The sequence below is a fragment of the Peromyscus leucopus genome, chromosome 22, assembly GCF_004664715.2.
Source record: "Peromyscus leucopus breed LL Stock chromosome 22, UCI_PerLeu_2.1, whole genome shotgun sequence".
NCBI classification, from domain to species: Eukaryota; Metazoa; Chordata; class Mammalia; order Rodentia; family Cricetidae; genus Peromyscus; species Peromyscus leucopus.
The window spans coordinates 11,008,918-11,079,273 of record NC_051081.1 but is presented as its reverse complement, the minus strand read 5'-3'; the positions used below and the strand labels follow the sequence as shown (position 1 = coordinate 11,079,273).

Below are 70,356 nucleotides of genomic sequence, written 5' to 3'. Positions count from 1 at the left end.
AGACAAGTGAGGCGGGGAGAGAAGGGCGGGAGAGGAGGAGGGGCAGGAAGAAGCTAAAGCTAGGCAATCTAAAGCCGAGGTATGGAGACAAGGGAATCCCGGTAACCCGATCAGATAACACTTAGGACCTTGAGTCCCGGACTAATGGAGTCACAAATTGAGGAATCCTGGACTCTCCACTGAACTAATGAGATGTGAAGCGGTAGAAGATTCGGAGGAGCACAGAACCTAAATCCTTCCCGACCACAATCGGGCCGGAACACTCACTCCAGACGCCCAGTTCCGCAGCTGCTGGATAAGGCGAGTAGCGGAAGCCATGTTTCTTCCGCTCCGAAGGACGCTGGTGATGACTCTGCCCCCGCAGACTGCTGGGTAGCGCGAGCGCTCTCGCGAGAACGGGAGTCGAGCGTGGTCACGAGCGTGTTATAAAAGCGCTTCCCTGCTCACGTGACCCCTCTCCGCCAGATCGCCGCCATCATGGACACGAGTCGCGTGCAACCCATCAAGCTGGCTAGGGTGAGGTGACTGCAGGTGTTTAGAAGCCTGGATAAGGAGAAAGAAGAGAGCTGGGTCTGTCGGATCTAACTGTCCCTTCTTTCCTGCAGGTAACCAAAGTGCTGGGCAGGACCGGCTCGCAGGGACAGTGCACGCAGGTGAGCGGGTGGGGACACCCGGACTACTTCCTGGGGTCTGAGCCCTCCTAAATATTCAGTTACTGCTGGACTTGGTGGCCTTTAATCCTAACTGTTAGGCTTACTGAGGATAGGACTTAGTAGCCAACCTGAATACCTTGAGACAGTTTGAACGTCTTATTTTTAAAAAGGTGGAGTGGGCTGGAGCTGTGTGTCGGTAGTAGACTGGCTTGGCATACGCAGAACCCAAAGACTGGATACTGCACTCATACTAAAATTTCAGATGCTAGCCCACGCCAGTAATTCAGGGAACCTAAGACAGGCAGATACCTGGGAGGTTCCGGCAGGCTTAGGCTACAGAATGAGTGAGATCTAGTCCCGAAGAAAGCTGACACTTGGCTAGCATGCAGGACTTTGGGTCCCCTGCACCACATAAAGCAAGAATGGTGGGGTATGCCTTATATCTTCTTAGGAGACCAGCCTGGGCTAGAGATGCCTTGACTACTCCTGGGGGGGAAAAATAATCTGGTTTATACTCAAGTCTCCTATCGTAGGTTACTGAAAAGACTGAGGTAGGAGAATTCCGTATTTCTGGGCCATCCTGGCCTAGTCTTAAGCGGGAGGCCCAAAAATAGAAGCCTAAACACTGGAGGTGGGGAAGAGGTATTTTGGGGTGGTGGAGTAATTCCAGAAGGATCAGGAATTCAAGGTAAGCCTGGGCTACAGGGTAAGACCCTGCCTTGGTTTGGGTCTCTTTGATCTCAGCACAGAGGAAGGCTGAGTTAAAGGCTAGCCAGGGCTACAGAGTGAGACCCTGACTTTAAAAAAAAAAAATTATGCCAGGCCTTTAGTCCCAGCACTCAGGAGGCAGAGCCAGGCAGATCTCTGTGAGTTCAAGGCCAGCATGGTCTACAGAGTGAAATCCAGGACAGGCACCAAAACTATAGAGAAACCCTGTCTTGGGGGGGGGGGCATAAATTAGGTGTGCTGTTGCATGCCTGTCATCCTAGCAATTGAGGTAGAGGCAGGCATTGGAGCCATTCTGAGATATGAGAGACCTTATTTTTGGAGAAGGAAAAAGACACATCCCTTTTGTGCTCCGGTTACCCAGGATCTCACAGACCTTCCAGCAATTTGGCTGTGCAGCTTTTTCTTAGGTTCTGATATAAACCCTTTAATTGTCCCAGGTTCTTGGTGGTGGGGGATTTATTTGTTTCCACTTTATATGTCTACCACTTGATAATGTCCAGAGATTAGAAGAGGGGGATCAGATTTCCCCTGGAGCTGGACTTAACAGGCCAGTAGCAAGCTGTGGGTGCTGGGAAATGAAGCCAGATTCTCTGAAAGATCAAAAAAGCTCATAACTGCTGAGCCATCTCACCAGCCCCTACCCCAAGCTCTATTGTTCTCTGGATCCATATCACCTTTCCACCCCACTAGTAAGTAGCAGCACTTAATTCTTCTAATGGGTCCATAGGTGCGCGTGGAATTTATGGATGACACCAGCCGCTCTATCATCCGAAACGTCAAAGGCCCCGTTCGAGAGGGTGATGTGCTCACCCTATTGGAATCAGAAAGAGAGGCTCGGAGGTTGCGCTGACCTTGCTGCTGGTGGGTATATGGCAACCCCTGGGAAGAACTGCTGCTTGCTGGGAGTGGGAAAAGGTTCTCTATTTAATACTTGGGTCTGTTCACAGGGTCCTGGATATCCAACACTTGGCCCATGATGACCTGCAACTATTAAATAAAGCATTTGTATTGTTTTAACTCGTCTTTTTCCTCTTGAAGCCTAGGCTGGTCTAGAACTTGGAATCTTTCTAGTAAGGTTTCTCAGGGTAGTGTCTTTGCTTTATAGCCCCAGTGATCATTTTACTCTGAAAACCCTTTCATAGGTATATCTTGCACATGGGATAAAGTGTATGTGTTACTGCCACCCACACAGAATACAAGTTCAGTAGAAATGCTTTATTAGGAAAGGTGTTTTATGAAGTGAAAGGGTTGGGAGTCCCAGTACAAGGCACCCTGCTGTGATTGGGAAGTTCAGGCATAAGAGGAAGGTGTCTCCAATAGTCCAGGTGTAGGTAGCAGCTCACAAACCTTCATTTGTCACTGCATCGCTTCACTGGGTGTGCCTGTGGGAGACCTTGGGGGTGGCTGGCCCTAGAACAAAGAAAGGGGTTCTGTAGAAAGTGTTTCCGGCCACCATGAAGGAGGGGTTGTTAAGGATGTGGGAGTAGTTAACATTCCATTCCTGTAGAGCCAGGCTGCCTGAATTGATTCCATTTAGACCTCCATTCCTACTGTATATCAGGGTAAGTGTGGGCCTAGTTGGGTGAATTAGTCAAAAAAAGGCCAAGAATAAACCCAGTACTTGGTGTCCAATGCTCAACCCATAGGGTGTGTTCTCCCAGGCACACTTCCCTGCTGGAGCAAACTTTTACCAAGCCTCTAGGCTTCTAGCTCTTCCTACAGCAAAGGGCTCCTTTAACAGGAAAATCTTCCTACAACAGCTAGCTAGGGTATGCCTTTCATGTGTGTGATTCTAACCTAAAGTTGTGTTTACCACTGGTTTTGCTAGTTAAGCATCAAATGCTTTACAGTAGAATTCAGGCAGAGGTTCTCCAATCTTGGTTCTTCAGGAAAGGAGGCTTCTGAAGGTTGTTAGCATCTGTCTGTTTCTTGGGGACTACACTTACCTGGAAGCTATGGTGGTTTGATGTCAGGTGAGCATGGAGTAGTGCAGCCACTTCATCCTGTTCAGCCTCCAGCGCAATGGCCAGGGCACTTGTTCCCTCCTGAGAAATAATAGGCCATTAGGTCCCTGGGCTACAGTGCAACACAACACCACTACTCTAGGCCCTTACTAGTGAGTAGCTCACATTGTCTAAGATGGTTAGGTCACAGCCTGGTTGGGCCAACAGCAACTGAACTGTATCAAGGCGTCCATACTCGCTGGCACACATCAGTGCTGTAGCCCCATCGGCATCCTGTACATTAACATCAGCCCCACATTCCAGTAGGGCAGCCACCATGTCCTGATGGCCGTGGCTGATGGCCAGCATGAGGGCTGTCTGTCCAGTCTGGAAAAAGAGGTCTGAGGGTTTGAAAGTAGAAAATGACACCACCTTACCCACCCACTGTGAGTGGTAGTGTACTATGCACCTGGCTAGCCTTGGCATTGACATCACCCGTGCCAAAAAGTCTCTTGACCACAGCCATGTCTTCCTCCTCCTGCCCTACAGAAGTGAGTGCAGCCAACATGAGTGCAGAATAGCCGGCTCTATTCTGATGATTGACATCACAGACCCCTGGGAAGAAGAAAGAGATCACTTCATACAAGCCTCAAATGCTGATTGGTTGGGGGGAGGGGGACAGGGTTGAGTCTCCTGCATCACAGATGGAATGAGCATCTGTTGCCAGCCATCTTTTGAAACAGCATCTTGGCCAGGTGGTGGTGGTGCATGCCTTTAATCACAGCACTCGGGAGGCAGAGCCAGGTGAGTTCAAAGCCAGCCTGGGCTACCAAGTGAGTTCCAGGAAAGGCACAAAGCTACACAGAGAAGCCCTGTCTCGAAAAACCAAAGAAAGTAAAGAAACAGCATCTCATATAGCCTAGGCTGGCCACAGACAAGGATGGGTCATGAACTTATAGTGCTGCCTCCATTTCGCCAGCACTGAAACTCCTGGGCAAAAACTCCACTAGCTAAGCTACACCCCTATTTCCTCAGCCTTGTGTGATTGGCAGACAGTAAGGCCTTGCAGTCTGTCAACCACCAACAGCCCCAGAGATACAGACATAGCAGGGGCTTACATGGGCGCTGGATATCCGAACTCCTGTACTCTTGAAATGCAGGTATTCTTTCCTGTGTTCCTCTTGTTTTTATTTGCTAATAGTCTCTGCTCCCGTGTACTCAATAGCTGTTCACTCACAAATGCTTTACAAGAGTAAGGACACAGACTTTTAAACTGGAGAATTTGCTGGGTGTATAATCACAGCACTTGAAGATAGGAGCCAGGCGGTGGTGGCACACGCCTTTAATCCCAGCACTCGGGAGGCAGAGGCAGACAAATCTCTGTGAGTTCAAGGCCAGCCTGGGCTACAGAGTGAGTTACAGGAAAAGGCGCAAAGCTACACAGAGAAACCCTGTCTGGGGGGGGGGGGGGCAGTGGTGGCACACACCTTTAATCCCAGCACTCAGGAGGCAGAGCGAGGCAATCTCTGTGAGTTTGAGGCCAGCCTAATCTACAGAGCGAGTTCCAGGATAGGCTCCAAAAGCTACAAACAGAAACCCTCTCTCAAAAAAAAAAAAACAGCCGGGCGGTGGTGGCGCACGCCTTTAATCCCAGCACTCGGGAAGCAGAGCCAGGTGGATCTCTGTGAGTTCGAGGCCAGCCTGGGCTACCAAGTGAGTTCCAGGAAAAGGCGCAAAGCTACACAGAGAAACCCTGTCTCGAAAAACCAAAAAAAAAAAAAAAAAAGAGAGACAGGAGGATGGCCACAAGTTCAAAGCCAGCCTGAGCAGCATAGTTCCAGGCCTATACAGTGAGCCTTGTCTCAAAAAACAAGAATTTTTTAAAAATTTATTGGCCAGGTGGTGGTGGCGTGCACAACTTTAATCCCAGCACTCACAAAGCAGAGGCAGGCAGATCTGAGTTTTAGGCCAGCCTGGTCTACAGAGCAAGTTCCAGAATAGCCAGAGCTCTACAGTGAGACCCTGCCTCAAAACAAAAATAATTTTTTTTTTACTGTGTGTCATACTGGGACTAGCAACTGAGCAATCAGGATTGAAGGTCCCAACAAAGAAAATAATTAAGTTAGTAACAGGATAGTGGTTAGTCTATGGCTCACTGTCCTCTCTATGTTGTTTCATAGACAATGAAATTGTTGCCTTGAGCCCGTACCCACTAGACTTGATGAAGTTACCATGAAGAAGTTACCTCATCTTATCCTTCACTGAGGGGATAAGATGAGGCAGGGTTGAACAAGCAGAAGGCAAGTGAACAGTAGTTCAACAGCTTGGAGGTAGTGAGAAACCTAAGCAGTGAGTAACCCCCCATCCCTTGAGGATAGACAGTGGAACCCAAGAACTCAGGAAGCAGTCAGGCATGGTGACACATGCCTTTAATCCCAGCAGAAACAAGTGGATCTTTTGTGAGTTCCAGGACATCCAGAGCTACCTGTTTCAGGGGGAAAAAAAAAAGTGCCAGGCCAGGAGATTGAGGAATACAATATACCTAGGGAGGGGGTTGCTAAAGTGAGGTCTCTGATCTCAAAGCTGGGTGTTACTGGGGGTGGGGGGTGGGAGTTGATTCAGGACAGCTGAAGATACAGTGAGGCCAAAAGGTCTTTGTACCCCTGGGAGATGGGCAAGAAGGTCACAAATTTGAGTCCAGGCAAGGGCTACATAGCAAGGCCTCAGGTCTAGATACTCAGAGGTTAGAGCACTAACTGCCAGCCTGAGGACCTGTCCCCTAGCACCCTCATAATGTTAAGCGCCATGGCACATGTCTGTAACCCCCAAGGCTGCTAGGGAGATGGAAACAGGTGGGACTTGCTGGCCAAACAGCTCCAGGTTCAATGGGAAGTTGTTTCAGAAAACAAAGTAGGGAGTCATAGTGGAAAACACCCAGTGTTGATTTCTGGCCAAGTAAACAGCAATCCACCCACCCTCTGCCACTCAGCATTTTTCTGTGCCCCTCAACAACCCCAGCCTTCACCCAACCTGGCCCTCTTCTCCACAACCCAATTCCCTGACCTGTATCCAGTAGCAGGCTGGAAATGGCCAGATTTCCATGAGACACGCTGTAATGCAGGGCCGTGTTTCCATTGCCATCTGCCAGGTTCACCACATGAGCCAGCAGCTCAGGCCCCAGGCTCTTCACCCCTCGAAGCACCTCTGCCACAGGCTCAGCCTGCGAGCGCTTTTGGCTGGACACTCGAAACCATTCCTGCGCCACAAGGCGTGCGGCACTCTGGCAGGACAGGGGCAAAAAAGGTATCAATGCAAATACAAAATGAGAGGGGCCAAAATTATGTGTGTGGAAGCCCCCTTTGGTGATCCTGGCAAGCAAGCAAGGCCAATTTCTAAGTAAAGAGAGCTTGAACCACACCCTCTTAAAAAAGGAAGTACAGTCAGGTTCCTAGGCTCAAAAAATAAGACTATGTTATGGGGAAATGGAGGACCAAGAGTGAGTGTGGCAGTGAGTACCCACTTGTTCTTTCAGTGTCATGGAATGGGCCTGGGGCTCTGATCTTTACTTGGGGCTGTGGGTGAGCAGGCCAAGAAAAGGTCAGAGCTCTATCCTAGGGGCTAGTATCTCTTTAGAGCTTAGGATCAAGGAAGGTCTCTAGTAAGGGAGAGTACCAAACTTAGTACTCCTGCTCTAGGAAACCCTGCTCTCTTAACTAAGAGGATGTAAGGGAGGAGACATAGGACCCACACTCACGCCGTCTCTGGTGACTCCACGAGGCCTGATCAGCTGCCGATTCAGAGCAATGCATGCCTCCCTCAAACGCGGGCTCAGTTCACACCTGCCAGGGAGGCCAATCTATACTCAGGATCCTGGGCAACGGTGACCAGGAAATAAAGTTTCTGCACTGCAGACCTTTGTAGAACACTCACCTCCCTTCTGTCTCTGCCTTCAGCTCTAGCTGTGCCTCACATTCAGAGTCCCCAGCGTCTTGGTCGTTGGGGGGGCCAGGAGTTCCAGCATCAGATCCCCCACTATCATCTCCTGACACGGAAGAGCTACTCCTGGGGAGTTCAGCAACACCATCTTCACTGTCACTATCGCTGGCATCCTCGCTGGAGGAGCTCTCATACCTGGGAACAGGATGGGAGGTGTCTGCTGAGCCTCCCCTGTGGGCTCATTCAAGAGGGTTGTGAGGGGAGAGTGGCCTTTTAAAGAGGAAACTGGACTGCAAAGCCAGACTATGAGCAGAGGGGCAGAGCTGGGATTAATAGCCTGTGTCCCTGTGGCTGTTATCGGGAAAGGGTTTGTGCTCACTCTCCGTTGAGGACCCCAACGAACTGCAGGCTCTTGGGTCCCTGACTGGATTGGGCACCTGGAGTACCGTCTTTTTTCTTCATGATGGATTTGAGGATGCCTGGCAGGGAATTACATAAGGGCACTGAGTTTTGACTTCAGCCACCTGGCAGGCCAGGGTTCAACCAGGAGTGGAAACTCACCAGCAGGGGCTACCTCCTTGTCTCCAGCCATGGGTCTGGGCTGGTTCTCCACTGGGAGCTCGGTCTGCGTGGTCTTCTCAGTGCAACCCAATTCGGTCTGGGTGGCCACCTCACGAGATTGAGGCCTGGCCACTGCAGCCTCGTGGGCCTCCTTCAGCTCCCTCAACTGGCCCCGCAGGAGTTCGCTCACTCCACGCTGATGCTCCAAGCTCGTGTGGAGCAGCTCCAGCTCACGCTCTGCAGCCTCGGGCAGCCCCAGCAGCGCCTCGGTCACCCACGTGTCCACCTCAACGGTGTGAGGGGCCACCTCCACTCCAGCCTCCCTAGTATCAGGTACTGCCTGGGCATCTGCCTCTCGGGTCTCGGGCACGACTTCGGTGCCCGCCTCCCGAGTCTGGGGTTCCCCATCGGGTGTCCCAGACGCCGGGTCGAGGACCTGCAGCGCGCCTTCGCTGCGCCTGGCAGCCAACCCGTCGGGATCGTCAGCCCCAGGACTGGCCCTGGAGCGGACTCCGCGATCGGAGGTGGCCAAACGTTCAGTGAGGCGGCGAAGCTGGGCGAGTTTGTCTGGGCGCGCTTCAAAGGCCTCCGCTTCTTGCTCCGGCTGCACGCGCCCGGCCAGTAGCCGCGCCTTCTCGGCGCGCAGCGCGCGCACCTGCTCTTGCAGCTTGGGCAGAGCGCGCGCCTGGTCCTCGAGTTCGCGCAGGCGCCGCAGCGCCACGGCCATCTGCTCCCTCACCAGCTGCAGCTGGGCAGGGCCGGGTGAAGCAAGGGCGGGGTTGGGGGCAGGGCTGCTGCGGCCCGACCCGCGCGGGCTACGCGTGACCGCACGGACCGGGCTGAGCGCGCGCTCCCCGGCCTGCGCCTGAGCCTGCTCTAGTCGTCGGCTGGTCTCCAGGAGCGTGTGCTCCACGCGCGGGTTGCGCGAGAAGGAACGCGGCGACAGCGGAGGTAGCAAGAGTCCCGGGAACGCCCCGGGAGAGAGTGCGCCCGACGCTCCGCCGTCGTCACTGGCCAGGGATTCACTGGAAGTCCAAGCCCCTGGGCTCCGCGCCCCGGCAAGGCCCGTCCGGGGCGCCCGCGGGCGTCGTGTGTGAGGTGGTCCTGGGGCTCGGCGGGAGGCAGGACCGCGCTCGAGTTCCTCCACATACTTGAGGAAGTCCAGGTCCAGGTGGAAGCCATAGGGCGTCTCCACCGAGTAGGGAGAGCTAGGGCTGCGAGCACTCCCAGTGGAGCCTGGGTAGAGGCGAGGGCCGCCCAGGTCTGTGGTGTAACAAGGATGTGGAGAGGAAAGAGGGTGTCAAACCAAGAAGCACCCAAAGAGAATGAACAAATGTGTTCCCCGCCCCTTTGCCCCTGTTATGCACCTGTACATTGGTTATGAGCAATATCTGCACATGGATGGGCATGCAATCATGTTTCTTGAGCACCCACTAAGTGCCAAACACACACTTGGGACATTATAGTAAGACAATATCCGAGCCCTCCTGTTAGCCATAAATAGACACAATCATTTCAAATGACTTTCAAGACAATAATACATGGTGAAATACACAGCCACTGCAGGAGCCAACTTTGGCTCTCATGTCAGGAAAGATTTCCTGTGGTGGGAACTTAAAAGGGATTGAGCCCTTCATAACAAGGAGGAAGCAGCTGCAAGGGCAGAAGGTTCCAAGAAGAAAAAAGGCCCATGGAAGACACTGGAAGGGAGGGGTGCTGTAAGAGTGACAGTCCAATGGAAGTCAGGTGTCTCCAGGATGGTGAAAGGAGGAAGGGAGAGACGAGCTAAAGGATAGGCAGAGGGCACACTGTGGGGGTCCTCTAGGCCATCACGGGGAGTGGCCATTATTTATGGGAGTGGAGGTGCCATGAATGGGTTTTAAATAAAGCCATGACATTGGCTAATAGGCTTTTAGGAAAGGCCATGTGGCCACCATGTTAATAAAAATAAAAAGGAACTGCTGAGTTATGTCCATATATACACACAATCACCCAATGTGGATCTGTGTAAACACATATACGTCATTTTGTACACTCACCAGGTAGGTTCTGATTCAGGACGAACTTGGCCATATTTCCTAGAGTAGCCACCAGACAGCCTGAAAAAGGCCCCCAGAGAAGTACGTGTGAAACCCCAGTCCTGTCCCTTGGTCTGAACCTGATGTTTGCTCCACCACCATTGAAACTTTGAGAAACAGGCCCAAGAGCATTTTTCCACCTCACCCATCCCCAGGCTCTCTCCTCCTCCCTTCAGGAACCTTGGAAATGCTAATGCTACAGATGGGACCCAAGACTTTTTTCATTCTACATAAGTACTCTTACCACTTTTGCTTTGAGACAAGGTCTTGCTATGTGGCTAAGGCTAGCCTCAAAATCATAATACTGCCTCAACCTCCCAAGTTCTGGGATGACAATTGTGTGTCACCATGTTTAGCTGAAATTTGAAGTGAATGAAGTAGGAACACCCAAGTTGCAAACCTGGGAAAAGGAAGCTAGACAGACATCAAGCAGAGAAAAATAAGAAAGTGGAAGTATTTCAGACAGAAATCTCAGTACCTTACTTAGGAAACTGAGACTAGAGGATCCCAAGTACAAGCCAAGCATAATGGTGCATGCCTTTAATCCCATCACTTGGCAGGTGGATCTCTTTGAGTTTGAGGCCAGCCTAGGGTCTACAAAGTGAGTTCCAGGACAGCCAGAGCTACATAGTGTGACCCTGTCTTTAAGGGGGCAGGAGGGAGTACAAGATTAGCCTAGACAACACCCTAGACAGATGTTATCTGTCTAGACAGATCCTGTCTCAAAAAGTGAAAACAGAACTGAGGATATAGTTCAATGGCCAAATGCTCGCTTAGCATTCTCCAGGTACTAGGTTCAATCCTCAGTAACACATACTCACACACACACACACACACACACACTCCTTGCATTTTTCTTAGAGAAATGGTAAGATTTAAGTGAGCATTGGAAATTTAAGCAAGGTTACTTGCAAAACCCTTCTATAAATGATAGATGGAAAGTATAAGTCTAGATAGCTCAATGATGCAACTGAGGAAAGCCTGTCTCTCTGGAATGTCTCTAGTACGATGCTACAAGGCTCTGTTCTTGACTTATGGGGCTTTAAAATGGAAATACAAGCATCTAAGGAAACAAAGCTATGATTATCCATGAGTTCAGGGAGTATGAATCTTCAAATGACACAATGGAGGCTAAGTAGGTAAGGGTCTGGAAGCAAAGATGTGACTCAGTGGCACTTGCCTAGCATACACAAGGACATGAATTTGATTGGAGCAGCACCAATAAAATGAATGAATGAATGAACGAACAAACAAACGAATGAATGAATCCTGGGCTGGAGATGTATTTCTCTAGGTAGAAAACTTATTTAGCATAAATGAAACCCTGGGTTACTGACTAGTGATGCAAACCTGTCACGACAACACTTAGGAGGTAGACACAGGAGAATCAGGAGTTCAGGTCATCCTCAGTTACATAGAGCCTGAGGCCAGCCTGGAATACATGAGACCCTACCTCAGAAAAGTGGGTTAGAGAGAGATAGCTCAGCAGTTCAGAGCACTTGCTATTCTTGCAACTGACCTAGATTCAGAACCCAGCACTGGAGAGCTTACAACCTCCTGTAATTCCAGTTTCAGGGGATCCAACAGTCTTCTGGCCACTGAGGACACTTGTATACTCTTGGTCCACATAGGAACACTCAGGTACTTACACATATAACAAAAACTGTTTAAGGGAAGAAAGAAAGGGGCTGAAGAGTTAAGAATGATTGTTACTCTTCCAGAGGACCTAAGTTTGGTTCCCAACACTCACATGGTGGCTCACAATTTCCTATAACTCCAGTTCTGGTGGATCCAATGCCCTCTTCTAGCCTCCTCAGGCATCAGGCACATATGTGGACTACACACATAAATATAGGCAAACACTCATATGCATAAAGTAAAATTTTGAGGAAGGGAGCAACGAAGAAGAAAAGAAAAGGAAAGAAAGCCAGGCATGGTGGTACACACTGGAATCCTTCCACTCAGGAGGCTAAAATAACAAGACCATGAAATCAGTCTAGGCTACAAGCAAGGCTGAGGCCAGCCTAAGCTGAAAAATACTGAAAAACTACATCAGAAAGAGGAAAAGTGGATAGAGTGAGAAGAAAGAATCAAATCACATGTAATGGGATAGTTAATAAGATCAAACATTAAATCCAGAACTTTAATCCCAGAACCCAGAAGCAGAAGCAGGAAGATATCTGTGAGTTCTAGAACAACCAGAGCTACTTAGAGAGACCCTGTCTCAGGGGGGTGGGGAGGAACAGCTTAGGATGGAGACAGGGTGTGGCTTCAAGGCACTGCACTGGCCTCAAACACAGAAGGACCTGGGCTCAATCCTCAGCGCTTAGCATACACACATACACACACACACACACACACACACACACACACACAAATGGACAAGGGAATGATGGGATGATGGGACTTCAGGGAACACACATGAAAAGCCTCCAGAGAGCCAGAAAGTGGCTCAAATTGACTGCCTACTGAATACTCTCCCTAATAAACCCCCATAGAATTCTGCAACATAAATTACTGTTCACATTTTACAGAGCAGATGATTGGGTCTCTTTGAGTAACAGGCCAGCCTGGTCTACAGAGCTAGTTCAGGACAGCCAAGGCCACACAAGACAAACCCCGTCTTTGCAAACAAACAAACAAAAAAAGGCAAGAAGACATTTTACAGAGCAATTAAGTCCATTGCCAATGGGAAAACCTTTCAGATAAGGCTCTGTCCACCTTCTGGGGACCCCGACCTTGTAGTGCCAAGTCAAGCTCTAGTCTGAGAAGCTTTTCACCAGGTAGACCCAACCCACCTTCTGGTTTACCATCCCTCTGCTCCAAACAACTAAGAACCCAGCCACTCTTTCCCGCTTCTACCATTCTGGAGGGTCACTGAGTGCCAAACATTACTGGCTATTCAGCACCCATCAGCATGCCTAACACATCCCCCTCTCCACTGCTTCAAGGATCCCTTTCTGCTCTCTGAGTCCCCTCTCCCCATCCTCCTCATCCAACCTGAGGCTCTGAAGTCTCCCTCCCTATCCCAAGCAGCTGTTTCCTGTCCCCTAACACCGGCTGCAAGGGGCAGGCCGGCAGGTCACCATGGAGGACAGCCAGTGCCTCTCACGGCTTGTTTTCAGGAAATTGCCAGGGAAGAACTTGGTTTTGGAAAAAGCCTGGACCAGGGCTCAAGGGTCTGGAACTGCCTTTCACACAGTTGGAGTGTGATTCTGTACGGTACGGTCTGTCCCCTCCACCAGTTACCTGAACATATCAAAATCCAAAGCTATGGGACAGAGAAAACAGCTGCAGGTCATTTCTAAGACCCAGACCAGCTGGAACAGCCAGGTCCAGAGGCTGTACTGAGATGTAGGGTTGTAACACGAATCTTAAAGGATCTTGTTAATAAAAACAAACCCAGGGGCTTGGGGATTTAGCTCAGTGGTAGAGCGCTTGCAGGCCCTGGGTCCTCAGCTCAAAAAAAAAAAAAAAAAAAAAAAACATAAAAAAAAAAAACCCGCGGTGCCAGGTATTGGGGTGAACGCTGAGAGATCAGAACAAGCCACATCCAACCTCACCTTGCCAGTTTCTCAGCTTGTTTCCTCAAACTGGAAACCTCTGAGTCCTCATCCGAATGGATCTCTGCTGAACTGCTGCTAAAAACCCAAAAGCTTAAAAACCTAAAAAGCCTCTAGTTCCTTTGTCCTCATGCCTTATATACCGTTCTGTGTCCAGCCATCACTTCCTGGGACTAAAGGCATGTGTCTTTCCCAAGCAAGACATGAGATCTCAAGTGCTGGGATTAAAGATGTGTGCCACCATGCCTGGCTTCTATGTCTGTCTAGTGGCTGTTCTGTTCTCTGGCCCAAAATAAGTTTATTAGGGTGCACAATATATCAACCACATAGGGTGGACATTAGTAGAGGGGTAAATAACAGTAAGATTATTGATGATTCTTTTCAATTTGGGTTTTTTTTTTCAGACTTTTTAAAATTTGTGTCTGTGTGTCTATGTTTGAGTATTTGCCCATGAAGGCCAAAAGCTATAGATACCCTGGAGCTGGAGTCACAGGTATGAGTAGTACTCACTCTTAACCACTGAGCCTTCTCCCCAACCCACTAGTTTTTGGTTTGGTTTGGTTTGGTTTGGTTTGGTTTTTGAGACAGGATCTCAGGAAGCTGAGGCTGGCTTCCAACTCCCTAGGTAGTTGAGAGTGACTGTGAACTCCGCCCTCCTACCTCCACCTCCTGAGTGCTGGGATGTGCTTTACCACACCTGGGTTGTGCAATCCTGGAGATGGAACACAAGACTCCATGCATGCTAAGCAAACACTCTCATAACTGAGCCACAGCCACAGCCTCATTTCTTTCCTTTTTTCCCTCAGCTTCTAAGTAAGTAGCTTGTGCACATCAGCTTGAGCTTTCTACAGTTGGTCTTCATATTATCACTAACCCCCTACCCACTGTACAGATGGAGAAACAGAGGCACAGAGAGCAATTAAGCTATATATGCATGGGCAGAAGCAGGGTTGAATGCATGCAGCTTGTTCAGATCCCTGTATTGGCCACTATGCTTGACTTTCTTGTTTTATTTATTTTTACACTGGTTTTTCAGAGGACAGGTCACATGCATGCCTCAACACACATATGAAGGCTGGAGAGCAACTATAAGAGGTAGCTCTCTTGACCATGTGGGTCCCGAGGACTAACTCAGACTTACTGGCAAGTGTCATCTCACCAACCCATTTCATTTCTTTGCATGTTTTGTTTGTTTGTTTTGGAAGTTTTCGGGTTTTGTGGTTGCTAGGGGTTTTGGACTTTTTTGTTCTATTTTGTTTGTGTTTGAGACAAGGTCTCACTATGTAGCTAGACCAGGTTGGCCTTGAACTCACAGAGCTTGTCCTGTCCCTTCTGAGTACTGCCCTGTTTGTTTTTTGTTTATTTTATGTATTTATTTAAGACAGGGTCTTACTATGCAGTACTAGCTGACCTGGAACTTGCTATGTAAACCAGGATGGCCTCAAACTAACAGTCTCCTGCCTGTGCTTCTGGAGTGCTAGGGATTTCAAGCATGTACCACCACCACTCTTGGGGGCCTGTATTTATGTATGTATTTATTTATTTATGTATGTATTACGACTCCAACTTTTCTTTTTTCCTCTTTTTTTTTTTTTTTTTTTTTTTTTTTTTTGGTTTTTTGAGACAGGGTTTCTCTGTGTAGCTTTGTGCCTTTCCCGGAACTCACTTGGTAGCCCAGGCTGGCCTCGAACTCACAGAGATCCACCTGCCTCTGCCTCCCGAGTGCTGGGATTAAAGGCATGCACCACCACCACCCGGCTGACTCCAACTTTTCATGCTTCAGCCTCCCACATGCTGGGATTTCAGGCATGCACCGCCACACCCAAAGGAATGCCCTTTTTTTTTTTTTTCTTTCTCATTCCCTCCTGGCCCCTAACCCCTCCAATCCCTCCTTCCTATGCTGAGGATGAAACTGGAGTCTCAAACATGTTAAGTGAGTTCTCTACCACTGAGCTACACCACTAGCCCTTTTCGCCTTAATTACATTTTATTTATTTTATGTGGGAGGTGGGTGGGTCCAAACATGCCACGGGGTGAGAGGGGAGGTCAGAGGGCAACTCTGTGGAGTTACTTCTCTCCTTCTCCCAGGGATGCAACTCAGGAATGTCAGGGATGGCATCAAGCACCTTTACTGGCCAATCCATCTTGCTGATCCCTAAACCCCTTTACTAAGTTGCCCGTGCAGGCCTTGAACTCACTCTGTAGCTCCCAGGCAGGCTTTCAACTTTCAATCCTCCTATCTCAACCTCTCCCATAACTGGGGTTATAGGCGCTTTTGGAAGGATTCCCCTCTCCTCCCCTCCCCAGAAATTGCAGGGAACCTGGGCCACTTATCACTCACCCTCCCAGCCAGCATCAGTAGGCCCAGCATGGGTCCTTGATTGGAAAGTAGGGAGTGTGGTGGAGCAAGCCCACACCTAGACTGCTCCACAAGCCAATGTCTCCTAAAGGGGGGGCGTGTAGCTGTCCTCTTCTCTCCCACACTGCTTGGCTGTCAAAGCTAAATCCAGATCCCCCGCCTGAGACCCCTTCATTAGGCTGTCAGAGCTGAAGCCACACACCCCCACACCCGCCCCTGGAGCTATTTCGGGACACTGAGCTGTATCCGGAAACCTGAAGGATGGGGGACAAAGCACTCAGTGCGCACCGAGGTCCTGAAGAGGGTATATCTTCCTCACCTAAGGCTCTAGATGGTGGCACCCTTAACGTTGGGACTGGATTCTCAGATTCATGACATGTTGGGGGGTTAGATGATGGAAGGACTGGGGGTCCTTGGTTCATCCCACACACCCCTCCCCAAACATACACAACCAGGTCAGCTTCGAAAAGACAGGGCAGTTTCCTACAGGAAAAGCCGCTGGGCGGTTCCATCCGTTACTATTGTCTATGGGTCCGGGGGGCCATCCGTCCCTCCCTCCAACACTGTTTCCGTATCACCCGCCCCCTCCACCCCCCTGCAAGAAGCCCATCCCGAAAGAACCAGTCGCAGGTCCCCAAGCCAACTCTGGGGAAGGAAGGGTCCATTAGGCATCTGGGAGATTACGCACAAGCTCCCCGGTTCGGTCCTGGACGGCCATATGGCAGAGATCTGCTCAATCTAGCGCTCCCCTCCTGGCTTGGCTAACCCAACTGGGGCTCCCAGTGTCAGAAGAGTCACCTTACAGGACAGTGTGTCCACCCCGTCGCAGCGCACAGAGCCCATAGAAGGGGCTGAATGAACCGCGCCCCTCCCGGACACTTGTGTCCTCAGTTTCCCATAGGGTCCCCCAGGGTGTCCCGGCAAGTTTGGACTTTACCTGAATGCGAAGCCCCCGCCGCGCCCGCACTGCACCCGGGCCCGCACCCTCGAAGCTCGGGACCGGTTATCAAGGCTTTTACCCCTAACTGATGGCCATTTCAGCCAACCAGAACTTGAATCTGACAGAACTATCCAATAGTAAGGCTGAGTGGGCGGGGACGGGGTGGAGACGAGCCCAGGGCGGTGCCTACAGTAGCGATCTGGAGAGATGATAGCTGTGGAGTTGCATGCTTCTCCAGCCACAGCTGAATCCTGCCTGGTCCATGACTTAAGAAGGTGGTGTTTCATTCACAGGACACTAGGGGGCAGGCTACAGGAGGAATCTAAGCAAACTATTCCAGTGGGATTTATGTGATTTTAATTCCTAGGGTCTGGTTTAAGTCCTAAGACCCTGGATCTTGCCCTCCGCAGGACCTTTGCACATATTGTGCCACTTCCCAGAAATATTCTCTGCATGCGATACTTTTCCCTACTTCCAGGTGCTCAATCTATGTGTACCTGTAAATCTATGTATCCACCTACCTATCTATCTATCTCTACCTACCTACTATGGTAATGAGTATTTAATCTAGTATGTATGCATGCTAGACAACTGCTCTACCACATGCTAGACAAGTGCTCTAGAACTGGGTTATATATTCCCAGCAGAGCAGACATTTATTAAATACCTATAGATAAGTGATTGATAGGTAGATGATAGATAAATAGATAAAAAAAATTGTCACAGCAATGAATTAAAACTATATTTAAGGCCAGTGAGATGGCTCAGCATGTAAAGGTGCTTGCTGCATCCGGGCGGTGGTGGCGCATGCCTTTAATCCCAGCACTCGGGAGGCAGAGGCAGGTGGATCTCTGTGAGTTCGAAGCCAGCCTGGGCTACAGTGTGAGTTCCAGGACAGGCTCCAAAACTACACAGAGAAACCCTGTCTCGAAAAAAAAAAAATGAAAAATAAAAGGTGCTTGCTGCCAAACCTGAGTATCTGAGTTTGATCCCTGGGACCAAGTAATGGAGAGAATCAACTCCCACAAGTTGTCTTCAGACATTCAAATTGTGCTATGCATCTATCCACACGAATTCATACACAATAAATTAATAAAACGTTTTAAAAGTACATTTAACTCTAACCTATTTGGAGTATGTTATGATTGAAAGCTACTATAGATTTTGTTTCCTGTTAATGTAGTGTTGACTAATTGTGTGCCAGGCTAGTGAATCTCTTAGGGGGCAGGATCTCTGCTGTCCTGTGCCTTTCAAACCACGGCTCCTGTGAAGGGGTAATGGGTACTCTGTGGAAGAGAAAAAGAGATGCAGAGCCCTCATCTACAATGAACTGAGAATTCAGGGTTTAGGGGAAAGGATCTGAAAAGCAGCTTTCAAGGTGACCCTTAAAGGAGGACCCTTAAAGGAGGATCCAGGCAAGGATAAGAAGTATAAAGCCCTCCTTAGGGACCTTGAACTGGGCATGTCAGCAAGAAATGAGTTGGTGGGAGAACAAGGGTTTTTGTTTGCTCCAGGTTTTGGGCAAGGGTTTGGGTTTGTTTATTTCAGTTTTTGCTGTTGTTGTTATACTTTTCTGGGTTTTTGTTTTGTTTTGTGCTTTGACTTTGTTGTTTTCAGGGATGACCTTGAACTTCTACTCCTTCCACTTCCACCTCCCAATTTTTGAAAACGAGGTCTCACTACAGTTTGAAAGATTTAATCTAGCAGTGCCAGCTGTGTCTGTGGTGGTACAAGCCTGTAATCCCAGCGTTTAGGAGACTGGAGACAGGAGATGTTCAAAAGCAGCCTAAGCTACATGATTCTTCAGTCTTTCCCAGTTTCTTTGTTTTAATTACAAAACCTGTAACAGTGCTACAGTCAGATTTACAGTAATATATTTATACAATTGTGTGTGTGTGTGTGTTGCTTTGTATGTGTGTAGTGTGAATATGTACATGATAGTCCATGTGGATGCTGGCAGGTCTTTTACCTTGAGGGCTCTCCGTTTTTATGTTTTTGAGATAGGGTCTGTCACTGAAGCTCTCCAGTTTGCCTAGCCTGACTGGCTAATGATCTTCAGGAACCCACCTGTCTCTGTCACCCTATTTTTTACCCTAAAGCTGGTGTTACAGCCACATGCCACTACACCTGGCTGTATTCCCAAACCCTGGTTCTTACCATTTACAAAAAACTTGATTTATTTTCATTGGTTGATCAGCTGAAGAAATATGCCCAGCTTGCCATGGAAATTCTGGAGTTGTAAAAATATTTTTATTGCATAATAAGTAGATCACATATCTAACATATACAAACCCTGGTACAGTCTCCAAAATCAAAACCAAAAATGTTTAACTGAAAAATGAAATGATGCGCCAAGTGGTGGTGGTGTACACCTTTAATCTCAGCTTTCAGGAGGCAGAGGCTGGCAGATCTCTGTAAGTTTGAGGCCAGCCTGGGCTACAGAGTGAGTTCCATGAAAGGCACCAAAGCTACACAAGAGAAACCTTGTCTTGAAAAAACAAAAGCAAAACAAAACAAAAAGATGCACAAGAGAAAAAGAGAGAGATGGAGAGACAGAGAGACAGAGACAGACAGAGACACAGATCAGTAAGACAAATGGGTAACTAAGGAGGAGGTTTTAACTTTTCAACCAGGGCCTTAACTTTTCAACAAGGGCGGTTTTGCTACTTAGGAACACTTTGAAATATTTAAAGACTTATTTCCCTCAATGGTGGATGGTAGAACACTGAGCCAATCCCCATTCCAAGAAACACTTTTGTGTGTGTGTGTGTGTGTGTGTGTGTGTGTGTGTGTGTGTGTGTGTGTGGTTGTTTTAGAGACACGGTCTCACTATGTAGCACAGGATGACTTAGAATGTGTGATGATTCTCCTGCCTAAGGCTTGGGAGGGCCTACGAGTACCTTTAATTGTTGTGACTTGGGGAAGAGTGTATTTTCTAGTCACTGTTCTATTGCCATAACAGGACACCACAACCAAGGCAATTCTTTTTTTTTTTTAAAGCATTTAATTGGAGGCTTGCTTACAGTTTCAGAGGGTTAGTCCATGACAGGCATGGTACTCGAACAGTAGCTGAGAGTTTTATAGTCTGGTCCACAGGCAGCAGGAAGAGAGAGACACTGGGACTAGTCAGGGCTTTTGAAACCTCAAAGTTCACCTCCTCACCCAGTGGTGATACACCTCTGACAAGGCTACACCCCATAATCTTTCCCAGACAGTTCACCAAGTGGGGACTAAGCACACAGATATATAAGCCTATGAGGGCCATTCTCATTCAAACTACCACAGTGTATTTTGGCCATTTAGTGAGTAGAACCCAGAGATGCAGAAAGACATTCTACATTGCACAAGGCAGCTCTCCCATAACCAAGAATAAACTAGCCAGAACTGGAATGCTGATCATTAGAAATCTAGCTGTGGGGGCTTAGGAGATGGCTCTGTGGAAAAAGTGCTTGTTGTGCAAGCACAAGGACCTGAATTTGGATCCCCACATCAGGCATTGGGCAAGACACATTTATAATCCAAGTTCTGGGGAGCAGAGTCAAGAGGGTTCCTGGAAACAAGCTTAGCCAAATCAGCAGAGAGATGCTGTATCAAAAAATAAGTTGGAGAGCAATGAGGAAGACACTTGCTGTCTCTCTGCCCTTCCACCACAGTTTTGTGTTTGTTTTTTTGTTATGAAAGAAACATAGCGGGCTGGAGAGATGGCTCAGAGGTTAAGAGCACTGACTGTTCTTCCAGAGGTTCTGAGTTCAATTCCCATGGTGGCTTACAACCATCTGTAATGAGATCTGGTGCCCTCTTCTGGCCTGCAGTCATACATGCTGTATACATAATAAATAAATAAATCTTAAAAAAAAAAAAAAAAAGAAAAAAAGAAAGAAAGAAACATAGCTATATGTTTGAAATGCCAGGGAATTGTTTGGGTTTTTTTTTGTTTTTTTGTTTCTTTTTGTTATTGTTTTTGAGACAGGGTCTTACAATATATCCCTGGCTGTCCTAGAACTTGCTATATAGACCAGACTTGTCTCAAATTCACAGAGGCCTGCCTCTGCCTCCCAGGTGCTGGGATTGAAGACATGTGCCACCATTGTTGTGGAATATTATTTGAACTATATAAAGATGTGTTACAATTGTTTATTTTGTGGACTATTCCTTTAACTATGTAAAAGTGTGTCACATTTGTTTATGCTGCATTTATTTATTATGTTAAAGATGTGTTGCTGTTTTACCTTGCTTGCCTAAGACACCTGATTGATCTAATAAAAAATGAACAGCCAATAGCTAGGCAGTATCAGGATAGGCAGAGCTGGAGGGCAGAGAGAAAAAATAGGAGGAGGAATATAAGTGAGAGAGAGAGAGAGAGAGAGAGAGAGAGAGAGAGAGAGAGAGAGAGAGAGAGAGAAAATGAGAAGAGAAAGAGGGGGAAAAGAGAGGGGAGATGCCCAGGGCCAGCCAGTCAGACAGCCACCCGTCAGATACAGAGTAGGACATACAGAATGAAAGGTAAAAATCCCCAAGGCATTTGTAGAGGAAGAGAAACAGATTAATTTAAGTTATAAGAGCTAGTGGGACAAGCATAAAATAAAGCCAGGCATTCATAACTAATAAGAAGTCTCCATGTCCAAGAACTTAGTTCTACCTCAACTTGATATGCCATGCTTTATTGACACCCATGGGAGGCCTGCCCCTTTCTGAACAGAAACAGAGGAGGAGTCGGGAGGGAACGGGAGGAAGGGAGGGAAGGGAAACATTGGTCGGGATATAAAATAAATGAGAAAATTTAATTAAAAAAAAAAAAGAGTCTCCGTGTAATGATTTGGTAGCTGGTTGGTGACTCAAAAGAAAGCCTGTTACACACCATATTGGACTAAGAAATCTAGCTGTAAAGCAACTATCATTATTCCCACATCCCCTACAAAAAACATCACATTGCTAGTTCCACAGAACAACTTCCATGATGGTATCCCAAACTCAGCAGGTCCCTTACTCCCCAGGTGAGCAGTGTCGTGACTTGGAGGTGTTTTAGTTTGTATATATTTGGTTTTGATTGTTTTGTTTTTTAATTTTAGTTTGTTTCTTTAATGTTTAGAATTGCTGTTGGGTTTTGTTTGTTTCTACATTTATTTAATAGGAGCAGGGCACACACATGCCTTGATCAGAGATCAGAGGACAATTTATAGAAATTTCTTCTTTCTTTCTAGCATGTAGGTTCCAGGAATCGAACTTAGAAAAACAAGCTTGTCAGCCAGTGCCTTAACCTGCTAAGTCGCCTTGTCTACCCTGCCCTCATTTTGTTTCTGGGATAAGGTTTCATGTAGCCCAGGCTGGCATCCCACCTTAAACTCCTGACCCTCCTGTCTCCACCTCCTGGATGCTGGGATGGCATTACCAGAATCATCCTTAGCTACATAATGAGTTAGAGGCTAGTCTGGGGCAACATGAAACTTTGTCTCAAAACACCAGCAAACAAAAATAAAACTTAGTACAAATTGTCTTAAACCGTCTGTTTGCGTGTGTGTGTGTGTGTGTGTGTGTGTGTGTGTGTGTGTGTATGTGTGTGTGTGTGTGTGTGTGTTGTTATATGTATTCTCTCTCTCCATCTTCCCCCTCACCCACCCACCACCTGTTTCTTTCTTTTTGTGATTGGGTTTCATGTAACCCAGGCTGGCCTCAAACTTACCAAGATATCTCACCGATCCAGTCATTGTTCTGTTTCATAGCCTTTACAACTGTGTATATATCTGTCAATTGTTCCTCTGCCTTGCCACCTTACATAGCACCTCCAGATGCTCTGTGAGCCAGTCCTTCCAGGTCAGTTCCAGCTTGATGGCTGCCTGAACAGACAAGTATAATGACATCAGTTGACATGCCAATATGGACAAAGGAAATTCTACAGGGCCCCACTGCTAGATGAAGAGCTACAAGTGGCCAATGGTGCTGAGAGAGGAAGAATCCATTTTCTCAAGGGATGAGCTCCTAAACAGGATGTCCAATCCCAAATGGACAGCCATGGACACATATACATACAAACAATGATAAAAAAAACTTAGTAGGTTTATTTATATATAATATATTATATGTGTGTGTTATGTATATTCTAACTGTGTAGGTATATACAAATCAATAATAATTAAAGAAAAGACCATGTATTTGGGAGAGGATATGAAAAGAGTTTAGGGGGAGGGACAGGTAGAAATGATGTAACTAGAGTGTTTATGTACAAAGTTCTCAAAAAATTATTTAAAAAATGGACTAGAGACATGACTTAGCTGGAATGGCACATGCCTGGCATGTGTGAAGTCCTGGGTTCAATCCCCCATTTTGTAAAAATTAAAAAGATCCCAGCCTAGCAGATTGTTGGGAAACAGAACCTGGAGAAGGAACTTTGTGTAAAAGTGGGAAGCTGAGGATGTACCTCAATTGGTACAGTGCTGTTTCATGTGCAGAGAGCACTGGCTTTAATCCTCAGCACCCCACAGAACCTAGTATAGTGGCACATGCCTTTCATCTCAGCAATTGGAGAGTAGAGGCAGGACAATCAGTTCTAGGTCATCCTTGGCTACACAGTGAGTTCAAGGCCAACCTGGAATATATGTCTAGGAGGAGAGGATAGGAGTTCTAGGGCAGACACACAGAGACCATGTCCGGGAGAGAGAGAGAGAGAGAGAGAGAGAGAGAGAGAGAGAGAGAGAGAGAGAGAGTCAGTCCAAGCCTACAAGATGGTGTCTCAGTGGGTAGTGCACTTACTGCCCGATCTGAAGACATGAGTTTGGTCCCCAAAATCCTCACAGTGGAAGGAAAGAGCTGACTATAACAGGTTGCTCTCTGACCTCTATACATGTCCTGAAGTATGTGTACACTCCCACATACACTCTCTTGTGTGTGCATACAGAGAGAGAGAGAGAGAGAGAGAGAGAGAGAGAGAGAGAGAGAGAGAATAAATATGATTATAAAGAAGGGGGCTAAAAAGGCGACTCCACAGTTAATGCATAGAGAGAGAGAGAGAGAGAGAGAGAGAGAGAGAGAGAGAGAGAGAGAGAGAGAGAGAGAATAAATATGATTATAAAGAAGGGGGCTAAAAAGGCGACTCCACAGTTAAGAGTCCTTGCTGCTCTTGTAGGGGACCAACTTCCCATTCCCAGCACCCACGTGGTAGTTCATTACCATCTGTAACTCCAGTTCCAAAGGATCCCATACCCTCTTCACCAGGCATGCATGTGTTGCCCACACATACATGCAGGAAAAACACATAAAATTAATTAAGTCTAATTTAAAAACTGAAAAAGCTTCTGAGAAAGCTGCAATAATCTTAGAGTTCATTAACGACCCCTCCCACACACCTCATTGCTCACACCCTTCATGTTCATGGTAGAAAATGTGACCCTTTTCTGTTCTGAGCTATGTCAGGCCAACAATGGAGTCTCCAGAAAGAAGTGGGGAGAGGGGGGAGAAGCCAAATTTCAGCCATTCCAAAGTATACATGAAGCCCTTAGAAGCTACTTTGGGTTTCTTTGCCATTTCAAGGACCTCCTAAACAAATGCCAGAGTACTCTTCACTCTGTCTGGAATGCAACAGCTCTACAGGGGCTATGACTAACTCTCAACACAAACACCCCCAGCATCTGGGCTGAGGACACAGATGGGGTTTTCAAAGGACATGGCCACCCATTCAAACTCCAGATTCATCCTGCACCTCATCCAGCTGTTTCCCTCCCCCATAGAGTTCTGGAATTTATCCCTCTCCTACCTGTGGGGGTGGAGGAACACATCATTCCTCGCATCATCCCCACTGCTCTCCTGCTCCCTTCCCTAGCTTTGAGCAAGTTCAGTTATTGTACAGTAGGGTTCTTTATATCTTAATGATTTGCTAAAGTGGGATGTCCTTGAGTTTAACAGAAGCTTCCTAGCCCCAGGTGCACTTTAAATCAGGAGTTAGGGTGATGATGGACTTACATGGTCACACAAAATTTCCACTGAGTCAGTAGCAGCCAGGTTCTTTTCTCAGGAATTCAAAGAATGAAATTCACATACAACAGGATGTCTTTGGACATGAATTTTATTATAGGTTTTATAGAAAGTGCTCAAGAGAAAGAAATGGAAGGGCACATTGGCTCAGTAGGTGAGAGCATTTGCTCCCAAACCTGGGGACTTGAGTTCGATCCCTGGAACCGACATAGCAGAAGAGAACCAGCCTGATTTAGGACCTGAGTTCCAATCTTCCGAACTTTTTTTTTTCCTAAATGGATATGGTGGCAAGTGATTACAATTTCAACACTGGGACACAGACACAGGAAGATTACTGGGGCTCTCTGGCTGGCCAGACTAGTAAACTTGACAAGTTTCAGGCCAGTGGGAGATCCTGAGTCAAAAAGAGGAATGATACCTGAGGAACAATGTCCAAGGTTGTCCTCTGGTCTTCACATACATACACAAACCCCCACAACACACCTTCATCTGTGAAAATACACACATACACACAAAATAAACAAAGAAATGAGCTGGGTGGTGATGTTGCATGCCTTTAATACCAGCATTTGGGAGGCAGAGGCAGGAGGATCTATGTGAGTTCAAGGCCAGCCTGGTCTACAGAGCAAGTTCCAGGATAGCCAGGACTGTTTCACAGAGAAACCCTGTCTCAGGGTTGGGGATTTAGCTCAGTGGTAGAGCACTTACCTAGAAAGCACAAGGCCCTGGGTTCAGTTCTCAGCTCTGAAAAAAAAGAGAGAGAGAAACCACCCTGTCTCAAAAAAACAAAAAAAAGAAAGAAAGAAAGAAAGGAAGGAAGGAAGGAAATGAGGGAAGGAGGGAGGGAGGGAGAAGAAAGAAAGAAAGAAAGAAAGAAAGAAAGAAAGAAAGAAAGAAAGAAAGAAAGAAAGAAAGAAAGAAAGAAAGGAAGGAAGGAAGGAAATGAGGGAAGGAGGGAGGGAGAAGAAAGAAAGAAAGAAAGAAAGGAAGGAAGGAAGGAAGGAAGGAAGGAAGGAAGGAAGGAAGGAAGGAAGGAAGGGAGAGACAGAGAGAGAGAGAGAGAGAGAGAGAGAGAGAGAGAGAGAGAAAGAAAGAAAGAAAGAAAGAAAGAAAGAAAGAAAGAAAGAAAGAAAGAAAGAAAGAAAGAAAGAAAGAAAGAAGCAAACTATTAAAGGTAGTCAATCGGCCAGACATAATAGTTCATGCCTGGAATCCCAGTACTCAGGAGGCTGAGGCAGGAGGATCACCATGAGTTTGAAGCAAGCCTGAGCTTCATAATGAGCTCCAGATGTCATGATTTTTTAAATACAATTTATTTATTTTATTTCACGTACACTCATGTTTTACCTGCATATATGTCTAAATAATGTATGCTCAGGATACCCTGAAACTGGAGTTACAGGCAGTTATGAACTACCATGTGGGTGCTGAGAATTGAACCTGGATCCTCTGGAAGAGCAGCCAGTGCTCTTAACCAATGAGACATATCTCCACCCCACCCCCGCCCATCTTGGGATTTTAGAGTGTGTGTGTGTGTGTGTGTGTGTGTGTGTGTGTGTGTGTGTGTGTGTGTGTGTATTTGAGTATGGGCACTTACTCCATGCCAAGCATGAGGAGATTAGAGGATACCATTCTAGAGTTGGCTCCCTCATTCTACCGTGTGGATCCTGGAGATCTCTGGTCCTAAGGCTTATGCAGCAAGCCTTTATGACCTTGCCTTTGCACTCTAGCTATAAACCAACCAACAAACAAACAAAGCCATTCTGAGTAATTGATTCAGGCAAGACCCCACAGTAAAGCAAGTGGAAGAAAATTCCAGAAGAAATGGAACACTTTCGTAGCCTCAATGTGTGAGCCCTTAAGATAGACAGCAATTACAAAAGAGAATAACTGTCAACTCACAGAAAAGAAAGTGACAGAAATCTCCTTTCACCAAATGGTTATAGTTAAAACTACCATCTGAAGGGATGGCTCAGTGAATAAGAGCACTGGTTTCTCTTTCAGATGCTGGTTCAATTCCCAGCACCCATATGGCTGCTCACACTTGTCTGTAATTCCAATTCCAGGGGAACCAATACCCTCTTCCAGCCTGCTTGGGCATGCTTGTGGTGCACACATATGCAGGCGAAACATCAAAATTCATTAGTAAAAAACAAAAACTGACCATACTACTGTGGTATTTGTAAGATATGTCACATGATCCTAATCACAAATAAAAGAGCACCTTACAAAGGACTGAATAGAGCTTTCAAACACATGTGGGTGTCATCCCAGAAGTTGGGTGGTGGAGGCAGAAGATCAAAAGTCAATCTCCCCTGTTACATAACTAGTTTAGGGCAGGGAGGTATGGATATGAAACAAAAAACAAGCTAGGCTATTCCCCATATGACCACTAGGGAGAGTCCTTTATTTCAAACTTTATTTAAACCGGGAGCAGGGAGGCTGGTAAGATGTCTCACCAAGGGGAAGCAACCTGAGTTCAAACCCCAAGACTCAAGGAGAGGAAAGAATAACTTCCACAAGTTGTTCTCTGACCTCCACTCCTGCACTGTAGCATACACAGCCCCACACTCAAACACAGGCACACACATGCACTCAAAAATCAATAAATATGTAATTTAAATTTTTTTTTTTTTTTTTGGTTTTTTCGAGACAGGGTTTCTCTTGTGCTTTGTGCCTTTCCTGGAACTCACTTAGTAGCCCAGGCTGGCCTTGAACTCACAAAGATCCGCCTGGCTCTGCCTCCCGAGTGCTGGGATTAAAGGCGTGCACCACCACCACCACCACCACCACCACCACCACCACCACCACCGCCCGGCTTAATTTAAAAATTTTTATGTGATAGATTTGCCTACACATAAACATGTGCCATATATGTGCAAAGTGACCAAACAGGCCAAAAAAGGGTGTGGGATCCCCTGGAACTGGAATTACAGATGGTGTGACTCACCATGTGGGTGCTGGGAATTGAACACACATCTTCTGAAAGAATACCCAGTGCTCCTAACTGCTGAGCCATTTCTCCAGGCACAGTAAAAATGTAATTAAAAAAAAAAAAAAGAGGATCAGCTCAATATTATCCTCGATGTTATCCTCAGTTATATAGCAAAATGTGAGGTCAGCCCAGCCTACAAGAGAACTCTCAAAAAGAAAAGAGAGGGAAAAAAAAAAAAAAAGAGGCCAATGACTCCATGAGCAAAGGCAAGGTCATAAAGGCTTGCTGCATAAGCCTTAGGACCAGAGATCTCCAGGATCCACACGGTAGAAAGAGGGAGCCAACTCTAGAATGGTATCCTCTAATCTCCTCATGCTTGGCATGGAGTAAGTGCCCATACTCAAATACACACACACACACACACACACACACACAAATTAATCAGTTAATCAATATAATAGAAAAATGTCTGTGTGATAAAAGATAAAAAAAAAGAGAAAGCAGGAAGTGCAGTTCAGAGTAGAGAACACATCAAGTATATGTCAGACTCTAGGTTCCATCCTTGGTAGAGGAGGAAGTAGGAATGTTCCAAACTAAAGGTAGACTGATAGATAGGACATGAAAATAATCATAAATGCCACTGGATTGGACCAGGGTCTCAATATATAGCTCTAGCTGTCCTGGTACTCACTCTGCAGACCAAGTTGGCCTTGAACTTCACAGAGATCTGTCTGCCTCTGCCTCTCAAGTGCTGCAATTAAGGATTACTGCACCCAGCTAGAAAAAAAATTTAAATGCTTTAAGGGGCGGGGGCATCTGTTGCTTTGCAATTTAATTTAAAATATTAAAACGGCAGCCAGGCATAGTGGTGCTTGCCTTTAGTCCCAGCACTTGGGAGGCAGTGGCAGGAAGAGCTCTCTGCGTTCAAAGCCAGCCTGGTCCAGGATTTTCAAGGCTACATAGAGAGACCCTGTCTCAAAATAAATAAAATATTAAAATGTGCAGTGTCTCAATTAATAGCTACCTTATCCTCCTTAATATCCAAGCTATCAGCATCAAGACAAGATCACTTGGAGTCCTCTGTTTTTCTCTCCTCACTGTTCAAATGGTGTTTGTTTTTAAGACAAGTTTCTATGTAACTCAAACCAGCCTGGAACTCTCTAGATGGTCAAAGATGATCTTGATCGTGTGTGTGTGTGTGTGTGTGTGTGTGTGTGTGTGTGTGTGTGTGTGTGTTTATATATTTGGCACTGGAGATAAAACCCTGGACCCCATGAATACTAAGTAAGCATCTTACCAACTGAGCTAGAGCCCTAACCATTATTGAACCCCATATTCCAATGAATCAGCAAATCATAAACACTTCATTTTCAAATGTATTCAGTATCCAGCCATGTCTCGCCACCATTGAGTTTTCTGCCTGGTCCAGCCTGGGCTAAGGAAGTCAACATCTCATCATTTCAGTTCTATGTGTGAGCCCACAGACCAGCTGGAAGGAGGCTCTTAATGCCTAAGTCTTGTCAGCTCTTTGCATAAAGTCCTATACAGGACTTACACATTAATAAAAAGACAAGTCCCATAGCTGGGTGTGGTGGTGCACACTTTGATCCCAGCACTAGGGAGGCAGAGGCAGGTGGATCTCTGTGTTCAAGGCCAACTTGGTCTACAAAGTTCCAGGAGAGTCAGGGCTACACAGAGAAACCCTGTTTTGAAAACAAACAAACAAAAAGATCAAGTCCTTTCCCAGTGACCTTTAAAGATCTGCCCTTGTTTTCCTGCTTTGATTATCCCCCTTTTAAAATGTTTTACTTATTTTATTAATTTAATATGCATATGTATGTGCATGTGTATGGATTCACACAAATGGAGGACAGAGAACCTACAAAAGTCAATTCGCTCCCTCCATCACACAGGTCCCAAGGCTTGAACTCAGGTCCACAGGCTTGGTGGCAAGTGCCTTTACCCACTAAGCCATCTTGCCAGGTGACTTTTTCCCTCTCTACCGCTCACTCCTCTGGGCCTCCTTCCTGTTTATTCAATGATCATACACTACACATCTGCCTCAGGACCTTTGAATTGGCAATTTGCTCTTTCTGGAATGTTATTACACCAGACAACTCACTTAGCTTGCTCTTTCACACCCTTACTTCCCTGCTCTTTCTCACTGAGTCCATTTGTGACCACTCTAATTAAAATGGTTAGTATCCCTCCCCCATTCTGTATGTTTTTTATCTTCTTTGATTATTTTTTTTCCTACTTAGATCTATCTATATGCTTTCTCCTTTCCTAACTTGTCTTGTTAATTATGTCTTTCCTGAACAGTAATGATAATGTTTGTTATATTAACGATCTTTGGAACAAGTGCTCAAAACAGAATGTTGTGTGCAGCAGGTGACCCACAAATATTTGAAGAATAAATAGATAAATGAATTGGGAGCTGGTGATAGGGCTCAGTGGGTAAAGGCACTTGCCACCAAGCCTAAGGACCCAAGTTAAATCCACGGGACCCACAGGATAGAAGGTGAGAACTGACTACATATGCACTGTGCTGAACACACACACCCCACACACGCATACTTAATTTTTTTGTTTGTTTGTTTTTTTCAAGACAGGATTTCTCTGTGTTTTTTTGGTGCCTGTCCTGGATCTCACTCTATAGACCAGGCTGGCCTCAAACTCACAGAGATCCATCTGGCTCTGCCTCCCGAGTGCTGGGATTAAAGGTGCGCCACCACTGCCCGGCGCATACTCAATTTTTTAATTAATCAATGAAATAGCCTGAAAAGGGGGGAAAAAAAGGAAAAGTAAGGGAGGAAAAACTTACTAGTCATCACTTACATAAGTCCCCTTTGGACAGATTCTCTGGACATGTTAATCATATTCCTCCTGGCGTTAGCAAGGGCGGCTCATAGATGAGCCAACAGGGGGTGCTAGAACCTTGAGAACCTTCGACCAGATTAATGGCTGCAGGAAGTTTTCCTCCAAGGAGAAACACAACAAAAATCTTGTGCAGCAGCTTTGCTTTACTGTCATAAAAACTATTTCTGAACTTCTGAAATCATCCACAGAGAGGATTAAGAAACTGTAAAGCATCTGGACAAGGTGACTCACACCTGCATGTAACCCTACCACTTCAGAGGATCAGCATTTCAAAGTCATCGTTGGCTAAGTAGTGAGTCTGAGACCAGTCTGGACTACGAGACCCTGGTTTGTTTGTTTGTTTTAAAGCAGAAGGTCATGAGATTGCTCAACAGGTGAAAATGCTTGCTACCAAGCCGTAACAATTTATAGTGGAAGGAGAGAACTCCTACAGCTTGTCTTCTGATATCCACACACACGCTATGGCATGTGCATGCCCTCCCAATAAATAAATAAAACATAATGAAAAATATAAAAATTATTATGTTGTTTGGGGCTGAAGAAACAGTTAAGATCATTTGCCACTGTGCATAGGACCTGAGTGTAGTTGGAAGTTTTCCTGTGTCTTGGCCGGCCAGTGGTCAGGACAAATTGCTCCCACTTGCATTCCCCAAGGAACCACACAGAGGCTTATATTAATTATAATTGCTCAGCCATTAGCTCAGGCTTATTACTGACTAGCTCTTACGCTTCAAATTAACCCATAATTCTTATCTATGTTTGGCCACATGGCTTGGTACCTTTTCTCAGTTCTGCCTTGTCATCTTGCTTCCTCTGTGTCTGGCCAGTGACTCCTGACTCAGCCCTTCCTCTTCCCAGAATTCTCCTCGTCTGCTTGCTCTGCCTATACCTCCTATCTGGCTACTGGCCAATCAGTGTTTTATTTATCAACCAATCAGAACAACACATATTCACAGCATACAGAAAACCATCCCACAGCACCTGAGTTCCCAGTTCCCAGCACCCAATAATCTGATGCCTTCTTCTGACTTCTGTGGGCTCCTAAACACATGCAGTGCACGTATATTCACTCAGACATACATACACATAAAATAAAAATACTTTTAAAAGAAAGAATGGGCAATTATTTGAGTATCTTGTATTATTATATTCCAACTTATTATAATAATATATAATGTTAATATATTCCAACTTAGTGCTATTAAATCATTTTTGTTGTTTAGAAATCCAATGTGCTGTCCATTGTGCCATGGAGCCCAAAATTAAGCCTTTTAAAAAAATTTTTGTTTATTTTGTGTGCACATGTGTGTATGCAAGTGTATATGTGAACTTGAGAGAGTATGTACAGTGATGCATGTGTGAACACAAGAGGAGAATGTGTAGGAGTCAGTCCTTTCCTTCTACAATGTGGGTCACAGAATCAATCCTGGCAGCAAGAGCCTTTATCCACTGAACCACATTGCCAGTCCCTTCAATCTTATTTTTGGGGAAAGGGACAAAGCAATATGAAGAACATAAAAATGACTATTAAGTATTTGGAAAGATGATTTGTATTCAGATGAAAATGGAAACTGTGTGAGATGTCATTTTCTACCTATCAGATTAGCAAATGACCAAAAAAATTAATGAAATAACAATAGCAGGGGGAAATATGTGAACAATTATATAATGTTGGCATATGATACCCTAGTTCCCATGGAGAATGATTTGCTAACATCTACCTGAGCATGAACCTGTGTCCCCTTTGACCTAGCATTCCAGTTTGAAGAATTTATCCCACAGGTAGAAATAGGTATAATTGTATATGTACAAGTTAACAACCTGAAAGACTATTCATTCTTTGTTTGAGATTCCAGCATTTGGGAGTCACAGGCAGGAAGGTCTGGAATTTGAGGTTAGCCTAGAATGCATAGTGAGAGTCTGTGTTTAAAGAAGAAGGAGGAGGAGGAGGAGGAAGAGGAGGAGGAGGAGGAGGAGGAGGAGGAGGAGGAGGAGGAGGAGGAGGGTGGAGCATGCCTTTAATCCCATCACTTGGGAGGCAGAGGTAGGTAGATTGTTGAGTTCAAGGCCAGGTGGTCTACATAGGGAGTTCCAGGCCATCCAGGGCTATACAAAGAAACTCTGTCTCAAAAACCAAAACAAAAAACAAACATACAAACATACAAACAAAAAGAGTGGGCCAGCAAAATGGCTCAAAGGGCATCCTAGTTTGGTATGTGTTGCTGTGGTAAACACTGCCAAAAGTAGCTTACAGAGGAAAGGGTTTATTTGGTTTACAAGTTACAGTCTATCATCAAGCCATGGCAGGAACTCAAGTAGAGCCCATGGAGGAACACTACTTACTGCCTTGCTCCCCCTAGCTTGCTCAATTGCTTACTTGTTTGCTTTTTTCCTTCCTTTTTTCCTTCTTTTTTCCTTCCTTCCTCCCTTCCTCCCTTCCTTCCTCCCTTCCTCCCTTCCTTCCTTCCTTCCTTTCTTTCTTTCTTTCTGAATTTTTTTTCAAGGCAGGGTTTCTCTTTGTAGCCCTAGCTGGGCTAAACTCAGAGATACACCTGTGTCTGCCTCCAAGTGCTTGGATTAAAGTGTGTGCCACCAGCCCCACTCTTCTGTCCTCTGAGGGTACCAGTTATGCAAGAGGAAGCCTGCCTGGGCCATATATTAGATGCTTTCTCAGAAAAAGAAAGAAAGAAAGAAAGAAAGAGAGAGAGAGAGAGAGAGAGAGAGAGAGAGAGAGAGAGAGAGAGAAAGAAAGAAAGAAAGAAAGAAAGAAAGAAAGAAAGAAAGAAAGAAAGAAAGAAAGAAAGAAAGAGGAAGGAAGAAAGAAAGGAAGGAAGGAAGGAAGGAAGGAAGGAAGGAAGGAAGGAAGGAAGGAAGGAAGGAAGGAAGGAAGGAAGGAAGGAACCAGACACAGTGTCCCAAGTATGCCATCCCAACATTTGGGATTCTGAGGCAAGAGGATTGCTCGCATTAGAGGCCACCTGGACTACACTCTGGGCTAAAGCTTGGGAGCCTGTCTCAGAAGAAGAGAAAGGAGGGAGATAGGAGGCAAGGCAGTACATTCTTGTAATCCCAACACTCAAGCGACAGAAGCAGAAATATCAGAAGTGTGAGGTCATCCTTAGCTAGCTCCTTAGTGAGTTCCAGGTTACTCTGGACCAAAGGAGACCTTGCTTCAAAACAAAGAAACAGGGTTGGGGATTTAGCTCAGTGGTAGAGCGTTTGCCTAGCAAGCACAAGGCCCTGGGTTCAGTCCTCAGCTCCGACAAAAAAAAAAAAAAAAAAAAAAGAAAAGAAACAAATAAAAAAGGGCTCAATGGGGCTCACCTCTCTAAGGATATTAATAGTTGCTACAAGTAAAGAGAGGTGTTTTGTTCAGCGGTACAGACACTGTAAATTGCCCATCCTCCAATAAATGGCTCTTCATCTATGATCCTCTAAGCATACCTAATTAAATTCAGTGGGGGAGGAGGGAAGACGTGAGTAAAGGATATATAGGTTAGAGAAGAGCTTTGCCTTCTATTCTGGAGGCTCTAGATTCAAACTCCACTCCTGCAAAACAAACAAAAGCTCAAACATTTGTGGCAGTGATATGATTTGGTGTGAGATGTCACTTGCCACCCAGCCTGATGACCTGATTTTAATCCCCAGGACTCCCAGGTAAAAAGAGAGAGAACTGACTCCCAGAAGTTGTCCTCTGATATGAACATAATGGGTGTGGTGTTGTGTTCCCCATAAATAAACAAAATTTTGAAGCAGCATCTCTATATGTAGCCCTGGCTGTCCTGAAACTCGCTATATATAGACCAGGCTGGCCTGGAATTTACAGAAATCTTCCAGCCTCTACCTCCCAAGTGCTGAGATTAAAGATGTGCACCATTATGCTTCGTGGGGGGAAAAAGTGTTTTTTAAGGCCTGAAAGTAGAAGAGAGACAACCTGGAAAGAGGAAGGGGTGAGAGTGAGAGGAGGCATGATAGAGCAATGGGGTGAATATGATCATACACATATATGAACATGCCATAGTCAAGCCCATTTATGGTCTGCATAGTGAGTTCCAGGCAACCAAGGCTATATAATAGATCATATCTCAGACAGAGAAGATTGAGGAGAGCGTGATTGAGGATGTGTTGCCATATCTGTAATTCTAGCACTTAAAAGGCTAGGGCATAAGGATCAGGAGTTCAAAGCCAGTCTGGGCTTCATGAGACTTTGTCTCAGGATCCTTTAAAAATGGGCTGGAGAGATGGTTCAGGGATTTGTAGCAGGCTTTCTTGAACCTCCGGCCCCTAAAACATGACAAAGAGACTTATTAATTATGAATGCTCGGCCTTACTTAGGCTTGTTTCTGTAGCTAGCTCATTTTCTTCTTTACTTAAATTAACTCATTTCTATTAATCTATGTGCTGCTCTGAGGCTTGTTTACCTTATCCTGCTTTCCTTCTTCCTCTGTGGCTGGCGGGCTGGCTCCCCTTTTGCTCTGCTCGCCAGTCCCACCTATCCCTCCTCTGCCTAGTTATTGGCCATTCAGCTTTTTATTAGACCAGTCAGTTGCCTCAGGCAGGCAAGGTGAAACAGTAACACATCTTTACATAGTTAAACAAATGCACCATTAACAAATGCAACACATCTTTACATAATTAAGCAAATGCATCATAAATAAATGCAACACATCTTTACATAGTTAAACAATTATTTTATTCCACAACAGTAATTAAGACCACTATTGCTCTTTCAGAGGACCTGACTTCCTGCATCCATAAACAGGTGGCTCACAACTACCTGTAACTCCAGTTACAAATCCAGATACAGTTAACTGTAGGCAAATCACTGAGTTTGAGGCCAACCTAGTCTACAGAGTGAGGTCCAGGACAGCCAGGGTTACACAGAGAAATCCTGTCCCAAATAACCAAAACAAAACAAAACTGGTTTTCAGTATCAGCAATTTTTAAAAAATGAACTATTGATGCACCTGACAACAAGAATGAATTACAGAATAATCATGCTGAGTGAACGAAACCAGCCAAAAACAGAATATATCCTATGTGAATTCATTTTTAGAACATTCTAGGAAATGCAAACTACAGAGATAGAGAGCATGCAATCATTTGAAGTACAGAAAGGAAGGAACCAGTGGCACTGGTTCCCAAGCAACAAGAAAAACTTTTGGGTGTAGTTGATATATCTATTATCTTAATTATGATAATGATTTCGATTTCAAAAGGAATACATGCATCAACACTTATTAAATTCTAAGCTAGAAATACCCATGGATTATGGTATGTATATTATGCTTCAATAAACCTGTCCCCAAAATTTTCTCCCTATCTGTAAAATGAAAATGTTTACACATATAAAAATACTTTGAAGGGTAGCCTGGAGAGATGGCTCTGTGGTTAAGAACACTGGCTGCTTTTCCAGAGGACCTGACTTCAATTCCCATCAGCTACATAACAGCTCACAACCAGCTATAATTCCATTCCCAGGGGATCTGACACCTTCTGGATTTCATAGTCACAAGGTATGCACGAGGTACACATACATACATGCAGGCAAAACACCCATACAAGCCAGGAATGGTGAATCATGCTTTATTCCCAACACTCCAGAGGCAGAGGCAAGCAGAGCTCTGTGTATTCAAGGCCAGCCTTGGCTATATAGCAAGTTTCAGGTCAGATACTGTTTCAAAAATTAAAAATTAAACCACCCATACACATGAAATAAATAAAACAACAGCTTCAATGTGATCACAAATAAATCTTTTTAAATTTTAATTTATTTTATATGTATGAGTATTTTGTCTGCCTGTATGTCTGTGCACCATATGCGTGCCAGTTGCCCACTGAGGCCAGATGACTGCATTGGATCTCCTGGAACTGGAGTTACAAATGGTTGTGAGCTGTCATGTGGGTGCTGCCCAGCAAACTTAGGTCCTCTGGAAGAGCAGCCAGTACTCTTAACTACTGTCCCAGCTCTCCAGCTCCAAGAGTAAATCTTTTCTGAAGACAGAATCATGAAGTCTCTTGGGGTTACAGGGATATGCCACCATGCCTGGTTTTATAAAATTCTGGGGATTAAAACCAGGGCTTTGTGCATACCAGGCAAGTATTTTACCAATTGAGCTACATCTTCAAGCCAAAATATTCTTAAATAATTTTCTATAGACATATTATCAGAAAATCAACTCTTTATAAGTTATGCATTTTATACACTAGGGTTTTGTGATATGTAAACCTATTCTTCATGCAAAGCTATATCTCACAAAACAACAGGCATTATTTAGTTTTAATCCTTTTTTTTTTTTTGGCTTTCAAAACAGGGATTCTCTGTGTTGCCCTGGCTGTCCTGGAACTTACTCTGTAGATCAGACTGGCATCAAACTCAGATCCACCTGCCTCTGCCTCCTCAATGCTGAGATTAAAGACATTAGCTACTTTTAACTTTTTAATCACATATATTTATTTTGTGTATGCCACTGTGTGCATGTGAAAGTCCTAGGATAACTGGTGTAAGTCAGTTCCCTCCTTCCACCATGTGGGTTCTGAGGACCAATTCAGGCCATCATGCTTAGCAGCATGTGACTTTATCCACTGAGCCTCTTCACCAGACCATGACACTCATAAAAAGAAACAAACAAACCCTCAGTGGCCATAACTGGAAAGTATGAGGTTCAAATCTTGGTTTTTGAAAGCTGTGTAATTCTGCTTAAGTGCTTGGATTTCTCTATGTTCTTCACAAAAAATGCTCCTTATTATAGGAGCATGGGTGATTCAAAGGCAGCGGCATCACTTAAAAGCCCACCCTAGTATGGGTGACAACTCACAAAAGCTACACACCTAGAGGTCCCTACAAAGTTTGTAGGCAGTTCTGTTGGTCAGGGAGATTCCACTCTTCAGCAACTGTTATTGTTGTACAGCCTTTCCTAAATATAACCTTGTCCAGGAAACTTACAGATTTTATAAGTTTCAAAAGCTTCTTGAGATTTGTGAGTTTTGTTTACTTCTTGAGCTTTCTTGTTTATTTTACCTCAGGAATTTAGAAAGCCTCCTTCCAAGAAGAAACTTCAATTCACAGCAAATAGCTATACAACATCTGGTTCACCTGTTTCCCTCAGTTCCTTCATCTAGTTATCTCTCAGGAATGCAACAATCTTTGAGGTCTCTTCTCCAGGAAACCTTACATGATGGGTTGGATATGTTTTCTTTCTTTTCTTTTCTTTTTGTTTGTTTATTTGTTGTTTTGTTTTTGAGACAGGTTTCTCTGTGTAGCTCTGCCTGCCCTGGAATTTGCTCTGTAGACCAGGCTGGCCTCTCCTGGGATTAAAGACATGCACCACCACTATCCAGCTTGCTTTTTCTTTTTTTTAAAAAAAAAAATTATTTCTTTTTTTTTCTTTCTTTTTCTTTCTTTTTTTTTAGGATTTATTTATTTATTATGTATACAGCTTGCTTTTTCTAATGCATTTCTTCTGTGATATCTTTCTTCATCCAGGATTCAACTTATGTACTTTAAAAAAAAAAAATCCTAGTTTGGGGCTGAGGATATAGCTAAATGAGTAAAGTACTTGGTGCACAGGCACAAAGTCCCAAGTTCCAATCCCAAGCATCCACATAAAAAGACACATCAGAGCTGGGGAGGAAGAAACAAGAGGATCCCTGGGACTGGCTGGCCAGCCAGGCTCTCCAAATCAGTGACCTCCAGGATTGAGTAAAAGAGCCTATCTCAAAAAAAGAAGGTGGAGAGTTCCTACAAGCAACACCCAAGATTGACCTGTGGCCTCTATCTGCGCGCGCGCGCGCGCACACACACACACACACACACACACACACAAACGTACACAAGCTTTGTAGGTACCTTTAGGTGTGTAGCTTTTGTGAGTTGTTACCCACATTAGGGTGGGCTTTTGAGTGATGCTGCTGCCTTTGAATCATCCATGCTTCTATAAGTAACCCAATAAACTCAAATTCACTAACTCAAATTTGCTATGTACCAAAGGGTGCCCTTGAACTTATCATCCTCCCTCCTCCATTTATAGTACTGGAATTACAGGCATGTACACACTCATGCACATACTTGTACCCACACATATAATAAACGTGAGTGAACACATACACATAACATCTTTTATATTTAAAAATAAAAGATTCATCGTTAATGGTGCCAATAGGAGCAAAGGGCCACATAAGGCCTCCTAATATCAGCCACTGAGAAGGATGTGGTATCATTTCCAAAAATTAATCACAAAAACTGCAAGGGAAGAACCACCAAACAGCAACAAATGTTCTCCAAATGACTGGTGTGCATCTGCCAAAACCATCAACACTTGAAGGACAATGGAGGTGCAAAGGGCATGACCGAAAAACTCAGCTCATGCTCCGTAGGATGGGCTCCCCATGAGACAAAACTTACAGTTACAAAGGATATGACTGGACCATGGATGAAAATGGAATATGGACTGTAGATTAGATAACAGGACTAGGTCAGGGTTACACTTCCTGAATCTGCTGACCATAAGGTAATTACATTAAGAACAGTCCTGGGGGTTGGGGATTTAGCTCAGTGGTAGAGCACTTGCCTAGCAAGCGCAAGGCCCTGGGTTCAGTCCTCAGCTCTGAAAAAACAAAAACAACAATAACAAAAAAAACCAGTCCTGTTCTTAGGAAAGGCCAAGGGGAAGAAGGAACACATTCTGTATGTAACATGCCTTCAAGTAGTTTAGAACAAAATGTGAATGGCAAATTGACAGTATCATGATGAGCATAGCTGCCCTCCAGAACAGAATGTGCATATGTGAAAAAGTATACTTTGTCTCTCTCCACCTGTGTGGTATATGTGTGTGCCTGGGAGGGTGGAAGTATGAACTGAACATAAGGCCTTGTGCTTAGGAAAGCACATACCACCCAGCCCATTTCCATATCTCTTTGTATTTTGTACATGTATATGTGTATGTGTATTTGTACAGCCTGTGATGTGTATTTCTTTGTACATATAGCTCTTTCCATATAAATGTGTGTGTTATATACATATGGGTTATATATATATATTTACATATAGTTATCCTTTTGTAAGTGTGTAGGGAAACAGTTTTTTTTTTTTTTCATTTATGCCTATATGTAAGCATTTCATTGTTTTGGTTTTATAATTCATTTTAAGATTTGTTTGGGGTTTTTGTTGTTGTTGATTTGTTCATTTGTTTGTTTGAGGCAGAATCTCATTATGCAGCTCTGGCTTTCCGGGAGCTCACTACATAGACCAGGCTGGCCTCAAACTCACAGAGATCTCCCTGCCTCTGCCTCCCACATGGTGATTAAAGGCATGTACCATGATGCCTGGCTTTAAGATTTATTTTTAATTACATGTATGTGTTAATGGTAGATATGTGCACAGACATACAGGTGCCTTCAAAGACCAGAAGAGGGTATCTAATCCCCTAGATTTGGAGTTACAGGAGTTGTGAGCCACCTAATATGAATGCTGCAAACCGAACTCAGGTTCTCTTCAAGAACAGTGTGTACTCGTAACCACTCAGACATCCCTTCAGCCCTGATTTGTTTATTTTATTTGAGACAGGATCTCATGTAACCAAAACTGGACTCAAGCTTGCTATGTAACTGAGGATGGCCTTGAATTTCTGATCCTCCTCCTGCCTCTACCTCAAAAGTGCTGGAATTACAAGTACACCACCATATCCAGTTTATGCAGTGCTGGTGATCAAACTCTACTCACTGAGCTACATACAATGATCTGTTTTACACATTTGTGTGAATATTACATATTTATATGTTTGTATATGCCTTTATATATAAATGTGTTTTTTTAATCAATCACTGTATCCATTTGGCCACATGGTTAAATGTGGTTCTTTCTATATGCATATGTGTATGTATTATGTGCAGATGTCTCTGTGTATTAATGGCTATATGTGTGTGTGTGTGTTATATGCATATGTATTTCTATGTTTGTTTGTATGTCTTGTCATGTATTATACTTATCTACATACAGATATACATATAGTGTATATGTAAATATACATATATAATGTAGAGGCAAGAGGATCAGGGGTTCAAAACCATTCTATGCTACATAGAGAGCTGAAGGCCACCCTGTAGTACATGAAAGCAATGTACACATCTTAAATGTGTTTGTGTTTATATACCACCTCTCTCTATTTGTGTATGTTATATATACATAGGAAACTCAGGGTTTTGTGCATAATAGACAAGTATTTTCCAAACTATTGGTAAAGCCCATGCCTGACTTTCGTAAACTGTTTGTTTATTTGGGGGATTGAGTATTGAGCCTTGAGCCTCAGAACTGGTAAACAACCACTATACTACTGAGCTACATTCCCAGACCACTTTTTTGTTTTGAGACAGGATCTAAGTTGCTATGCTGTTTTGAATATGAATAGCCCCCATTGGCTCATATAATTGAATACTTAGTCACCAAGGAGTAGAATTCTTTGAAAGGATTAGAAGATTTAGGAGGTGTGGTCTTGCTGAAGGAAGTGTGCCACTGGGGGTGGGTTTTGAGGTTTCAAAAGCCCAGGCCCACACCCTCCCCTCTGTTTGTGGATCAAGATGTAGTTCCCAGCTACCTCTCCAGCACCTTGGCTCCTGCCATGCGCCCTGCCATGATGATAATGGACTAAGCATCTGAAACTGTAATCAAGTCCCCAGTTAAACACTTTCTTTGAGTTGTCCATGGTATCTCTTCACAGCAATAAAACAGTGACTAAGACAGTTGCCCAGGCTGGCCATAACTTACTCTGTATGCTGGGCAGAACTTGCATTTATTTTATGGTCACCCTACCTCAGACTTTCAGACTGCTAGGGAATGCTGCAGCCAGCTTGGCCCACCTATGAACTTTTTAAAAAAGACTTACAGCACTGGTTGTCCTGAAACTCTCTGTAGACCAAACTGACCTTGAACTCATAGAGGTTCTCTTGCCTCTGTCTCCTGAGTGCTGGGATTAAAGGCATATGCCACCATGGCTACCCCTTTTTTTATTTTTATTTTTCTTATTTTTTGCTATAACAACTTGAAAGTACAATTTTTTTTGTTTTGTTTTTGTTTTTTTAACCTACTTACAATGGAGTCATATCCTGAGAAATCTATTGCTGCGGCTGGAAAGTGGCTTGAGTGTGTCCCCAAGGGTTCATGTGTTGAAGTTGATTCTCATAATAGTAATACTGAGGTGTTGACCAAAAAACTTTTTTTCTTGAGACAAGATCTTATGTAGTAGAGGCTGATCTTAAATTTGCTGTGTGTTTGAGGATGACCTTGGACTCCTGATCTTCCTACTTCACCTCCTGAGTTCTGGGACAACAGGCATGTAATACTGCACCTGGTTTTACGCAGTGCTGGCAATCAAACCCAAGGCTTGGTGCATGCTACTCAAGCACTCCACTAGCAGAGCCATAGCCCCACTCCTGAGTGTAGACATGTAAACCAATCTCAGCATGGAGAGATGAGGCCTCTGTGGGGGATGATTAGGATTAGATAAGGCCAGCGGGTAGAATCCTCGTGGCTGGTAACTTGTGACTGAGAAGTAAGACCAAAGGATGTGTACACCTATGCATGCTACCTTCTCTTACACAAATCCTTGAGGCAGGCAAGGAGGCTGTGGTCAGATACATGCCCTCCATCTTGGACCAGAACCCTGAGTCAAAATAAATTTCTTTTCTTTATAAAGGCCAAAAATGCAACCTCTGATGCTATTTATAGTAGTGTAAAATATACATATCCTGAACTGAAAATAAGTTAAATGAAACATGAAGGGCTGAAAAGATGGCTCAGTAAAGGAATTTGGCACCAAGCCTCACAGCAGTTTGATTCCCAAGATCCACACAGTAGAAGGACAGAATCAACTCCCTTAGGTTGTTTTCTGATCTTCACAGGACACACAAACACACAAAATAAATAAATAAATGTAATTTTAAAATGTTTTCTTTTTTTCTGTGTATGGATGATTTCCCTGCATGTATGTCTGTATATCATATGCCTGGAACCCAGGAAGGCCAGAAGACGGTGTTGGATCCCCTGGAATTTTAGTTAAACACGGTTGTGAGCCATCATATGAGTGCTGGGAATTGAGTTTGGGACATCTGGAAGAACAGCCAGTGCTCTTAACATCTGAGCCATCTCTCCAGCCCCAAATGTAAAATTTTTAAAAGAATATATTGAAGAGCTAGCGAGATAGCTTAGCAGTTAAAGGTAATTGCCACCAAGCTAAAAGTTAAAGGTAATTGCCATCTGAATACCATCTCCTTCCACATGGTAGAAGGAGAAAACCAACTCCCACATGTTGTTCTCTGACCTCCACTCTTAGGATGCAGCACATGAACATTGTTGCCACACTCACATAGTAAGCATAAAATTTTTTAATGAATTTAAGAGACTGGGGATGTGGCTTAGTTAGCAGAATATTCACTTAGCAAGCACAAAGCCCTGGGTTCAGTCCCCAGCACTACATGAAGCCAGGTGCTGGATTGCGTGCCAGCCATCCCAGCACTCTGAAGGTGATCAAGGCAGGAAGATCAAGAGTTAAAGGTCATCCTCAGCTATAAAGCAAGTCAGAGGCCAGCCTAGACTACAAGATAATATCCTTTGAAAATACAGTTAAAGGACTGGAGAAATACTCAAAGGTTAAGAACACTGGGTACTCTTCCAGATGATTTCGGTTCACTTTCCAGCACCTACATGATAGTCTGTAACCAATTCCAGGTGATCCATTGCTCTCTCCTGGCCTCCAAGGGCACTATGTGCATGTGCACAGATATGTGCAGGCTAAATGCACATACACATAAAATAAACCAATAAAAATTTTAAAATATTTTTAATACTCCCAATACATGCATCAAAAAGTAAAAGTAGCTAAGCGGTGGTGGCACATGCCTTTAATCCCAGCACTCGGGAGGCAGAGGCAGGCGGATCTCTATGAGTTCGAGGCTAGCCTGGTCTACAAAGTGAGTTCCAGAAAAAAAAGGTGCAAAGCTACACAGAGAAACCCTGTCTCGAAAAACCAAAAAAAAAAAAAAAAAAAAAAGTAAAAGTAAAACTTAATGCCCTTTAAGCTGGACCACTATAGACTGAAGACTGTCTGTATATAATTAAGCAGCAGTAAATACATCCACTAGTTGTGTAACTTTTTCAAAGACTCCAAAGCAAAACCCTGAGCAGGCACTTCTCATTCACCTTTTAAGAGTTCATTGTGAGAGCAGAAGAAATGGTCATTGGTAGCACAAGAGCCAGGTATTGGGGTGAGCTCTGTAAGATCAGAGAAGCAGAACAAGCCATAGTTAACCTCACCTCGCCAACTTCTCAGCTGATCCTGTTTCCTCAAACTGGAAGCCTCTGAGTCCTCATCTGGAATGAATCTCTGCTGAACTGCTGCTAAAAGCCTAAAAGCTTAACAAGCCTAGTTCCTGGTCCTCACACCTTATATACCTTCCTGCTTCCTGCCCTCACTTCCTGAGATTAAAGGCATGTGTCACCATGCCTGGCTGTTTCCAGTGTGGCTTTGAACTCACAGAGATCCAGATGGATTTCTGCCTCTGAAATGCTAGGACTAAAGGTGTGTGTGCCACCATTTTCTGGCCTCTGTGTCTGTCTAGTGGCTGTTCTGTTCTCTGACCCCAGGTAAGTGTATTAGGGTGCACAATATATTGGGAGACACAATATCACCACAGTCATTGATTACAGCACTGCCTGCTCTCACAGAAGACCCAGGTTTGGCTCCCAGCATTCACATGGCAGCTCACAACTGTCTTAACTTTAGTTCCAAAGGATCCAACCTCTCTTCTGGCCTCAGTAGACACTGGACACACACATGGTGCACATTCATCCATACATGGAAATACTCATACACATAAAAATAAAAACAAATCCATAAAAATTTCATTGTGTCAAAAAAAAAAAAAAAGAATGGGAGGTTTGAGATAGGACCTCATGTAGCCCAGCCTAAACTCCATATAGCTAAGGATGACCTTTAACTCCTGACAGGTCTGCCACCACCTCTCAAGTGCTGGGATTTCAGGAGTGCACCACGACACCGAGTAGTTGTTTTTTTTTGTTTTGTTTTTTTTTTCTTTTCTTTTCTTTCCTTTTTTTTTTTATGAAGTGCTGGGGACTGAACTCATCATTTTGTGCGTGCTTAGCAAGCATTCTGCCAATTGAGAATTAAGGAAGAATGGGCTTATTTAGGCTCATGTGAGAAAATCAAGACAGGAATTTGAAGCAGTCAGTCACATCCACAGTTTAAAAGCTCATAGTTCAATGGTCAAGAGGAGAGGGAAAAATGAGTATATATATGTGTGGCTGTTCAGCTCATTTCTCCATTTTTTTTATTTCGTTTTTTTTTTTTTTTTTTTTTTTTTTTTGGTTTTTTTGAGACAGGGTTTCTCTGTGTAGCTTTGCGCCTTTCCTGGAACTCGCTTTGGAGACCAGGCTGGCCTCGAACTCACAGAGATCCGCCTGCCTCTGCCTCCCGAGTGCTGGGATTAAAGGCGTGCGCCACCACCGCCCGGCCATTTTTTTTATTTCATTGGATTATTTTTGTTGTTTTAAGACAGAGTCTTACTGTGTATCCTTGACTCTTCTAAAACTCCCTATGTAGGCCAGGCTGACCCAGAGTTCATAGAGATCTGCTCTGCCTCCCAAATATAAGGATCAAAAAAGCAAGTACCACCACACCTAGTTTATGTTCTTCACTCTTATACAACCCAAGATTTCCCACCTAGGGACTGAGGCCACCCTCAGTGGGCTGTTTCTTCCCACAGCAATTAGCATAATCAAGACAATCTCCCACAGACATGCCCACAGACCAACCTGACCTACATCTAGACAATTTCTCATAGAGACTTTCTACCCAGGTGATTCTAGATTGTACCAAGTTGACGATAAAAATTAACCTCAGAAAGCCACACATCTCATCATTTCTAAAATGTCCTATTGGTTATCTCATAGAAGGGATTCAATTAGGATGTAAATATCAGGAAATGAGAACCACTATTTATAATTGGTATTTTTGCAGTGCTAGGGATGAAACCCAGAGTCTTACGTGTGCTAGGCAAGTATTTAGTAATGGCAACTTATTGTGGCTGCTAATAGCACAGCTGTGAGTCAGACAGCCAGACTTCAAATCCTAGCTCTGTCTAGACAATTGTGTGAAGCTGGACAGATACACAGCCTCTCTTTCATCCTGTTGTTATCTATAAAGTCAAATAATTATAACAGCTGCCTCCCATGGAGCCGTTGCTAGGATGAAATGAATATATAATCACTTGAGTATATGAAATACACAGCAGGTCTTGGCTGCTGTTTTGTTATAAACATCCCTTGCACCAGAAGATCAGTCCATTTCTTCCTAACCTTTCCTCCAAAAGTCTCCATGATCAGAGGTGGGAAAACAGCATTCATGACACCATGTTCTTTCTAGGGCTGACATCTTTTGAAGGCTGGAATTATTCTTCCTTCTGTTACTACATTCTAGCAACAAAAGACACTTACCTGTTTCCTTTCCTGATGACAGATCAGTCTCTGGGCTTTTCTTTTCTCTCTCCCTCTCTCTTTCCCTCCCTCCCTCCTTCCTGTTAGTGTTGGAAATAAAACTTAGGGTCTTGTGCATGGCAAAGAAATGCTCTACCGTTGAACTTTATCTCCAACTTTTTTTTTAATCTCTTATATTTTTGGTTATGAGCCTAGCCTTTAACGGCTGAGCCATCTCTCCAGCCCCCCCCCTTTTTTTTAATCTCACACAGCTCAGACTGGCCTCAAACTGACCATGACTTCAAACTCCTGATACTCATGACTATATAACTTAAGTGCCAGGATCATAGGCATGCACCACGATGCCCATTTTATCTGGTACTAGGAATGGAATCCAGGGCTTCATATATGGTGAGTTTCTATCAACTGAGCTCCATCCTCAGACCACCTATGTTTTTTGTTTGTTTGTTTTGTTTTCTTTTTCTTTTTTTTTTTTTACCCTTTACCCATGTCTTGTTGTTTCCATTTTTTTGCATTTGGTGGAGGGGTTGTGTGTGTGTGTGTTTAAAACATTAATTTAATGTTGTTTTGTGTGTCTCTGTGTCTGTGTGTGTCTGTGTTTGTGTCTGTGTATATCTGTATGTATCTCTGTGTGTGTATGCATGTGTCCTTGTGTGTGTATTTGAGTGTATGTGTGTCTGTGTGTCTGTGTGCTTGTGTGTGTGTGTGTGTGTGTGTGAAAGAGAGAGAGAAAGAGACAGACAGACAGACAGACAGAGGGTAGGGAGTATCCATGCCATTATCTATGTGTGGAGGCCAAAGGACAACCTTGTGGAGTAAATTATTGTCTTTCCATTTTACACAGGGCACTGGGATCAAAATCAGGTTGCCAGGCTTATGAGGCAAGTACTTTCACCAGCCTGACCTTGAATTCCTGATCCTGCTGCTTCCATATCCCAAGTGATAGGGTTACAGGTTGTAGCACCTGTTGGGTTTTATGTGTATGTGTTTGAATGTGTGTGACTGCAAGTGTTTGTGTGGGGTGAGTGAATGTGTGTGTACATGCTTGTGGAGGCCAAAGGAAGTTGTTGGATATCTTTCTAGCTCTTCCTCCACGTTGCATCTTGAGGCAGGGCCTCTCAATTGGACTTAGAGCTAGTCAATTAGGCTAGTCTAACTAGTTAGCTTGCTCTGCGGATCCTCTGTCTCTGCCTCTTGAGAGCCAGGTTACAAGCAGGGCACATGCCAGCTCTGCATTTCCTTGGGTGCTGGGGTTCCAAACTTTGATCCTTATACTTGTGTGGCAAATGCTTTACCTACTGACTCATCTCCTCAGGCCCTGTTTTTTTTTTTTTTTTTTTTTTTTTTTTTTTTTTTTTTTTTTTTTTTTTTTTTTTTTTTTTTAACAGGCTCCCATATGTCAACCAAATATAAGTTGGCCTTATACCTAACTATGTAACCTAGGCCAGTCTTGAATTTGCGATCCTCTTGCCTAAACCACCTGAATTCTGGGCTTACAATGTCTTAGTTTTTTATTTTTGTTTTTGTTTTTGTTTTTATGATGAAAGAAACTTAAGGGGGAAAGGATTTATTTCAACTCAAGTTTAAGGTTGAAGTCCATCATCTTGGGGGAAATCACAACATCAGGCAGCTAGTCATACACTGTCCTCATCAAAGAAGCAAAGAAGCAGAGAGCAAGGGATGAAGCATGCTAGTGATGATCCTATTTTCTCCACTCTTCTATTTTTTTTAGATTTTTAGAGTTATTTTATTAATGTACAAGTATTTATGTATGTATGTATGTATATGTATCGTGCATGCCTGGTGCCCAAGGAAATCAGAAAAGGGGGTCAAATCCCCTATAATTGGAGTTAAAGATGATTGTGAGCTGCCATGTAGTTGCTAGGAACTGAACCCTGTCCCTCTACAGGAGCAACAAGTGTTCTTACCTGTTGAGCCATCTCTCCAGCCTCCTTCTCCACTCTTACACGGTCTAGGATTCCCTGTCTAGGGGATGTGCCCACCCTACAGTGGATGGGTCTTCCTACCTTAGCATAATCAAGATAACTACTCCTATCACTTCACAGATAATTCTAACTTTTGTCAAGCTGACAACTAATACTAATCATCACAACTGGTCTGTGCCACCTTTCTACAGCTATTGGTTGATTGGTTGCAGTACTATAGGTAAACCTCGGGTCTCATGCATGCTAGGCAAGTGCTCTACCACTAAGCTATGTCCCCAGTCCAAATATAGATGCCACATTTTTTTTTAAGTGCTAGGCCTCACACATGTTAGGTAAGGGCACTAACAAGAGCTGTATACTCAGCTCAAAGCCCAGAAACAAAGCTGGGAGTGTATGAAGCCCAGGACACGCACAATGATATGGCCCTAGCACACTGCCAGCACATAATAGGTGCTTACAGAGTGACTGCAATTGCTTGGTAAGAGGGAACATTCCAGAAAGAATTTTTCAGGATAAAAGCCAGAGCTAGCTCTAGGTCCCAAGAGGACAGGAGTCTTTTGTAATGGTTGTACCCATCAGGTGCCTCCAAGAGTCTTCAGAGTGCTGTACTCTCTGAAGCATGGTACTGAAGAAGTCCATGAAAAGTACATGGAGAAAAGACTATGGGATCAGAAGCTGAAGAGATGGCTCAGTGGATAAAGTACTTGTCCCACAAGTGCAAGGAATGAATTGATTCCCAGAACCTACATAAAAGCTGGGCAGACATGGTAATCTCAACACATGGAAGACAGTAATGGAAGATCCCTAGGGCAAGCTGGTGAGCTTCAGGTCCAAGAAGAAATCATGCCTTAATAAATAGAGAGCAATGAAGAAAACACCATCAGCTTCACTCTTCCATACACATGTACATGCAAGGGCATGCTCACCTGCACATATGCGTGCCCATACATATGTTAACTTGAACACACACACACCACACAAAAAGACTGTCAGGTTAACAAAGTAGTTGCTTGTTTCCTTGATTTTTTAAAATATTTTATTTTTAAAGTTTTAAGATTTATTTTGTTTTATATGTATTAGTTTTTTTTTTTTTTTTTTTTTTTTTTTGCATGTATGTATGTGTTCTGTGTGTGTGCTTGGTGTCCCTGGAGTTTTAAGAAGAGAGCACTGGATCCCCTGGAACTGGAGTTGCACATGGATGTGAGTCATCATGGGCTTGCTAGGACCCAAATCCAAGTCCTCTATCTACAAGAATGGCAAATTCTGTTCTAAGGTACTGAGCTATCTCTCTAGCTCCCAAGATTTTATTTTATTTTTAATTATGTGTTATGTGTGTGTCTGTGTTTGGTTATGTGCACATGTGTGTAGGTGCCTGAGGCCAGAAGATGGCATGGGGTCTTCTGAAACTGAAGTCTCAGATAGCTATGAGCCCAATGTGTATGTTAGGAAGCAAACTCATCCTCTGCTAGGGCAGTACATACTCTTAACCTCTAAGCCATCTCTGCAGTCCCTGTTTCTCCCCATCCCCGATCTCTCTCTCTCTCTCTCTCTCTCTCTCTCTCTCTCTCTCTCTCTCTCTCTCTCTCTCTCCCTCCCTCCCTCCTCCCTCCCTCCCTCCCTCCCTCCCTCCTCTCTCTCTCTCTCTCTCTCTCTCTCTCCTCCCTCTCTCTCTCTCTCTCTCTCTCTCTCTTCTCTCTCTCCCTTTCCTTCTTTCTCTTTCTCTCTCCCTCTCTCTTTCTCCATTCTTTTACTTATATTGTGTATGCACATGCCGCAGAAAACTTGATGAGGTCAGAGGATAATTCTTTTCTGTCTTTTTTTTTTTTTTTTTTTTTTAGTTTTTCAAGACAGGGTTTCTCTGTATAACAGCTCTAGCTGTCCTGGCTAGCTCTGTAGATAAGACTGGCCTTGAACTCACAGAGATCTGCCTGCCTCTGCCTCCAGAGGGCTGGGATTAAAGGTGTGCACCCAGCCAGAGGATAACTTTTGGGAGTCCTTTCTCTCCTTCCAACATGTGGGTCCCAGGGACTGAACTCAGGTCATCAGACTTAGAGGCAAGCATCTTTGCCCACTGAGTCATATGACCAGCTCCAGTTTTGTTTCTTGGGACAAATTCCTTGGGACAGTTTCTTGGGACCTGAAATCCTGACCTTCTTGCTACTGTCCTCTACGTGCTGACAGACATGCACCACCACACCCAGGTTGGTGATTTTTCTCTTTATGAGCTGGCATGGAATAGCTATGTCCTGCACCCAAAGGATGCCTGAGGTGGACAGATAGTAGGCGTGTGAATTCATTCCTTGCTGAGGATTTTCTGCCTGCTCTTTCTGTCTGCCTGCCACTGCTGCTGCGATCAGTCACCCTGGCAAATGGCCCAGCTGGTCAAGTGTACAAGCAGTGGCCTGCACGTCAGCCTTGGGGCATGCAGTTTCAGATTCCAGAGGTTTGTTGCTGGCTCCCAGCCCTGCTGACTCAACTTGGGGGTTTTTCAGTCAGTCTGCCCTAAGGGTCTTCCTGGCAGGCAAGTTTTCTATGCCAGGTTCCTCTTCCTAGCAGACTAGAGGAGAACTGGCAGGGAAGGAGCCGCCCATACAAACCTGTTGAATGAAAACTTAGCCATGCAGCAGGGAAAGGTATCAACCTCACCCAGGCCCTCCTTTGTCTCAACCTTGTTCCCCTCTCCCCTGCTCGGTGCTAGGGTTTATCCACAAACTAAGGAACTCAGTGCAGGGCCTAGGCTGTGTGGAATGAGTGAATGAATGGATGGGTGTGGAAGGGAAGTCTTTCCTTTTGATGCTCCCTAGGTTACTTGCTTTTTAATTTTTGTGTGTGTGTGACAATTTTTTAAATTGTGTGTGTGTAAGTGCTCAACGAGGTCAGAGTCATCATGTCACCTGGATGTCACAACAGGTGGTTGTAAGCTGTCTGACTTGGGTTCTCTGCAAGAGCCAGACACGGTCTTAATTGCTAAGGCAGCTCTCTGGCTCCTCTTTGCTTTTTGGTTTTTTTTATTTATTTATTTATTTATTTATTTATTTATTTATTTATTTATTTATTTTATTTTGTTGTTGTTGTTCTGTGACAAGGTCCTCCTTGCTGGCCTGGTACTTCTGTGTAGACCAGGCTGGCTTCAAACTCATAAAGCTCCCTCCAACTGCTTCTGCTTCTGGGGTGCTGGGATTAAAAGTATGCACCACTGTGAATTGTTTTTTGTTTTGGTTTGGTTTTTTGGTTTTTTGAGACAGGGTTTCTCTGTGTAGTTTTGGTGCCTGTCCTCTGCCTCCCTAGTACTGGGAATAAAGGCGTGCCCTGCCACCACCCCAGCTTGTTTTGTTTTTTGAAACAAGATCTTGCTGTTTCAACCTTGACTGGTCTGGAACTTACTAAGCAGGCTAGCTTCTAGTTTACACTATTTTCCTGACTCTGTCTCCTGAGTGCTGGGATTACAGATGAGTGCCACCGATTTTGTTGATACTGTTGTTGTTTGGAGACCTGGTTCAGAGTAGCCCAGACTGACTTTAAACTCACTGTGTAGTTTAAGATGAATTGCACATCCTTCTGCTCCATGTCCCAGAGCTGGAATGACAGGCCTGTCCTCAGGCACGGTTCCTGCTTTAATGCAGTAAATTCCAGGACCCCTCTAGGTGGAGGGCAGGCAACAGTAGAAGGCTTAGAGTTGTAATCTGTACGATGTAGGTAGAAATCCCAGCAATAACAGCACTGACAATTTGGCCAGGAAGTGACAACTAATTGAACAAGGGCGTTAGTGACCCTCACAAAGACGTCTGCAACGACGAATCCTTGAGCCAGCCAGAGAGAGAGTTGGAGCACAGAGAGGTCTCTGGTGGAAGAGAGAGTGGGGGGCAGGGGTTCCAGCCTCGTCTGGAGACTAGATCTCAGGAAGCCTCCAAGCGGTGGGGGCAAGGTTCTGTAACTTCCTCCACTTGCCATCTGAATTCACCCGACCAGGGAGAAACCTTTCTGCCGCGTAACTCTGCCCTACTCCGCTTCTGACTTGGGAAGGGATCAGTCAAAAAGGCATCTACGTCCTGATTGACTTGTATACCCTTTCATCCATTGAAACGGGCGGGGAGCGGGATGCGGGGCTAGGGCTTGGAATTTCCGGGCTTAAGAGTGAACCATGCAGTTCAGGGACAGTCACGTCGCTCACGGGGTCGCGGGGGAAGGTCAAGCAAGCATCCCCAAGGATTCTTCACCCGGACACGCACACACCTCATAACTACCAAGCCTGTGGCTCCCAGCACCCCAACACTTGTCCGCTTGCCCCGCCCTCGGCACTCCCCAGGCCCCGCCTCCGAGGCTCTCCCTCCCACTCCCACACCGCTTTATAAAATGGGGCGTTGGGTGCAACCGGGAAAAGCTGATCCACTGGGAGCTCCAGGACTTCTGCAACCGAGCAAGTCTAAGCCTAAGTCGGCTTCCCCAGAACTCCAGCTACTGGGTCTCGAACCCCTGTGTTCCGGAGTCCTAGCGTCGCCGAACCCAAGGCCACCCCCCAGGAATCATGCGCAGCGCTCCGACTGTAAGCGCAGCCTTGGTGCTCTGCGCAACTACTGCGGGGCTGCTGAGCGTGCAGGGCCGCCCTGCACAGCCCGAGCCGCCGCGCTTCGCGTCCTGGGACGAGATGAACTTGCTGGCTCACGGGCTGCTGCAGCTCGGCCACGGGTTGCGCGAACACGTGGAGCGCACCCGTGGGCAGCTAGGAGCACTGGAACGCCGCATGGCTGCGTGCGGTAATGCTTGTCAGGGACCGCAGGGGAAAGACGCACTTTCCAAAGACCCTGAGAGCAGAGTCCCTGACAGCGAGGCGGCTCCTGAGACTCTGCAGAGTTTGCAGGTAGGCGCACCCAACTAGGAGGCTGGCTCCTTAGATTGCTTTTGGGTCTCCCCTACAGACAGTGCATTCGCGTGCACAGGAATCGGGCGGGGAGGGGCCTCAAAGTACCAATGTGTGAAAAGATGGAAGGGAGAGTGAGTAAGGGGAGGTTGCAGACATAAAGCCAGGTCTTCACCGGTCTTACATGTCTCCAGACACAGCTCAAGGCTCAGAACAGCAAGATCCAGCAACTGTTCCAGAAGGTGGCCCAGCAGCAGAAACACCTAGCCAAGCAGAATCTGAGAATACAAAACCTTCAGAGCCAGGTACTCACCCCAGGGCTTGGCCCAAGTCGGAAAGAGACAAAATGAGGGACCAGTAGTGGTGGAATGTGACTAACAGCTGCTATAGTATGAGCCAAGAGACCCGACCAACCTTTTCTTATCCTGTCTCAGATTGGCCTCCTGGACCCCACACACCTAGACAACGCAGTGGCCAAGACTTCAAGGGGAAAGAGGCTTCCCAAGATGGCCCACCTCATCGGCCTGACTCCCAATGCCACCCACTTACACAGTGAGTGTCTCTGGTGTTGGATGTCACCCGGCAACTCCCAACCCCTCCACCTGCCATTCTCATCCTTACCCCTCTTGCCAAGTCCACCTTAATAAGAAAGAAAGAGACTCTGAACTTGGATGCCTGTGGGCTCACTAGGCTGTAGTCAAGGGCTTTTAGATGTACTACCCTCCCCACTTCTGATCTTGGTTGGCCAGGCCACCCCACCCTTCTTCCCCAGCAAGACTGTCCCCAAAATCTTATTAGCCACTAACCAGAACAAAGGGAGACAGACAATAAGGAGCTGAAGTTTCAGGGGTGCTGGGAGATAGTGATGTAGCTCAGGTACATCATCCTGAGGGCCCCAGGTATGTGTGTGTGTGTGTGTGTGTGTGTGTGTGTGTGTGTGTGTGTGTGTGTGTTGTGTTTTGAGGTTTGGAACCTGTCAAGGTCTCTTGGTAGATATAAAAGGGAGCAGCAAGGTAAGGACACCTCCTACTCCAGCTCCCAGAAGGAACACATATTCTTACATCTTACAAATCCTTTGTACCTCTTCTGTCCTCAAAGCCCCCATCCGATCATGCATGCATATAGACCCCATGGTTTTTGCAATCACAATTTCTAGGTCCTATATTGTGCATGCCCAATACTTAGTTTCAAATTGCAGTGGGGGGGGGGGGCGCACACATGTGTGACAGAGACAGCGAGAGGTTCCCAGGTCCAACCCTGAGTTCTCAGCCATTCTCTCACCCTGCTTGACATCTGTGGCTGTCCACAGCCAACTGGGTGAAAGTTTGGATATCCCCCTTCACACCCCAGGGGTAGTTGCTGGCTTCTAGCCTTTAGACTTGGTTCCTTCCCTGGATTTTACCCAGGTATGTACTTGGGTATGGTGAGGGTCATGGGGGAGCTTTCCGGGATCGACAGACACAGGTTCTGGCTAGGTGATGTGGCGGAAGAGAAGGGCAGAAGGAGTGGTTTTGTGGGTTTGGGACTCCTAGACTCAGCCTAGCCAAGTAGGGGAAAGTTCAGAGCTGGGAGAGACAAACAGCTGGTCCTAATGGAGACCACATGCGTGGCTTGGCAGTGTGCCTGTCCTGATTGGATGAGAGGAAAGTAGGGGAAAGGGAGCTGCCCAAGGGATTGGAAAGTGTCCTTCCCATCTTTCTGGGCCTGCCCCCACTCCTGGCAGTGTGAACTGGGCTGGCTGGCAGAAAGTTCCTGCATGCCCCTCCCCCCAGTGACCTTTCTCCTACTTTTCCTGGCTGGGCTGGGGGTTGTTCTTCCTGAGTTGAGAGGCCTTGTGAAGGCCAAGTTCCTTCTCTCCTCCTCTCTTTTCCTTCTCTCTTCATTCTTGTCCCCCTTCTTTTGGTAGCAGAGACAGCCATATCCCACCCCAACCCCCAGCCTCAGTCTCCCCCTGTCCCATTTAGGCACTGTCAGCATCCCCTACTAACTAAACCAGAGTAGCCTTTCGCTCAGTCAGTTCTTCTCTTGCCTTACCCCAGATCCATCCCATCAACTGTTTTAAGTCTTTATTGAAACACCGGTAGTGGACAAGGCTTTAGATGCATTCAGGTTCCTGTTGTGGACAGAGCTCCTCCTTGTCCCTGGCCTTGAGAAGCCCCCACTCAATGGGAAGAGTAATGACACCCCACCAGATGACTTCTCCCCCGTGGGAAGACTTCTGTGTTCGTTCACTCTGGGGAGTCTAAGTGGGTTTCGGAGAGTGGAAAGGCATACTTTTAGAAGCTCAGGCCCAGAGAAAAGAATGGGAAAAGGGAATCCCTGGCATCAGGACCATGTGCCAAATCCCTGTGGGAGGAAAGTGTGATACAAGAAAGAAAGGCTTTATGACCAGAGAGGACGGACTAGCAGTGTGGGAAGAGGGAGGATTGGCCAAGTGGCTGGTCCTCAGTGTGCCTTAGACTATACTGGAGAATGCAACAAGGAGCCAGGAACAAGTTTAGGCAGATGGCCCTGGGGCTCATCCCCTACCACCCAGCCCTCATGCATACCTGTCTCCTGAAATCTCTGGGGGCTTCTCTCCTGCTTCAGTCTCTCCTTTTGTCTACTTTCAGGACCTCCCCGGGACTGCCAGGAACTCTTCCAAGAAGGGGAGCGGCATAGTGGACTTTTCCAGATCCAGCCTCAGGGATCCCCGCCGTTTTTAGTCAACTGTGAGATGACTTCAGGTAGGATGTGCTGGCCCATCAATGAGCCTATTTACCATGCACAGCCTTTGTGTCATAACATCCAGCCATGTGTAACTCAATGATAAAGTACTTGCCTAGCCTTCCACAGCAAACACACACACACACACACACATACATACACACACGCACCCTATATGATGTAGCCTCTAGTCTATATTTTGGGATATATATATATATAATATATAATATATATATATATATATATATATATATTTCCACCCTAAAATGTAGACTTTTTTCCCTATTGACATGCATCTCAGGCTCACTGATGGGTTTCTGTGGTTAAGATATACAGCCGTCCAGGTCTAGTGGTCTACAGAGTGAGCTCAATACTAGCCCAGTGACTAAGTGTAACTCTGTCACAAAATAATGAAATATAAACGAGCTGGGGGCATAGCTCAATGGGAGAGTGTTTGCCTAGGATGTATAAGACCCTAAATTCATTCCTCAGAACCACAGCTGGATATGGTGATGTGTGCCTGTATTTATAATTCCAGTACTTGGGAGGTTGAGGCAGGAGTATTGTTGAAAGTTCAAGGACAGCCTCGTTTTCATTTAATAAACATGGGCTGGGACTATAGCTCAATTGGTAAAGTGCTTCCCTAGAATGTTTGAAGCCCTGGGTTCCACCTCCAACACTGCATAAACTGGGTGCGGTAGTGCAAGTCTGCCATCCCAACACTCGGGAGGTGGAAGCAGGAGAGTCAGATTTTGAGGTCATCCATGGTTATATAGTGAGTTCAAGAACAGCTTGGGCTGTATATATGTCATCCTTGGCTACAAAAGCATGATCTAGGCCAGTCTAAGATAGAGACCATTTCAAAAATTAACAAAATACAGCTGCAGCTAGTTCCTGCAAGTTCTTGGGACAGAAGTATCTTCTGATCCCACCCTCTGAGAGAAAAATGATGTGTGTTGTTTTTCCTGGGGTTGTGTGGAGCATGGCATCAGGCTTGGGAACTAAGTAGGACTGTCAGTTTCCCTGTGAGGAGGGCTTCTGGTGACGTTTTTGTCTTCCTGGCCAGATGGAGGCTGGACAGTGGTTCAGAGACGCCTAAACGGCTCTGTGGACTTCAATCAGCCCTGGGAAGCCTACAAGGATGGCTTCGGAGATCCCCAAGGTCAGTGTTTCTTGGGAAGCCAGAGTTAAGGAAGGAGGAACGGGCAGAAAAGCTGGACCCACCTTATGAGATAACTTCTCTTGATGCAGGTGAATTCTGGCTGGGCCTGGAGAAGATGCACAGCATCACAGGGGACCGAGGCAGCCAGATGGCTGTGCAGCTGCAGGACTGGGATGGCAATGCCAAATTGCTCCAGTTTCCCATCCACCTGGGGGGTGAGGATACAGCTTACAGCCTGCAGCTCACAGAGCCCACAGCTAGTGAGCTGGGTGCCACCAACGTCTCCCCCAATGGCCTTTCCTTGCCCTTCTCTACCTGGGACCAAGACCATGACCTTCGAGGGGACCTCAACTGTGCCAAGACCCTCTCTGGTAAGCAGGTTTTACTCCCACTGTAGCCTACATTCAGACCCAAAGTACATCCATGCCCTGGCCCCCTTTTCTCCTTGCCTGCTGTGTGTCCTTCGTCCAGTCATTGAATTAATCTCTCCTTTTTTCAGTTTTCCCGTATTTAAAGTAGTCATAATCATAGTGCCCACTTTATAGGGTTATTTTGAAAATTCACTGAGAATACTTGCAGGGGGCTAGCTGGTGTTAGGCAAAGCCAAGACAAACCTTTGTCTTGTTCTTTTTGAAATCTGAGGTATAGAGTCGTGTGCATGTTAGCCAAACATTCTTCCAGAGCTACACCCCAGCCCCTGGTGTTTTTGTTTTAATTGTCTGTTTGACACAGGATCTCATATAGCTCTGGCTGGCTTTGAACTTGTTATATAGTCAAAGATGACCTTAAAAGGTCAGCCTTTACCTCCCGAGTGCTGGGGTAGCAGGCATGTGCCAGCATGCTCCTTCCTGTGGTGCTGGAGATCAGTCCCACTATTTCATGCATGTCAGGCAAGCACTGTAACAACTGAGCTACAACCCTAGCCCTCCTTATGTTTCATTTGTAAAGACAGGCTCAAACTATGTAGAGCAGGGAGGGCTCAAACTTCCTATCATCCTGCCTGAGCCTCCTGAGTGTTGTGATTACAATGTTGTACCAGCAATCCCTGCTCCATAGTGTAGCCCACTTGGTAGAGAGCATATTGAACATGAATGAAGGCCCAGGTTCCATCCCCGATGGATAGTTATACACCATATAAACAAGGTATGGTGGTACACAGTGGTAAAGTAAAGGTGTTTGCCTCCAAGCCTGATGACTTAAGTTTGATCTCTAAGACCCACATGGTAGAAGGATAGAACCAACTCCCACAAGTTGTTCTCTGACCTTTATACCACTGTGGCACATGCACACCCACACACATATTCACATGCACACAGAATAAATAAATGTAATAAATTCTAAAGGTGTAAAATCCAAAGTTCATCTTGTCTCCAACTATGTCCTGTCTCAGTATGGAAACACAAGACCTTGACCACGTCTTCTGTTCTCTAACCCTGTAGGTGGCTGGTGGTTTGGCACCTGCAGCCACTCCAATCTCAATGGACAGTACTTCCACTCCATCCCACAGCAACGGCAGCAGCGTAAAAAGGGGATCTTCTGGAAAACATGGAAGGGCCGCTACTACCCACTTCAGGCTACCACCCTACTGATCCAGCCCATGGAGGCAACAGCAGCCTCCTAGCCTCCTCATTGGAGCCTGGTCCCAGGCCTAAGAAGACAGTGACTTTGGTTGTGGCCCTAAGATATGGCCACTCTCTGCTGGTGACAAGAGCTCCAAGTGGGGCTATCTGAAGTCTCGTGGATAGAGAAGACGCCCATGACTGGAGACTGGAGGACCCCTTTTCCGTGTTGGGGGTCTGCAGGCATTGTTGTCTGTAACAGTCAGAGCAACCAAAAACAAATGACCCAGACCCAAGAAGCATGGGCTTGAGGGGCATTGAGTCTCACTTCTTGCCTGCCAGAGAAGTTGGGGATGCAGAGGGACCACTTGGGTCCAACTAGCTGGGCCCTTAATGGCAGACTCAGTCATATTGACTGGCTGGGAGACAGGGTTCTCAGGAGCTCTGTATACACTCATGGTGCTGTTGTGGGTGCTGTAGATGAATGGGTGCCAACTGTGGTTACAAGGCACAGCTCACAGCATTCTTGGAGTAAATACAACCTCAGAACACTTTGTTCTCTGTTGTTTCATTTGATTTTTAATCGAATAGTTTCAAAGCTGGCATAAACATGTTCCTTGGGTGGAGACTGTATTGCCAGATCTCTTTAAGGACAGGACTGGTTTATTGTTTCTTCCATCTCTGGCAAGTGATTTCAGCTTCATTCTTTTAGTATTTCATGATATGGGTGTTGTTTTATTTCAAAATCTCAAAACAGAGCCGAGGAGATGGCTCAGTGATTAAGAACACTTTTCTTGCAGAGGACTTGGCTTTGGTTCCCAGCACCCACATGGCAGCTAACAACTGTCTGTAACTCTAGTTCCAGATATTCAGTGCTTCTTCTGATCTCCACAGGATCCTGCACATATGTGATACACATGCACACACTCAGGCACACACATAAAAAAAATAAATATTTTAAAAAAATCAGAGCTAGGGAGATGGCTTAGTGGGTCAAGACACTTGCTGCCTAAGCCTAATAATGACTGAGTTGAAGTCCCCAAACTTAAATAAAGGTGGGAGGACAGAAGGGATAACCACAAAGTTGTCCTTTGACCATGTCATGGCATGTGGGCTGGAACACAAATGTTATACCCACAATAATGCAGGGTTTTTTTAATTTTTTAAAATTAAAAATCATAAAACTTATGTAGTTCAATCATTAAGGAAGCAGGTAATAGAGAAAATTAAAACCACTTTCTGAGAGCACCACATGGGATACACACATATCCCCAGCACCCAGGAAGTGGAGACAGGAGTATTGCCAAGTTCTAAGTCAGGCTAAGCAATACAATAAAACTGTCACAAAAGGGGATGATGCTGAAGATGTAGCTCAACTGGTCATACTTGGCATGCACAGGTCCTGGGTTCCATCCCCAGCATCTCTGCATAAATAGGGCATAGTGGTAGGTAACCTCTAACGCCAGTCTTTGGGAGGTGGAGGCATGAGGATTAGAACTTTGAGGTAACCTGGGTGTACTGGCTGGTTATGTGTGCCAACTTGACACATGCTAGAGTCATCAGAGAGAAAGGAGCCTCAACTGAGGAAATGCCTCCATGAGACCCAGCTGTAAGGTATTTTTCTCAATTAATGATCAATGCGTGAGGGCCCAGCTCATGGTGGATGGTGCCATCCCTGGGCTGATAGTTCTAGGTTCTATAAGAAAGCAAGCTGAGCAAGCCAGGGGAAACAAGCTAGTAAGCAGCACCCCTCCATGGCCTCTGCATCAATTCCTGCCTCCATGAACCTATCCTGTTTGAGTTCCTGTCCCTGACTTCCTTTAATAATGAAAGGCAATATGGAAGTGTAAGCCAAATAAACCCTTTCCTCCCGAATTTGCTTTTTGGTCATGGTGTTTCTTCACAGCAATAGAAACCTTAACTAAGACACTGGGCTACAGGAAAGAAAAGGGAGAAAAGCAAAAAAAGATGAAGTTAATTTTAGAACTCTCTAAACCTGATGTCCTAACTCACACTTGTAATTTCAGCACTTGGGAAGCTGAGGCAGGAGAATCAGAATCGCCATGAATTTGAGTCCAACTTAGGCTACACAGTAAGACCCTGTCTCAGAAAAACAAAAACTTGGGTTTTTTTTTTCCACATTTTTATTCATTTATTTATATGTGTGTGGACAAGCTTCTGCCATGATGCCTATATAGAGTTCAGTGGGCAAACTTCTACTATAATGCCTATATGGAGTTCAAAGGACAACTTGCAGGAACTGGTCCTTCATGTACGTCTCAGGAATCTTCAGACTTGGCAGTAACTTCCTTCACCTGTGGAGCCATCTTGCCTGTGCCACAAAAATACTTCCTACTTGGAGTTGAACATGTGGTTCAGTGATACAGTGTATTACTCACGTGTATGAGGCCATGAGTCTGATTCCCTAGCAACACACACACACACACACACACACACACACACACACACACACACTTTTTTATTGAATCCATTATATTACTATTTCAACATACAATCAATATTTTAAGAGTTTTTGCATTTTGAAATAGGTTCTCCTGTAGCTTAAGCTGGCCTCTAACTCAGTATGTAGCTGAGGCCTGCCTTGATCCTCCTGCCTCCACTTTCTGACTGCTTCAGTGACCAGGTAGACCCACTATTACAGCTTATACTGTTCTTTAATTTCTTCTAAATCATTCAACTCTTGTGTGTATTACCTGCTCGTGGCACTTCTCAATTTGGACCAGCTGTGCCACACAGACTTAATACACATGAGCCACTGGCCAGTGGCTGCCATATGGGATAGCATATTGGTGACATAAATACTAACACAGGGATTTTGGTAAATTCTTGACATTTTTGGTCATACCTAAAGCATTGTTCCATATCGTTAAAACACATTTGGGTCTGGTGAGATGGCTTACCAGGTTAAAGAGCTGCCCAACATGGGTGCTGTGAATCAAACATGGGTCCTCTGCAAGAACAACAAATACTTTCGATTTCAGAGCCATTTCTCGATCTCTATTTTTAGTATTTTGAGAAATCTCCATGATGATTTCTATACAGGTCGGACAAGTTTGCATTCTTACCAGCCCTGTATATGGATTCCCTTCTGTCTTCATTCTCACCAGGATTAGTTATTACTTGCTTGCTTGCTTTTTGCTGTTTCTGTTGTTGTTGTTGTTTGTTTGTTTTTTGTTTTTTGAAACAAGGTTCCACTGTCTAGCCCTAGCTGGTCTGGAACTCACTATGTATATCAGGTTATTTGGTTTTTTTGTTTTGGTTTGGTTTTTGTCTTTTTTTTTTGAGACAGGGTCTCCCTATATAGCTCTGGCTGACGTTGAACTCACAGAGACCCACTTGCCTCTGCCTCTCAAGTGGAAAAATTAAAGGCATACACACTGCCACACCAGGTCAAATTGTTTGTTTTTCTTAATGATTGCCTTTCTGACTGGTGTAAGATGTAGGGTTTATTTGTGATTTGTTTTGTTTTAATATTTAAGAGCTGGAGTTAAAAGTGGTTGTGAGTTGCCTGATGTTGGTGTTGGGAACAAATTGGGGTCAAAGAATAGTACAGGCTCTTAATAGCTGAGCCGTCTCTCCAGCTTCTCAATGTAGTTTTGATTTACATTTCTCTGATGGCTAGTGAGGTTGGATTTTTACCATGTTTGTTGGCCATTTATACTCCATCCTCTCAGTACTGCCTGCTCATTTCCTCACCCACTTTAATGATTGGGTGGTTTGGTTTTGTTATTGTTTGACCTATTTATTGAGCAAATAAACATGCCAAGTCATATGCCAGGCATCTGGCATATTCTACTGGACAGAAAGATCTCTGCCTTTCCTCAGCTAGCTGCTCTTCAAAGCATCTCCCATGGGAACATGTTGATGTTTAACCGGAGATCTAAACTGGAACACTATTGAGATTAAAATGTGTTGCTGTCAATAATTAAGCTACATAAAGTGGCTCACTCTCAGACATACCAATATGTATTGACCCATTTAGAGAAAGCATGCACATGGAGTGGGAGAAATGGCTCAGTGTTTTAAAGTCCAGACTGCTCTTGCAGAGGAACATTTGGTTTCTACTACACAGGTCAGGCAGCTTCAAATTGTCTGTAACTCTAGCTCCGGGGACCCAAGGTTGCCATCCAAGAGCACTGGTACTCATATACACATACTCATACACAGACACACAGGCATACAAATAATTTAAAAATAAAATGATTTTTTTCTGTGCCTTGTTGTTATACCTATGTGAGGGGGTTGAGTCCCATGGAAATGGAGTTACAGACATTTGTGAGCTGTCACATAGGTGCTGGGAATTGAACCCAAGTCCTCTGGAAGAGCAGCCAGGGCTCTTAAATGCTGAGCCATCTCTCCAATTCCTAAAAGAAATATTTTTTTAAAACATAAATATAGGGCTGGCAAATAGTTCAGGATGGTGCACCTATTTAGCATGTACTAGGTTCAATACACAGCATGGGGTGTTGGGGGAGACAAAAGTGAAAGTCAAGGATAATCCAAACCTATACTTTGTCTCTACAAATCCACATTTAGTATTTGTGTATTAGATTTGTTTTATGTAAGTTTACTTTAAAAAAATCAGATTGTCAGCCATGCATACTGGCACATGCCTATAATACCAGCACTCAGGAGGTGAATGTTCTTGGAGGGCTTCTCTCCAGGTTCCACCAAGCCCCGCAGTCCCACAATCCACGTATAAAATAATCACTCAGACGCTTATATCACTTATAAACTGTATGGCCGTGGCAGGCTTCTTGCTAACTGTTCTTATAGCTTAAATTAACCCATTTTTATAAATCTATACCTTGCCACATGGCTGGTGGCTTACCGGTGTCTTCACATGCTGCTTGTCCTGGCGGTGGCTGCAGTGTCTCCCTCTCTCTTCCTGTTTCCCCAATTCTCCTCTCTCCTTGTCCCGCCTATACTTCCTGTCTGGTCACTGGCCATCAGTGCTTTATTTATACAGAGCCATATCCACAGCACTTCCCCTTTTCTTCTTTTTTTAAAAAGGAAGGTTTTAACTTTAACATGGTAAAGTTACATATAACAAAACAATTATTGAGCAAGAATTACAGTTAAAATATTAAAGATGTTGCCGGGCGGTGGTGGCCCACGCCTTTAATCCTAGCACTCGGGAGGCAGAGCCAGGTGAGTTCGAGGCCAGCCTGGGCTACCAAGTGAGCTCCAGGAAAGGCGCAAAGCTACGCAGAGAAACCCTGTCTCGAAAAACCAAAAAAAAAAAAAAAAAAAAAAAAAATTAAAGATGTCCTATCTATCTTATATTTGTGAGTTTAAGGTTTTATATCTAACTTATCTTTTATCATAACTGAGGAAATTACAACTATCTAGTCTTTAACCACATCAAACACCTGAGAAGGAACATAATGGTACCTGAGAAATGGTAGATGGATGTAAGCAACTTTTGGGGATCTTGCAAGAGTAGACCAAGACAGCTGGCAGCCTGGACAGTCACCTAATGTTTCTCAGCATTGTTGGTGCATTCAAACTGGCTACAGGTATCTGTAGACCATTTTCTACAGAGTATCTGACAGATCATTTTCATAAGCAGGAATTCTGAAAGACCATCTTACCCTGTCTTGGCAGAGTACAGTGGTCTCTTTCCTTGTGTCCCGTTTGTCCAGGAAGGACAGCATTGCGTTTGTACTGTCAGCCGTCAAAGCAAGGGCAGTTCTTTGCCCAGTAGGACATTTTGTGCCAAGAAGACAAACTTCCAAATGGAAATGTCTTAGAAGCCCAACATTCTCTCGGGATCAAATTGGTGCAGCCAGGAGCAATTGTGTCTCATGTCAACAGAATTCTAAGTTATTTAAATGCCATATTCTCTAGGTCTATGAAGTGTTTGAAGATTACCTATCTATCTGAAATATATCTATGTATACCTAGAAGACTTAACTAACATGGCTACAATTATGATTATCATAGATGACTAATTATTAATCTATTTCTTAATTTTCCATTACAATTTTAAATGAGTTACATAACATAATACCTCAAACAAGAATAAAAATATATATATACAGTATAACAAAATTAAGTTTAAATTTGTATCAATAAACTAAAATCTATAGCAATGTAAAACATTTTAAACAAGTTGTTACTCTTTAAAAGTAGGTTCATTAATCTACCCTTTCATCCTATCATATTTAAACTATCTCCTTTTTTTCTTTAGAAAGAGATTATATTTATAATCAACCTGTTTTAAATAAAAATATTGGTTTTTCTCTGTCCCACACCAGAGGGCTCTTTTGATTTGGGACACAAGAATCTCTTAACAATTTTTTTTTAAAGCAATATGTCTGGGTTTAGAGGGGGAGTGAGCCAATTCCACCTCTAAAGCCAGCTTGGTATATTTGGGAATTTGGGCGTAGCATCTCTTACTACTTCCTGCTGGAGGGGGGCGCTGTATCTTATGGGATCGCAAAGAAAATTTTAGGCCTATGGGGTAGTCCTTGAGGCTGTATTGTGTGAACCAGTTGCCTTGAAACCGCTCTGGATGTTAAATCATCTGGGCCATGGTGTCATTGGAGACCTTTCAGGGGGTCTTGGCTGTGAAACCTGATGTATCTTAATCTGGAACCAATCCACAGCCTCTGGCTTTCTGTGGAAACAAAAGCAGAACCTCTTTTCCAAAGCAACATATCCTTAAATCCAAATTTTGAAGTCAAGGTACCTTTAAAATATATATATTGGTTTAATTTAACCTCTTTTTCGATCAAATGTTTTTTTGTAGTTAAAAATCCCAAAGACAACACAATCCAGATTGTCTGTGTGATATTCATCTTTACGTGGCTTTTTTATATTAATTTATCTTTTTTTTGTCTCTTTCAAGCCTACGTATTGTGAATCTATTGCTTTAAACTGTAGTATTCTAAGACTGAAATGGCGCTGTGGCTGCTGGCTCCGCCCATTTCAGCTTACCAACATGGCGTTTTCCGCCAGTTCTGTGAGTCATCAAGTCTCAGAAATAGTGGGTCTAAGCTTTTATCAAAGCAGCGTGTAGCCCAGAAACCCTTTTTTTTTTTTTTTTTTAATACTAGTAAAGACTAAATCTACCAAACAGCGTAATGTGCCGCAGGCAGACACCTCATTATTGCCATACTGCCGGTCAAACGCACACGCCAGGAACCCGCCAGTAGTTCAAAGCCGCGTTTTGTGGTGTCCAGCTGCCCTTATGAGACATGAAGCAGGAACCTGGTTTTGGCTCTGTTTAGAATTGGTTATTAAATATTTTTAGGTTTAAGGTGGAAACTCGAGCCATTGGGTGCCATTTGTTGCTGGAGGGCTTCTCTCCAGGTTCCACCAAGCCCCGCAGTCCCACAATCCATGTATAAAATAATCACTCAGACGCTTATATCACTTATAAACTGTATGGCCGTGGCAGGCTTCTTGCTAACTGTTCTTATAGCTTAAATTAACCCATTTTTATAAATCTATACCTTGCCACATGGCTGGTGGCTTACCGGCGTCTTCACATGCTGCTTGTCCTGGCGGTGGCTGCAGTGTCTCCCTCTCTCTTCCTGTTTCCCCAATTCTCCTCTCTCCTTGTCCTGCCTATACTTCCTGTCTGGTCACTGGCCATCAGTGTTTTATTTATATAGAGCAATATCCACAGCAGGTGAAAGGGAAGATAATCAAGATTATTCCTTAATGCCTAGTGAGGTGGAGGCCAGTCTGAGCCACATGAGACTCTATCTCAAAAAGACAAAAGGATTGGTAGAGTGTTTGTGTAGCATGCACAAAGCCCTGGGTTCCATTCCAAGAACTACATATACCAAAACATGGTATTCCTGAAAGGGCAGTGTTTGGAAGGTGAAGGCATGAAGATCAAGAGTTCAAGGCCAAGGCTGCAGAGATAGCTCAGGGTTAAGAGCACTAGCTGCTCTTCAGAGGTATCTGGTTTGATTCCAGCACCCACATGATGACTCACAACTGTTCATAACCCTCATTCTAGGGTATATGACCTCCTCTTCTAGCCTTCATAGGCACTGCATGCAGACAAAACACTCATACACATAAAAAATAATTAAAAGATTATTGCACGTATATACACATACAAATCCAAAAGAAAAAAAAAAAGCACCATTCTGATATTCTGAAGGGAAGGAAATTAGTTCAGGGTAGAGCACCTGCCCAACACACACAATACAGATGTGACACACATCTATAAGTCAGCTACTTGGGAGGTTGAGGCAGCAGAATCACCAGTTTGAAGCCAGCCTCAACTACACAGTGAGTTCCAGGCCATCCTGAGATACAGTGGGACCCTATTTCAAAAACCAAAATCAAATGAAAACAACAACAAACCACCAAAACTATAGGTTGGGGCTGTATCTTAGTGGTAGAGCACAGCACCTATCTGACATACATAAGGCAGCAGTTGGTTCTATAACCCAAAACTGATGGGACAAGGGACTTTTTCAAAATGTAGTTCATGTGTATAGTATGTGTGTATGTGTGCATTTGTGTGAGTGGGTGGGTACACACTTGCACATGTGGAGGCTAAAGGTCAATAGTGGTGTCTTTGTGTTCTGATTTAATTTTCCAGGCAGGGTATTTCATTGAACTAGGAGCTCATGGATTAGGCCAGACTGGCTGTCCAGTAGGTCCTAGGGACCCTGCTCTTCCCCAGTGATGGGTGCTGCCACCTCAGCTTTTTAACTGGAATGCTGGAGATTTAGACTCAGATCCTGATGCTTGCTTGCACTGAAAGTATTTTAGTACCTAGATCATTTCCCTAGCTGCCACCACCACCACCACCACCACCACCACCTGCCTTATCTTATTTTATGTAACAGGGTGTCACTATTTTTGAGACAGGATCTCAAGTATCCAGGTTGTTCTCAAACTTGCTCTGTAGCCAAGGATGACCTTGAACTCCTGATCCTCCTGCTTCTATCTCTTGAGTGCTGAGATGACAGGCATGTACCATCATGCTGAGTTTATGCACAGTCAAGTTATGCAGTGCTAGGAATGGAATCCAGGGTGTTGTGCATGGTAGGCAAGCATTAAAACAATGGAGCCATGCCCCCAGCCCTCACTGCTAAGGTTTGAATATGTCCCTACAAAGCTCATGATGTAACAGGCACTTAGAAACTGCTTTTGTTGCCCCAGCAAAATGGCTTAGGCAGTAAAGGCACTTACTACCCACCCTGATGACCTGAGTTTGAGCCACAAGACCCTCATGGTGGAAAGGCAGAACTGACTCTCACAAGTTGTCCTCTGACCTCCATGTGTAGGCAAACACTCACACATATTAACAAATACATAAATGCAATATTTTTGAGACAAGGTTTCTCTGTGTAGCCCTGGATGTCCTGGAACTTGCTCTGTAGACCTTGAACTCAGAGATCTCCCTGCCTCTGCCTCCTGAGTGCTGGGATTAAAAGCTACCAACACCCACTTTTTACAGTATTTTAAATTTTTATTTATTTTACATCCTGACTGCAGTTTCCCATCCTATTCCTCTCCACCTTCCCTCTGCTACCCCCATCCACTCCTCCTCCATTTCTGTTCATAAAAGGGAAGGTCTCCCATGAATATTAACAAAACATGGCATATGAAGTTGTAGTAAAACTAAGTACCTCCCCCTGTATTAAGGCTGGGCAAGGTGACCGATTATGAGGAATAGGGTCCCAAAAACCAGTAAAAGAGTCTGAGATAGTCCCTGCTCTTACTGTTAGGAGTCCCACATGAAGACCAAGCTACACAACTATCCCATATATGCAGAGGGCCTAGGTCAATCCCTGGTTGTCGATTCAGTCTCTCTGAACTCCTATGAGCCCAGATTAGTTGATTCTGTGGGTTTTCTTGTAATGTCCTTGATCCCCCTGGCTCCTATAATCCTTGCTCCCTTTCTTCAGCAAGACACCCCAGGCTCAGCCTAGTGTTTGGCTGAGGGTCTCTGTATCTGTTTCCATCAGTTGCTTGATGAAGCCTCTCTGGTGACAACTGGGCTAGGCACCAATCTATGAGTATAGCAGAATATCATTAGCCCTCACTACAACTATTACAGTATTTTAATACTATCTGATGGCATCCTTGGCTTTGGGGTCTGTAGAAGCTAGTGACTCACTGATACATACCAAAAGACACTGAGGTAGGAAATGTATAGAGGTTTTTTGTTTTTTTTTTCCCCCCCAAGACAGGGTATCCCTGTTTACTCCTGGCTGTCCTGGAACTCACTCTGTAGACCAGGTTAGCCTTGAACTCAAAGATCCACTTGCCTCTGCCTCCCAAGTGTTGGGATTAAAGGCATGCATTACCACTGCCTGGCGGGCTTTTAAAAAAATTATTCCATGAGTACGGGTGTTTTGCTTGCATGTATATCTGTGCACCGTGTGTGTGTGTGTGTGTGTGTGTGTGTGTGTGTGTGTGTGTGTGTGTGTGTGTGCAGTGCCTGAGGAGGCCAGAAGAAGATGGTATCAGAGCCTCTGGAACTGGGGTTACAGATGGAGTTACAGAGCTGCCATGTGGGTGCTGGGAATGAACCTGAGTCCTCAACCAATGTTCTTAACACTAAGCTATCTTTCTAGCCCCATGTATTAGTCAGGGTTCTCTAGAGACAAAGAACTTATGGAATGAATCTCTCTCTCTCTCTCTCTCTCTCTCTCTCTCTCTCTCTCTCTCTCTCACTATATATATATACATATATATATATATATATGTATATATATATATATAGGAATGACTTATAGGCTGCAGTCCAACAATGGCTAGTTATGCATGGAAAGTCCAAGAATCCAGTAGCTGCTCCATCCTACAAGGCTGGGTGTCCCAACTGGTCTTCTGCATTTGCTGGAAAAGTGAAGGCAAGCTGGCAATGAACAAACAAACAAACAAAACACTTTTCTTCCATTGTCCTTATATAGGCTTCCCAGTAGAAGGTGTGACCCAGATTAAAGGTGTGCCTTCCAGCCTCAAGATCTGTATTATAGTTCATTACAAATAGAGTCAAGTTGAAGACCAAGAATAGCCTTTATGCCCCATAAGTAGACATTTTGTTGTTGTTGTTATTATTATTATTTTGGTTTTTCGAGACAGGGTTTCTCTGCGTAGCTTTGCGCCTTTCCTGGAACTCACTTGGTAGCCCAGGCTGGCCTCAAACTCACAGAGATCCACCTGGCTCTGCCTCCCAAGTGCTGAAATTAAAGGCATGTGCCACCACCGCCCGGCTTGTTGTTGTTATTATTAAGAAAGGTCTTTCTACATAGTCCTAGCTGTCCTGGAACTCACTATGTAGACCAGGCTGGCCTCAAACTTACAGAGATCCTCCTGCCTCTAGAGGCATGCACCATTACACTTGGCCAATAAAAACCTTTTTTAAAAAAGTCTACTCTACAGGCACTGTGGAACATTACCTTTACTTGATGAGACATCTTACCAGCCCACAAGTGGCTATTGTGAGGCTAGAGGGCTGAAGAATGGCCAGAGAGATAGCTCAGTGATTAAGAACATTTGCTGCTGTTGCATACTATCTGGGTTCAGTTCTCAACACCCAAACAGTGGCTCACAGCCATCTGTAACTGCAGTTCCAGGGGTTCTAATTCCTTTTTCTGGCCTCTGTGGCACCATAAGCCTATGGTACACACACACACACACATACACAGAGAGAGAGAGAGAGAGAGAGAGAGAGAGAGAGAGAGAGAGAGAGAGGCAAAACATTCATACTCATAAGATTTTTTAAAATTTTAAAGAGGGCTAAAGATGGATAATTTGGCAGTTGACCTGAAATATTTCGTGTGTGTGTGCGTGTGTGTGTGTGTGTGTGTGTGTGTGTGTGTGTGTGTGTGTGTGTTGATATGATTTTTCTTAGCCCTGCCTATCCTGGAACACACTCTGAAGACCAGACTAGCCTTGAACTCAAAGATGTGCCTGCCCCTGCCTCTCCATTGCTGGATTTAAAGGTGTGCCCTACTACACCTGGCTGGACTTGCAACATTTCAAATTGTCTGCAATTACTAAGTTGTAGTCAGTCAGTTGGCAGCACAGAATCTTTAACACAGGTGTAGTGTTTTCCTGGGAATTTCGGCTCAA

The 70,356-nt window shown here is 44.9% G+C and overlaps 4 protein-coding genes and 1 non-coding gene across 6 annotated transcripts in view; 3 read left to right on the top strand and 2 right to left on the bottom strand.

The window, feature by feature from the left end:
• Positions 1 to 376, bottom strand: part of Ndufa7 (NADH:ubiquinone oxidoreductase subunit A7) — an 11,302-nt gene extending 10,926 nt beyond the window's left edge. The window contains exon 1 of the mRNA XM_028859906.2: positions 268 to 376. Coding sequence (XP_028715739.1) covers positions 268 to 318 — 51 coding nt within the window. The 5' untranslated portion in view covers positions 319 to 376. The remainder of the gene's footprint in view (positions 1 to 267) is intronic.
• A 15-nt stretch (positions 377 to 391) lies between these two features.
• On the top strand, positions 392 to 2,399 carry Rps28 (ribosomal protein S28). The gene is made up of 4 exons (XM_028859907.1): positions 392 to 516; positions 606 to 653; positions 2,110 to 2,243; positions 2,330 to 2,399. Exons 1-3 carry the CDS (start codon positions 478 to 480, stop codon positions 2,230 to 2,232), a joined length of 210 nt encoding a protein of 69 aa, XP_028715740.1. The 5' UTR covers positions 392 to 477; the 3' UTR covers positions 2,233 to 2,243; positions 2,330 to 2,399.
• A 179-nt stretch (positions 2,400 to 2,578) lies between these two features.
• Positions 2,579 to 16,835, bottom strand: Kank3 (KN motif and ankyrin repeat domains 3). Of its 2 annotated transcripts, XM_028859905.2 has the most exons (11): positions 16,760 to 16,835; positions 9,862 to 9,921; positions 7,823 to 9,085; positions 7,641 to 7,740; positions 7,256 to 7,456; positions 7,080 to 7,164; positions 6,389 to 6,605; positions 3,795 to 3,940; positions 3,512 to 3,712; positions 3,329 to 3,427; positions 2,579 to 2,792 (listed from the first exon to the last, which is right to left on the bottom strand). In XM_028859905.2, exons 2-11 carry the CDS (start codon positions 9,893 to 9,895, stop codon positions 2,739 to 2,741), a joined length of 2,400 nt encoding a protein of 799 aa, XP_028715738.1. In that variant the 5' UTR covers positions 9,896 to 9,921; positions 16,760 to 16,835; the 3' UTR covers positions 2,579 to 2,738. The 2 variants fall into 2 exon arrangements, 1 of the variants encoding a protein (XP_028715738.1); XR_005089710.1 differs by lacking the exons at positions 3,512 to 3,712; positions 3,795 to 3,940.
• A 16,897-nt stretch (positions 16,836 to 33,732) lies between these two features.
• Trnaa-agc lies at positions 33,733 to 33,807 on the top strand. The gene has a single exon. It is a non-coding gene; the product is annotated as a tRNA-Ala (tRNA).
• Positions 33,808 to 52,341: 18,534 nt separating this feature from the next.
• Angptl4 (angiopoietin like 4) lies at positions 52,342 to 58,832 on the top strand. The gene is made up of 7 exons (XM_028859927.2): positions 52,342 to 52,851; positions 53,046 to 53,156; positions 53,286 to 53,403; positions 55,464 to 55,577; positions 56,624 to 56,719; positions 56,809 to 57,090; positions 58,159 to 58,832. The coding sequence occupies exons 1-7, from the start codon at positions 52,519 to 52,521 to the stop codon at positions 58,338 to 58,340; spliced, it is 1,236 nt and encodes a 411-aa protein (XP_028715760.1). The 5' UTR covers positions 52,342 to 52,518; the 3' UTR covers positions 58,341 to 58,832.
• Positions 58,833 to 70,356: the final 11,524 nt, after the last annotated feature.

Bases quoted from the DNA above. Each gene is read 5' to 3' on its own strand.
- Rps28 (XM_028859907.1), top strand. From the start codon at position 478: ATGGACACGAGTCGCGTGCAACCCATCAAGCTGGCTAGG. The intron at 517-605 runs GTGAGGTGACTG...TCTTTCCTGCAG, and splicing joins AACCCATCAAGCTGGCTAGG to GTAACCAAAGTGCTGGGCAG. The intron at 654-2,109 runs GTGAGCGGGTGG...ATGGGTCCATAG, and splicing joins CGCAGGGACAGTGCACGCAG to GTGCGCGTGGAATTTATGGA.
- Kank3 (XM_028859905.2), bottom strand. From the start codon at position 9,895: ATGGCCAAGTTCGTCCTGAATCAGAACCTACCTG. The intron at 7,457-7,640 runs GTGAGCACAAAC...TCCTGTTCCCAG, and splicing joins GTTGGGGTCCTCAACGGAGA to GTATGAGAGCTCCTCCAGCG. The intron at 3,941-6,388 runs GTCAGGGAATTG...TCTTCTTCCCAG, and splicing joins CAGCCTGCTACTGGATACAG to GGGTCTGTGATGTCAATCAT.
- Angptl4 (XM_028859927.2), top strand. From the start codon at position 52,519: ATGCGCAGCGCTCCGACTGTAAGCGCAGCCTTGGTGCTCTGCGCAACT. The intron at 52,852-53,045 runs GTAGGCGCACCC...ACATGTCTCCAG, and splicing joins AGACTCTGCAGAGTTTGCAG to ACACAGCTCAAGGCTCAGAA. The intron at 53,157-53,285 runs GTACTCACCCCA...ATCCTGTCTCAG, and splicing joins TACAAAACCTTCAGAGCCAG to ATTGGCCTCCTGGACCCCAC.